At 42.1% G+C, this 60,948-nt stretch overlaps 3 protein-coding genes across 3 annotated transcripts in view; all 3 read left to right on the top strand.

Moving 5' to 3' along the window:
- Window positions 1–5,490: 5,490 nt before the first annotated feature.
- On the top strand, window positions 5,491–24,403 carry LOC112253708 (zinc finger protein 271). Its single transcript, XM_024425664.2, has 2 exons — window positions 5,491–5,916; window positions 21,584–24,403. The coding sequence occupies exons 1-2, from the start codon at window positions 5,839–5,841 to the stop codon at window positions 23,606–23,608; spliced, it is 2,103 nt and encodes a 700-aa protein (XP_024281432.2). The 5' UTR covers window positions 5,491–5,838; the 3' UTR covers window positions 23,609–24,403.
- A 4,407-nt stretch (window positions 24,404–28,810) lies between these two features.
- LOC112253707 (oocyte zinc finger protein XlCOF6-like) lies at window positions 28,811–41,758 on the top strand. The gene is made up of 3 exons (XM_024425663.2): window positions 28,811–29,015; window positions 29,393–29,532; window positions 38,841–41,758. Exons 2-3 carry the CDS (start codon window positions 29,449–29,451, stop codon window positions 40,611–40,613), a joined length of 1,857 nt encoding a protein of 618 aa, XP_024281431.2. The 5' UTR covers window positions 28,811–29,015; window positions 29,393–29,448; the 3' UTR covers window positions 40,614–41,758.
- A 14,469-nt stretch (window positions 41,759–56,227) lies between these two features.
- Window positions 56,228–60,948, top strand: part of LOC112253706 (zinc finger protein 791) — a 5,429-nt gene continuing 708 nt past the window's right edge. Inside the window, exons 1-2 of the mRNA XM_024425661.2 lie at window positions 56,228–58,595; window positions 58,897–60,948. The exon at window positions 58,897–60,948 is cut by the window's right edge and continues 708 nt beyond it. Coding sequence (XP_024281429.1) covers window positions 58,188–58,595; window positions 58,897–60,441 — 1,953 coding nt within the window. The 5' untranslated portion in view covers window positions 56,228–58,187 and the 3' untranslated portion in view covers window positions 60,442–60,948. The remainder of the gene's footprint in view (window positions 58,596–58,896) is intronic.

The following is a 60,948-nucleotide window of genomic DNA, read 5'->3' as shown; positions in this document are numbered from 1 at the left end:
AACAGTGTGGCTGGTTCCACTTTACATCTGACACAGGTAGGATCAAAATCAGAGAATATGGATCAGAGAGTTTGGCCCCCGACCAGTGGATACGGTGAACCACCTTGAATTGAATGAGGCTGTGTCTAGTGCTAAAAGAGGACGAGTGCACCCTGTGCAGCACAGATTCCCAGGCGTCTTCCCCAAGTTCCTCCCCCAAATCCTTTTCCCATCGAGTCTTTAAAGGCACCAAAGAAGGGTTCTGTAAGTCATGAATGATTGCATATACATCTGAAATTGCGCCCCTAGGAAGCTTGTTCAGCTCCAAGATGCTCTCTATAGATGTATTCGCAGGCCTATTGCGAAATCCAGGTGTGTTAGCTCTGACAAAGTTTCTAGTCTGGAGATAGCGGAAAAAGTGGGATTGGGGGAGATTGAACTTTTCCTGCAGCTGAGAAAAAGAGGCAAATGTATCATCAAAGAATAATTGGGCTAGCGAGGAGAGGCCTAGTGAGTGCCAAATGCCAAAAGCCCCATCATTCAAAGATGGAGGAAATAAATTACTCTTGAACTTTTTTAGGTTTGCCATAACACAGGTTTAATAATTATTGACTCAAGACATTTCAGCTTTTCATTTTTAATTAAATTGTAAACATTTCGAAATGTATAATTCCACTTTGACATTATGGGGTATTATGTGTAGACCAGTGACAACAAAATCTCAATGTAATCCATTTTAAATTAATTCTGTAACACAACAAAATGTGGACAAAGTCAAGGGGAGTGAATACTTTCTGAAGGCTCCCAGTAGTTTATTGGGTAAACCACCAACGTCTCCGCATCACTGTGCCTTCTTCAGGGTGATGTCATGAATGCATGAACCAGGTTATGTAGACAAACTGTGTAATTAGTGCAACCAATGACAATAGTGAGGGGCGTGTCATAGTAATTACAGTGATGAGGATGAAAAAGTGAAACTGTTAAAGCAAAAAGTTTACAGCATGTTGAATATATTACGGTGTTGTTTTCATTATGTTGCAACATGATTAGATATTTTACATAGTATTAACATCAACATTCATTATTTCATTTCATATACTTATTTAATTGTTTCCATTTGATCTTTGTTACATGTAATTCTTTGGTTCAAACGTAACATCTTGGGTGCACGCTGATAATCTCTGGAAAGAATATGTTCATTTGACAGACTTGTTCATAAAAAAGGACTTGTTCATAAGAAGGGCCTGAGAACAAAGTCAATATTCAAACCACTAGGGGTCAGTGTTTCTTTCCAATTCGGAAACTGGAGCTCATCTTTCTATGAGTTTCCATGTCGAAAATGTCTGTGTTTCCGAGTTGTCTTGAACACGACACAACTTCCAAGTTGTCTTGAACACATTATATAAACTCAGCAAAAAAAGAAACGTCCCTTTTTCAGGACCCTGTCTTTCAAAGAGAATTCGTAAAAAGGTTAATCTCTAGAAGACAGAACGCGTCTCCTTCCTGAGCGGTGTGACGGCTGCGGGGTCCCAAGGTGTTTATACTTGCGTAGTATTGTTTGTTGTTTGGAAATTGCTCCCAAGGATGAACCAGACTTGTGGAGGTCTACAATTTTTTTTCTGAAGTCTTAGCTGATTTCTTGTGATTTTCCAATGATGTCAAGCAAAGAGGCATTGGGTTTAAAGGTAGGCCTTGAAATACATCCACAGGTACACCTCCAATTGACTCAAAGGATGTCAATTAGCCTATCAGAAGCTTCTAAAGCCATGACATCATTTTCTGGAATTTTCCTAGCTGTTTAAAGGCACAGTCAACATAGTGTATGTAAACTTCTGATGTACTGGAATTGTGATACAGTAAATTATAAGTGAAATAATCTGTCTGAAACATTTGTTGGAAAAATTACTTGTGTCATGCACAAAGTAGATGTCCTAACCGACTTGCCAAAACTATAGTTTGTTAACAAGAAATTTGTGGAGTGGTTGAAAAAGAAGTTTTAATGACTCCAACCTAAGTGCATGTAAACTTCCGACTTCAACTGTACATTATTGAGGCGTTTGGGTATCAAGGCAATCCATAACAAAGATGATCTATTATATTGACAAGGAAATTGAGTTGACTGTTCTAACAATGATTGGCCAGGTGGCCTGGAGGCTATTCCACGAGCTGTGGGCATAAAACCTAAAAGTATTTTTCCCCAGCTCAGTGGAGACCTGCAGGACCCCCAGAACCAGCCAGTCCAGAGAACAGGTCTGAACATTTCTGGACCTACAATTAATATGTGAGCTGAGGTGGTGGGGGAGTCTCTGAAGAACAGCTTTATGTACAAAAATGTAACCAATGCTGGGCCCTTCTGGTAGTCAGAGACTTCCAGCCAACAGGACTATACAAAATGCAGTGATGTGTATGAAAATTGTCCCCAGTGATAAAGCACAGTACTGAGTCAAAAGAGTTTAAAACAGAGGCTGCCGCATGTCACCATAATCAAGTACTGGGAGAAGCGTTGCTTAAACAATCTTCTTTCTAAAGTGAGGCAGTATTTATTTCTATAAAATAAACCAATCTTAATTTTCAGCTTTAAGTCAGTTTTTCAATGTGTGTTTTAAAAAAGAGCTTATTGTCAATCAAAATACCCAAGTACTTTTATAATGGGGAACTTAATCAATTTGGACTCCCTTTAAAATAAATCAGATTTGACAGTTTAGACACAAGTTGCATAGACAGCAATTGGATTTGTATCTGATTTCAAACGAAATCCAATTTTATTTGTCACATGCGCCAAATACAACAGACCTTACTGTGAAATGCTTACTTACAAGCCCTTAACCAACAATGCAGTTCTAAGAAAATAAGAGTTGTGAAAATATTTCCTAAATTAACTGAAGTTAAAAACATGTACCCAAAATAACAAATAACGAGGCTATATACAGGGGGTACCAGTACCGAGTCAATGTGCGGGGGTACAGGTTAGTTGAGGAAATATGGGGTAAAGTGACTATGCATAGATAATAAACAGCAATTTAACAGCAGCGTAAAGAAAGGGGGGTTCATTGCAAATAGAATAGTCTGGGTAGACATTAATTGTTCAGCAGTCTTATGGCTGGGGGGTAGAAGCTGTCAAGGAGCCTTTTGGGTGGCTGGAGTCTGACAATTCTTCGGGCCTTCCTCTGACACCGCCTAGTATAGAGGTCCTGGATGGCATGAAACATGGCCCCAGTGATGTACTGGTCAGATGCCGAGCAGTTGCCATACCAGGAGGTGATGCAACCAGCAACCAGGATCCTCTCCATGGTGCAGCTGTAAAACTTTTGGAGGATCTGGGGACCAATGCCAAATCTTTTCAGTCTCCTGAGGTGGAATAGGCGTTGTTGCTCCCTCTTCACGACTGTCTTGGTGTGTTTGGACCATGATAATTTGTTGGTGATGTGGACACCAAGGAACATGAAGCTCTTGACCCGCTCCACTACAGCCCTGTCGATGTGAATGGGGGTGTGTTCGGCCCTTCTGTAGTACACGATCAGCTTCTTTGTCTTGCTCACTTTGAGGCAGAGGTTGTTGCCTGGCACCACACTGCCAGGTCTCTGGCCTCCTCCCTATAGGCTGTCTCATCATTGTTGGTGATCAGACCTACCACCATTGTCATCAGCAAACTTAATGATGGTATTGGAGTCGTGCTTAGCCACGCAGTCGTGGGTGAACAAGGGAGTACAGGAGGAGACTAAGCATGTACCATTGAGGAGCCCCCGTGTTGAGGATCAGCGTGCCAGATGTGTCGTTGCCTACCCTTACCCCCTGGGGGTGGCCTGTCAGATGTCCAGGATCCAGTTGCAGAGGGAGGTGTTTAGTTCCAGGGTCCTTAGCTTAGTGATGAGCTTTGAGGGCACTATGGTGTTGACTACAGCTCAGCGTTCAATGAACAGCATTCTTACATAGATGTTCCCAGTGGCGACCCATCATTCAGAGCAGGTCCTGTTTAAAAAAAAATATATATATAAAAATGTGGGGGGGGTTTGTCAGTTTTGCATGTTGTTTTGACATTAATATGTGTCACGTATCAGTTTGCAATGTAAGAAGAAATATATATCAGAGTTGGTAAAGCTGCATACAAACATGGTCTCTTTTATTTTTGTTTTCTTGAGTAAGGCAGCTCCAAAATGCAGGTGTTTCATCCGAGCTTGGTGCTTTCTGTGCTGGTGGGGCAAGCCAGCTGAAAATACGGAGCATTGCACCGTGATTGGTTCAGTGTTCTGTCACTCATGGGGGACACTATGTCACCGCCAAGTCTAAGGATAGACTTTGAAAATTCAAGCCCCTTGGGTGCTGCCATAAAGTTATATTGGAAGTGCCCATCCAAGAAGGCTTAAGGTCATTGACCTCAGATAAAATGGTGCAGCGGTCTAAAGCACTGCATCTCAGTGCTAGAGGCGTCACTACAGACCCTCGTTCGATTACAAGCTGTATCACAACCTGACGTGATTGGGAGTCCTATAGGGCGGCGGACAATTGGCCCAGCGTTGTCCGGGTTCGGCAGGTGTAGCCGTCATTGTAAATTTGTTCTTAATTGACTTGCCCAGTTAAGTAAAGGTTAAATACAAAATAAAATGATGTCAAATCACATATCTACAATAGCTTTGATTGGACTGACAACATCATCATGAACGTGCGATGGCAACATCATACTTTCAAAACCTTAGCTAGCAGTCATCATCATGAATCAAGTGGACATTCTACTGGCAAACCCTTTTTAATCCTTGTCATATGTAGAGAAATAATTAAGAGATTATAATGTATAAACAAATAAATCAAATGTATTATATATTTAACTGGGCAAATTCTTATTTACTATGACGGCATACCCGGGCCAAACCCGGAAGACGCTGGGCCAATTGTGAGCCGCCCTATGGGATTCCCAATCACGGCCAGTTGTGATACAGCCTGGAATTGAACCAAGTCAGCAATATCAGCTATGTTTTTTAAAAAGGCAGTAAATGAGGCTGAATGAACTGTTTCGCTGACAGACAAGGCTCAGCTGATAGCCAGGTGTAGCAGTGGTATAGTGTAATTAATGTATTGTTTAGTGTTGTGTAGTGGTTTAGCTGGCATGCATCTCACGTTTGAATTTGTTTTTAAGATTTACATGCTAAAATTGCCACTGCCCAAATCAATGAAGCCACACTGCGGGTTTCCTGCTGTTCAATTGTTTTTTCAACCCAAATAAATGTCTGTGCTATTCAATCATAACTCAAGGTATAGTACTGTCTGTATCAGTCCATCGTTTTAATTTTTATACTTGAGTACTTCTAGACCAACAATATAAACCCCCATAGACATCGTTGTCAAAAATATTTGCCCCACCAAGATTTACAAGCTTAAATCAACACTGTCTCTCATTTCCTTCTCTAAACAGTACAAACCCCGGCGTTGTCAGGTCAATTTGCTTCACAAGCTTTCCCGGAAGTCTCGCGATTTTTCGCCGCTGGTTTTAGAAAATGAATAGTCTGCATTCAGACGTAAAGTGAAACGTCTGCAAGCATTTTACGACACTTCGTTCTCAGTCAGGAGATTAGCTGGCTGCGTTTTTCTTGTTCATTTTAAACTGCATCACATTCTGGTGTGGAGAGAGAAATACCAGCAGTGAATAGACGTGCAGCTGCACAACAACGGTCGTGTGAGATTGTTTTATTTTTATTTTCACTTAGAATCAAATCTAACCTAAAGCTTCCATTTGCAACCTGCAAAATCAGTCAAAAATATTGTGTATAGAATAGAACAGCAGACTTGGCTGTAAGACTTGGTTGGTTTGCAGCCTCTGGTTTTACCCGCAACACTTCTGTTGGGATACAAAACACACCATTGAAAATGGCGGAACTTGAGGACGCAGGACTACCCCAAACAATGCAGGAGACCCGAGATGAAGAGGAGCCGGGCAATTCAAAGGTAACATAATGACGCTGAGACACCGATTTGTCACTTCAAAAGTATGCCAAACAAAAACCATCGATTGCAATGTTAAACAAACCATACAACTCTTTGCACAATAACTACTTTTAACAATTTCCAGTGACGATTTTACTAAAACACATGTACTCGAACAGTACAGATAAAGTTGAACAGAATGACAGTATAATCTACATCAGTTTGACTACGTTTTCCAAAAACTACTCTGAATTAAGATTCAACTATATCGGCAGAAAGAATGCGGCGTCAGCTATGATATGAAAAAATATATATTTCGCTTATTGAGCCACAGTAAATGAATTCGATTAACACCCAGTAACAGAATGATGGTAATATAATTACGGGTCCCTGATCTGTACTATACAGAAATCCATAATTATTAATGTTATTCTCTTCATGGTGATGTATTCTGAGTACACAAAGGTAGAAAAATGTAATATCCTCCTTGGCATGTTTGGGTATTCTATACACTGGCTATTATTCTGAGTTCTGTCCCCAAACAAGACCAAGTTTGGTTTGTCTGGACCAGACCAAATCTGTACCGATCATAAATATCTATGTTAAACAAGTTTGGACATTAAAGTACAGCATGGTAGAGTATAGTTCAGGAGAGTACACAGAAAATTATACTGCACTTTACTGTACTAAATTCTACTGTACAGTACTCTAACCTACTTTTATTTTACTGTACTGTCCAAACTTGTGAAACAGACATCTGATTAGTTCAGATTTGGACTGCCCAAATTTCAACTACTTTTCAACATCCAGGGTCGGTTGGCGCTCAGAGGGCGAGGTTGCTGATTACAGTAAATGGAAAGAGAGGGGGCTCATGGGTAGGTGTCAGTCGGCGCAGGGGTAGTTAACATTAACTGGAGGGAGAGGGAGGGGTTGTCCAAATTTCACAATTCTGCTTTGACCACCACCTGACAAAGAGAAAGTAGGTTCTACCTTTACTTGTTACTTCTGTGAACTAAGAAAATATATTAAAGATATGTGGGTTTTTGGTAACAGAATTACTTCCATTTACAGAAGGCAAATCATTTCTGCAAAACTACATTTAAATGTTGATATTAGTTGGCAGGTGTCTCTACACATGATTGTGTTTCTAATATAGTTTAAGACTATTTCTGCTAGATGTTTTCTAAGACCCCATTTCCATCTGTTTGACCAGTGTTAGGTTCTGTAGAAACTCAAACGGACGACTAGAAAAAGCTCAAACCAAGTTTATTCAACCCACTTGGGTGCTGTAGCTGCACACACAACATACAAGTCACACAAGCATATACTTATACCTTCTGACTAGGCAAGTCATCTCCTTGCATGTCTAAGATAAACAATCCTTCTCTGTTAGCCAGAAACACTGTAGGTTCCTCTTACTGGTATTGTCATGGCTTGCCTCAGTCTATGATCCTCATGGGCGTGACAGTGTGTGTATGTGAGATAGGACTGTAATCAAATGGTATTTGTGGTGGGCCCCTATGGCCCCCCTCCCAGCAGTGTCTTCTCTCTTCAACTGTTGACCTTATCTCAAGTTGAGTTCCACATCCCTCATGGTCCTAGTTCCAAAGCATCTGGCCTGCCTTATCAGGAAATTAAACTAGACTGTTGCTCTTTGCCTCCTTGCTCAAGAATATTAATATTCAGCAACAACATGTTTGAACAGAATATGAACTTTCTGCACTGCCCCTTGTCACCTCTTGTAACTTTCTATACACAGCGTTCCTATTCACCATTCATTGACTCCCAACATATACATTTCTAATACATGCAAAGTAATAACTTCTAGTATGGTAACATAAGTATATTTCAAGCTCGAATCCAACAGTCTCCTTTTTGAATAGTATATCCATACTGTTTAACATTTTATATAAACATTGACATTACTCATAAATTAACAGAAAATAAAACAATATTCTTATTCCCAAATGTAAAAAATAAATACAAATATTTTATTTTTACAGAGACAGTGCACATTAATCAACGTTTCAGTAAAAGTGCAGGTTTTAGCCAGCCGGCAAATTTTCAACCGCAGTCCCTGGTAGAGGTCTACCGATGAATCGGAATGGCCTATTAATTAGGGCCGATTTCAAGTTTTCATAACATTTGGAAATCGGTATTTTTGGGCCTCGATTTCCGATAAAAAAAAAATATATATATATATATATATTTTTTTATATATATATTTTTTTTATTTAACTAGGCAAGTCAGTTAAGAACACATTCTTATTTTTTTGACGGCCTAGGAACGGTGGGTTAACTGCCTTCTTCAGGGGCAGAACGACAGATTTTCACCTTGTCAGCTCAGGGGACACAATCTTGCAACCTTACAGTTAACTAAGTCCAACGCTCTACGGAAGCTATACTGTTACAATACTAAAGTGCCTATAAGAACATCCAATAGTCAGAGGTATATGAAATACAAATGGTATAGAAATAAATAGTTCTATAATTCCTATAATAACTACAACCTAAAAACTCTTACCTGGGAATATTGTAGACTCATGTTAAAAGGAACCACCAGCTTTCATATGTTCTCATGTTCTGAGCAAGGATCTTAAACGATAGCTTACTTACATGGCACATATTGCACTTTTACTTTTTTCTCCAACACTTTTTGTTTTTGCATTATTTAAACCAAATCGAACATGTTTCATTATTTATTTGAGGCTAAATTGATTTTTTTGATGTATTATATTAAGTTAAAATAATTGTTCATTCTGTATTGTTGTAATTGTCATTATTACAAATACATTTTTAAAAATCGTCCAATTAATCGGTATCGGCGTTGAAAAATCATAATCGGTCGACCTCTATGCAGTACGCTGCAACTTTTTAAAGGATGAACCACTGCACCACCATGTGAAGAGAGACAAACACAGGCACATACACACACACACACACACACAATAACATACGCGCTATACACGCACGTGCACATGGATTTTGTGTTTTAGAGTAGTGGCCTGAGGGGGCACACTTAATGTGTTGTGAAATCTGTTGTGAATGTAATGTTTTAAAAATGGTGTAGCACTTATTTTCGCTGGACCCCATAATAAATACAAATGATCCTGGAGTGCGTGACGTTCAACTTATCCTCATAGTAGTCTCAATATTGTGCTGCAGTTAGCTGTCTTTCCTCTACTGTGAGCTCTCCCCTGTACCACTACACAAAGTGGATTGGTATCGCTCCCCAGACACTTTATTACCTACTAACTTCATCTGAGTCATGCAGATCTCTGCCATTGTCACATTCAATTATTCTTTCCAAATAACATTAATGCCTTGGTTTTTGGGACTCCATAGAATGCACGGATATCGGTCCTGAGAGAATCTGCCACTAACACCCTGTAGGACTGACCCGTGACTCCGTCATCATATCCTTTACACTGATTTAATTTCTGTCTGTCACTAGTTCAGCCCCTAAACAAATGTATAAGTATGCCTTCATCTGCTCATAGACCTCTTCCCACTGACGCTTGACCGAGAGAATAGTTTGGTTCCCATATTCAGTCCTCGTGGTCTGCTGTTGTCTAAAACCTTCCCTGACCACTTCACTCCTTTAGTTGCAATACTGTAGGGGTTATACTGGTGAATATAACCTCCTCTTAGGTGATACCACTTTCCAAAATAAAATGTTATTGGTCACATGCAATAACATCTGCTAACCATGTGTGAGTCTAGCGAAATGCTTATGCTTCTAGTTCCTACAGTGGAGCAATATCAACAAGTAATCTAACAATTCCACAACAACTACCTAATACACACAAATGTAAGTGAAGGGATGGCATAAGAATATGTACATATACATTTATGGATGAGCATTGACTGAGCGGCATGGGCAAGATGCAATAGATGGTATAAAATACAGTATATACATATGAGATGAGTAATAAAGATATGTCAACGTCATTATTAAAGTGTCATTAATAAAGTGACTAGTGATCCATTTGTTAGAGTGGCCAATGATTTCAAATCTGTATGTAGGCAGCAACCTCTGTGTTAGTGATGGCTGTTTAACAGTCTGATGGCCTTGAGATAGAAGCTGTTTTTCAGTCTCTCGGTCACAGCTTTGATGCACCTGTACTGACCTCGCCTTCTGGATGGTAGCGGGGTGAAAAGCCAATAGCTTGGTTGGTTGTTGTCCGTGAATATCTTTTTGGCCTTCCTTTGACATTGGGTGCTGTAGGTGTCCTGGAGGGCAGGCAGTGTGCCCCCGGTGATGCTTTGTGCAGACCGCACCACCCACTGGAGAACCCTGTGGTTGTGGGCGGTGCAGTTGCCGTACCGGGCGGTGATACAGCCTAACTGGATGCTCTCATTTGTGCATCTGTAAATGTTTTAGGGGCCAAGTCAAATTTCATCAGCCTCCTGAGGTTGAAGAGGTGCTGCTGCGCCGCCTTCACCACACTGTCTGTGTGGGTGGACCATTTCAGTTTGTCCGTAATGTGTATACAGAGGAACTTAACTTTCCACCTTCTACCCTGCCGTCCCATCTGTGGATGGTGGGTCCCTCTGCTGTTTCCTGTAGTCCAAGGTCGCCTCCTTTGTTTTGTTGATGTTGAGTGAGAGGTTGTTTTCCTGACCCCGTATTCCCGAGTGCCCTCACCACCTCCCTATAGGCTGTCTTGTCGTTGTTGGTGATCAAGCCTACTACTGTTGTCATCTGCAGACCGTTGGAACATCTACTTTTTAAAAAGTCTAATAAACCATGTAATGTAGCCTACACCTTCACAATAAATCCAGTATTTATTGTCTAAAGAAGCATGACATAAAGAAAATGTAATGTGCTTCAGAAGAACAGAATAGCATACTCTGAGTTGTCCTTATGTTAATTCCCGATGTAGCTATGCCAAATGGCTGTGGGCTACACTAGTTCATTTAGTAGACCATATTTGCTTAGAATTCCATGGCATTATATTTTCTAGTTTGAAGAATGCTATTGAACAAAGCTGAAAACATCCTAAATATTTTCTCCAAACGATTTGAGGGAGTGCGCACATGTGGCTATTCTGTGTTGAGCAGTTAACAAAGAAATAGGTACTCCTATATGGTTAATTTAGAGTTATTAATGTACCTTTAGTTGTGATACAAATGTTGGGCTGTATGTTTTGATTTTTAATACATTATAAGGCTGCATGATGCGACTCGAATGATGATTTGAAAAAGTTGAAAGGCATGAGCTCTGCTTTGTTTTTTTTTGCGCAGGCTGTTCACACTTTATAACCTATTCTGTGCGACAAATAAATATTCCAAACATAGTCTGACACAGTTGTTGGATGCAATAGATCCCAAATTAATATAACCACTAGCATCAAACTTTTTTACGCAATGTGGCTGATGCAACAGATCAGAACGTTTATCTTAAAATGTTGCTAAACTATTAGGCTAATTCTTCACATTATAAGCGCAACAATGCGCACACGGCAGTAGGCTATAAGCACAAATGTTCCACTAGCGGGAAAACACCATTATAAAAAGTGACCGCAAATGCGATTATGCATGTAATGCTTTAATTATAAAGGTGCATTTTTATGGCGCAAATGTTCTTCCCCAAACTTAAAACTCATGTGCTGCTTATGTATACCAGTTAGGCTCTACACCCCTTGTGAAGCGGATTAATGTGCTTAATTTTAAGAAGTTATTTGGCCACTTTAGTTGTGATACAAACCATATCAAAACATATAACCCTATGTGCTACATGAGGACTGACTATGGTTTGAAAAAGTCACAAAAAAAGGCTTTGTTTCTTATGCTAGGCATCATTCACAAGTGATTATATATCATTCACAAGTAATAGGCTAATATTGTCACCCATCAGACTATACTTGATTTAATCTTGTCTTAATGTGGGTGAAATTAGTTTTGATTTATAATGGACCATTATCTTACTCCTGTCTCGAAACGGACAGTGGGAAACAATACATGTCATCTGTGCACTTGAATGGAGGAAGCTTTTCCTGTGGTTCATTTTCATGCCAGCCACAAATCAAATCAAAATGTATTTGTCACATGCGCCGAATACAACAGGTGTCGACCATAGCGTGAAACGCTTACTACAAGCCCTTAACCAACAATGCAGTTAAGAAAATACCTAAAAAATAAAAGTTTTAAAAAGTAAGAGATAAGAAAAACAAATAATTAAAGAGCAGCATTATGTACAAAACAAGTTAGGAACAACGTGAAAAAACGAACAAAATAGCATTATTGGTTGAGGGCCGGTAAGACGGCAGCCCTACCCACCGACGCCATCATCAATGCATCAAGGCTATACTCCTGTTGTAAAGATAAACAATGTGCTTAATATTAGGAAAGTTGAGAAATAGATATAGTAGGCCTAGTCTATATAAAGCTGATGGCCTCTACTAAAAAGTGGATCCCATCACTCTGTTTTCTCGAGCAATTGCATAGCTTATGAAGTGTTTGATTCGATTTCCGATTACATTTGCGTTGATATCAGAGTGAGTAGAGGGACAATAGAGTGCTGAGTACCAGGCAGTTAGCAAGTTTGGTCGACTACTAATGACCACCAGCAGCAGCATCAGAGCATGGAGAAGCCTAATAACCATGACTAAATGTTCCTGTGGAATTTGTCTGCCTTCATGACTCGTGACCACTCGTGGCTGTAATACGGTCACCTCAACAGCCCTGGGTGGCACTACTAGTCTGAAAGTTATTAACTGACCCTCAGCTGATCGAGAACCCTGGCACATTATGTCCATTTAAGGCAAGAGAGAGAATGTAGTTTAATTCCTTAGACTCAGTGCTATTACTTTCCTTCCATACTCCTTTCTGTTCCAAGATTACACCTTGTTCTGAACAGACTATGTCCAATGTACTAGTCCTGTTATCAAGTTGTTCCACCTAGATTACTGAAATGCTTCACATTTCACTACTGCTAATTTACTGGGTAATTGACATGAATAATTATTCTATTTGACCCCCCCCTCTCTTGTCACACACAGCATACCCCGTCACCCTCTTCCCTTCTGTGGTCATGTAACTAGAGCCTTCTGTGTAATTTGATCCGGGTTACATACATGCTTCTCCCTCCCCAGAAATTACATATTTAGATGATTTGTTTGATATTAATAGTTAGATATTTCTGTCCTAGTGAAGGCTGTAGGCCGATAAAGCTTATTAAAGAGCAATGATGCTATCAGAGCAGTGTGTGGGTTTCTTCTTTTTCTCATTTTATTCTACTGTTACCATGCACCTGCAAAAAGGAGAGCTCAGATGTGTGAGTGCCTTTTGAATTTAGAATATGACGGAATAAAATGTCCAACAAAATTGAAAAGGCCTAGGGTTTTCCTGAGTGTGCGATGAGTGTTTGGTCGTGCCAGAGGACTCATTGTCTCTACTGGATTGCATGTAATGTGCGTTGTGCCTTTTGAAATTGAAACCCCCAGATATGTTAACTCCTGTTTTGCCAATTGGGCTTTCTTATCAAATCAAATCAAATCAAATTTTATTTGTCACATACACATGGTTAGCAGATGTTAATGCGAGTGTAGCGAAATGCTTGTGCTTCTAGTTCCGACAATGCAGTAATAACCAACAAGTAATCTAACTAACAATTCCAAAACTACTGTCTTATACACAGTGTAAGGGGATAAAGAATATGTACATAAGGATATATGAATGAGTGATGGTACAGAGCAGCATAGGCAAGATACAGTAGCTGATATCGAGTACAGTATATACATATAAGATGAGTATGTAAACAAAGTGGCATAGTTAAAGTGGCTAGTGATACATGTATTACATAAGGATGCAGTCTGATATAGAGTACAGTATATACGTATGCATATGAGATGAATAATGTAGGGTATGTAAACATTATATAAGGTATCATTGTTTAAAGTGGCTAGTGATATATTTACATCATTTCCCATCAATTCCCATTATTAAAGTGGCTGGAGTTGAGTCAGTGTCAGTGTGTTGGCAGCAGCCACTCAATGTTAGTGGTGGCTGTTTAACAGTCTGATGGCCTTGAGATAGAAGCTGTTTTTCAGTCTCTCGGTCCTTTCTTTGATGCACCTGTACTGACCTCGCCTTCTGGATGATAGTGGGGTGAACAGGCAGTGGCTCGGGTGGTTGATGTCCTTGATGATCTTTATGGCCTTCCTGTAACATTGGGTGGTGTAGGTGTCCTGGAGGGCAGGTAGTTTGCCCCGGTGATGCGTTGTGCAGACCTCACTACCCTCTGGAGAGCCTTACGGTTGAGGGCGGAGCAGTTGCCGTACCAGGCGGTGATACAGCCCACCAGGATGCTCTCGATTGTGCATCTGTAGAAGTTTGAGTGCTTTTGGTGACAAGCCGAATTTCTTCAGCCTCCTGAGGTTGAAGAGGCGCTGCTGCGCCTTCTTCACGATGCTGTCTGTGTGAGTGGACCAATTCAGTTTGTCTGTGATGTGTATGCCGAGGAACTTAAAACTTGCTACCCTCTCCACTACTGTTCCATCGATGTGGATAGGGGGGTGTTCCCTCTGCTGTTTCCTGAAGTCCACAATCATCTCCTTAGTTTTGTTGACGTTGAGTGTGAGGTTATTTTCCTGACACCACACTCCGAGGGCCCTCACCTCCTCCCTGTAGGCCGTCTCGTCGTTGTTGGTAATCAAGCCTACCACTGTTGTGTCGTCCGCAAACTTGATGATTGAGTTGGAGGCGTGCGTGGCCACGCAGTCGTGGGTGAACAGGGAGTACAGGAGAGGGCTCAGAACGCACCCTTGTGGGGCCCCAGTGTTGAGGATCAGCGGGGAGGAGATGTTGTTGCCTACCCTCACCACCTGGGGGCGGCCCGTCAGGAAGTCCAGTACCCAGTTGCACAGGGCGGGGTCGAGACCCAGGGTCTCGAGCTTGATGACGAGCTTGGAGGGTACTATGGTGTTGAATGCCGAGCTGTAGTCAATGAACAGCATTCTCACATAGGTATTCCTCTTGTCCAGATGGGTTAGGGCAGTGTGCAGTGTGGTTGAGATTGCATCGTCTGTGGACCTATTTGGGCGGTAAGCAAATTGGAGTGGGTCTAGGGTGTCAGGTAGGGTGGAGGTGATATGGTCCTTGACTAGTCTCTCAAAGCACTTCATGATGACGGATGTGAGTGCTACGGGGCGGTAGTCGTTTAGCTCAGTTACCTTAGCTTTCTTGGGAACAGGAACAATGGTGTGATGCTTTGTGACCCTGCTCTGCCAAATAGTTTACTATTGTTGTAAGGTCTCGCATATAAGTTTCTTTGTCTTTTGACACCAACAACAAATCATCTATGTACTGTACCAGATGGAACCCTCAAATGTAATGTCCATTTTTATAGTTTACTCTGCTACTTGAGTCATCCCTCTCCGCTCTCACTCTCCACGCGACTTTCCACACAGACTTAGTCCCACCCCCTGTCACTCAAGGAGTACATTTGTCGTTGCTAGACCACGAGCCACTTTCCTTCAGTCTGCATGGCCAATGCAGCACATGCAACAATGTTGATGACGACAATGTTTCAAATCAAATTTTATTAGTCACATGCACCGAATACAACAGTGAAATGCTTACTTACGAGCCCCTAACCGACAGTGCAGTTTCAAAAAATAAGAATAAGAGAAGTAATTTAAAGAGGAGCAGTAAAAAATAACAATATATACAGGGGGGAGCCGGTACAGAGTCAATGTGCAGGGGCACCGGTTAGTTGAGGTAGTATGTACATGCAGGTAGAGTTGTTAAAGTGACTATGCATAGATTACAACAGAGAGTGGTGTGGAGGGGGGGCAATGTGAATAGTCTGGGTAGCCATTTGACTAGATGTTCAGGAGTCTTATGGCTTGGGGGTAGAAGCTGTTTAGAAGCCTCTTGGACCTAGACTTGGTGCTCCGGTACCGCTTACCGTGTGGTAGCAGAGAGAAAAGTCTATGACTAGGGTAGCTGGAGTCTTTGACAATTTTTAGGGCCTTCCTCTGACACCGCCTTGTATAGAGGTCCTGGATGGCAGGAAGCTTGGCCCCAGTGATGTACTGGGCCGTTCGCATTGCCTTCTGTAGTGCCTTGCGGTCGGAGGCTGAGCAGTTGCCATACCAGGTGGTGATGCAACCAGTCAGGATGCTCTCGATGGTGCAGCTGTAGAATCTTTTGAGGATCTGAGAACCCATGCCAAATCTTTTCAGTCTCCTGAGGGGGAATAGGTTTTGTCGAGCCCGCTTCACGACTGTCGTGTGTTTGGACCATGATAGTTTGTTGGTGATGTGGACACCAAGGAACTTAAAGCTCTCAACCTGCTCCACTGCAGCCCTGTCAATGAGAATGGGGGTGTGCTCGGTTCTCTTTTTCCTGTAGTCCACAATTATCTCCTTTTGTCTTGATCACGTTGAGCGAGAGGTTGTTGTCCTGGCACCACACGGCCAGGTCTCTGACCACCTCCCTATAGGCTGTCTCGTTGTTGTCGATGACCACTGTTGTGTCATCAGCTAATTTAATGTTGGAGTCGTGCCTGGCTGTGCAGTCATGAGTGAACAGGGACTACAGGAGGAGGCAGCGTGGCAATGTTGTTACCTAGCCTTATCACCTGGGGGTGGCCCGTCAGGAAGTCCAGGATCCAGTTGCAGAGGGAGGTGTTTAGTCCTAGGGTCCTTAGCTTATTGATGAGGTTTGAGGGCACTATGGTGTTGAACACTGAGCTGTAGTCAATGAACAGCATTTTCACATAGGTGTTCCTTTTGTCCATGTGGAAAGGGCAGTGTGGAGTGCAATAGAGACGGCATCATCTGTGGATCTGTTGGAGTGTTAGGAAAATTGGAGTGGGTCTAGGGTTTCTGGGATAATGGTGTTGATGTGAGCCATGACCAGCCTTTCAAAGCACTTCATGGCTACAGACGTGAGTGCTATGGGTCAGTTAGGCGGGGTGTTCATGGGCACAGCCATTATGGTGGTCTGCTTGAAACATGTTGGTATTACAGACTCGGACAGGGAGAGGTTGAAGACACTTGCTAGTTGGTCAGTGCGTGCTTGTGAATGTTGACCTGTCTAAAGGTCTTACTCACGCAAAGAGTGTCATCAGTCTTCAGGCACAGCCGGTGTTCTCATGCATGTTTGTGTTATTTGGTTAACTGCCTGTTCAGGGGCAGAACGACAGATTTGTACCTTGTCAGCTCGGGGGTTTGAACTTGCAACCTTCCGGTTACTAGTCCAACACTCTAACTAGTCCAACACTCTAACCACTAGGCTACCCTGCCGCCCTAGCGGGATTTCTTATAAGCTTCCGGGTTAGAGTCCCGCTAGCCTTTAGCTCAGTGCGGATGCTGCCTGTAATCCATGCTTTCTGGTTGGGGTATGTACGTACGGTCACTGTGGGGACGACATCATCGATGCACTTATTGATGAAGCCAATGACAGATGTGGTGTACTCCTCAATGCCATTAGGAATCCCGGAACTTATTCCAGTCTTGTAGCAAAACAGTCCTGTAGCTTAGCATCTGCTTTATCTGACCACTTTTTTTATTGATCGAGTCACTGGTGCTTCCTGCTTTAATTTTTGCTTGTAAGCATGAATCAGGAAGATAGAAATATTGTCAGATTTGCCAATTGGAGGGCGAGGGAGAGCTTTGTATGCAACTCTGTGTGTGGAGTATAGGTGGTCCAGAGTTATTTTTCCTCCGGTTGCATATTTCACATATTGATAGAAATTTGGTAAAACTGATTTAATTTTCCCTGCATTAAAGTCCCCGGCTACTAGGAGCGCCGCCTCTGGGTGAGCGTTTTCTTGTTTGCTTATGGCGGAATCGAGCTCATTCAATGCTATCTTGGTGCCAGCCTCTGACTGTGGTGGTATGTAAACGGCTACAAAGAATATAGACAAACTCTCTCAGTAGGTAATATGGTCTGCAGCTTATCATGAGAAACTACCTCAGGCGAGCAATGGCTCGAGATATCCTTAGATATCTTGCACCAGCTGTTGTTTACAAAAATATGTTGACCCCCGCCCCTTGTCTTTACCAGACGCCACTGTTCTATCCTGTCGGTACATCATATAACCAGCCAGCTGTATGTTGTTGTTCAGCCACGACTCCGTGAAGAACAAGATGCTTGTTTTTAATGTCCCTTGGTAGTTTAATCTTCCCAATATCTCGTCCATTTTATTGTCCAAAGATTGCATGTTTGCGAGCAGAATTGAGGGTAGTGAGGGTTTATTCGATCGCCGCCTCCTCAGAAGGCAGCCCGACTTCGGGCCTCTTTCTCCGCCTCCTCTTCACGCAGATCACTGGGGTCGTGGTCTGTTCCCAAGGGAGCCGCATATCCTCCGTCTCGGGCTCGTCCGAGTCTTGAAAGAAGAAAAAGGATTCTGCTAGTCCGTGGTGAGTAATCAGAGTTCTGATGTCTAGAAGTTTTTTTCGGTCATAAGAGACGGTAGCGGCAAAATTATGTACAAAAATAGTTAATTAAGTTACACACAACGCAGATATACAAACAAAAAAACAATAGGTTGGGGACACGTAAAACATCTGCCTTCTGTTCCAGCACCATTTGACACACTTTGATCTTAATATAAATCCACAATTGTTCTATAATTACAATATTAGTTTGTGTTTCTTACATCTGCAAACAGCTAGTTAGTATTTTCTTAGCAAGTTAAGCCAAATCGTGTTTGCCAATAATGCTAATCTCTAGTTGGCTAACTAACTGCTAGTTAGCTGGCTAACTAGCTAATAAAAGTACTGAGTCAGAGCAAACGTAGCTAGCTAATACAGCCTGATACCAGTGCTAGTGGAGGCCTAAATCAGCATGTTGTTTGTGCAACAGTATCTTCTAAATCAAAGGGGAATAGGGGAAGCATGAATATGTTGGCTATATGAATAAAGATTTAATGTAGCCAAAGATAATAGGCTCCCCTAGGAAACACGGAACATCACTTTTGTTCCTACACTGTCACAGTAACTCGTCCATGACATTTTCATTCGTTGTCATGTCAAACAACACTCAAAATATTCAAAATGCCCACATTTATATTCTAACTATTTCCATGACTCCAAAAGTTCACCCAAGTGTTTTAATCTAATCGCAATTGCAACATTTGGTTAAAAATAAGGCCTAGTATTTTTGCCCATATCGTGGCAGTGTGGAAATGATCTCAAATGAGTGCAGGAAATGTAGAAATTGATGGAAATGCAGGATATTTTAGGTTGAAGTTGAATTGAACGGTATAAGCCAATCGGAATGGAGAAAGACCCCTTGAAATAATTTAGAATATATGTGTTGCCATCCTAGGATCAGTCACTAATTATAAAGCAAATGTGGAACTTTTATTCATCAAAAACATAAAATACCATCATACCGTCCAAAATGTGAAAAATACCATGATATTTTGTCCATATCGCCTAGCACTACGCTGTACCTGTCTGAGGGAATAGATGCCAATAGGTCTGCCAAATCCGCTACTACTGGTGTGATTTTCACTGCATTTTTGTTTATGCCGTGAACATTCACTTTAAAACGCCATTTTAGTCCTTTACTGGAAATAAAGGGCTGTTGCGTCGGACTGGTCCTCGTACCGCAATTGTTTTTATCTAACTAGGCAAGTCAGTTAAGAACAAATTCTTATTTACTATGACGGCCTACCTATTTACAATGACGGCTATGCCTCCCTCTAGTAATATTGCCACTGATTTCTCAGCCTCCGGTTTAATAGGATATTGCTTTATCGTTTGCAGTGGATGTACATCCACCACAACAGGGTTGCAGCCTTCAATCAGACTGCAATCTAATGCGTCTTTTGCCTATAGGGTATGACCCTGAAACAACTATTGCTCTGCTTTCACCGTCTGTACTGCCCATGTTAATTTGTTACCTTTTGAGAATCCACTCCCCTGGCTTTTCGCAGAGATTATCCAACCCCAACGTTGGTTCCACAACCGTCGCCATGTAAAATTAGCTACTGGTTACTGGTCCTATGATATAGGACAGGGATAACGGTTGTATGGCTTTTGATTCCCGCCTGTTACTCCGCTGAATGTGTTACTTTTTTCCTGTCGCAAATGTAGCTAATTTCTCATCATAAGCCATTAGTGATATTTGAGCGCCGGGATCTACTCGGAAGCTGTGTTTGACGTAGCCTCCTACATCTCCTGCCACATGGAAACCGTTATCTTGCTGAACCACAATCGACTGCACAGAGGCTAGATATACAGTACCAGTCAAACGTTTGGACACCTACTCATCCCAGGTTTTTTCTTACATTTTTACTATTTTCTACATTCTAGAATAATAGTGGTGTGAACTTTTGACTGGTACTTTATATAACAAAATATTCCCAACTGCTGTCAAGAATCCCTCAGTTTTGTCATTCGTTTGCTGGATCACTCATTCTACCCTGTTTCCTCCAGAAACTGATAGATTTTTGTCCCTCTTTTACTGGGTCTGGTGGTGCTTTTCGCTCACACTCAGTGGCTGATGGGGATGCTGAATTTGGGGCTGTGCGTCAGCTGGGATAGGCTTATCCTCCACTGGGACTATTTGTCTGGTATAATACATAACCGGTGTCTCATGCGTTCGTACTGGACGCACATCTCTATGATAACCTGGATCATTAGCATGGTATTGTTACTGGTCCTATGATATAGGACAGGGATAATGGTTGTATGGCTTTCGATTCCGCCTGTGGAGGATAAGCCTATCCCAGCTGACGCACAGCCCCAAATTCAGCATCCGTTTCTGGAGGAAACAGTATTACTGGTATTGTCATGGCTTGCCTCAGTCTATGATCCTCATGGGCGTGACAGTGTGTGTATGTGAGATAGGACTGTAATCAAATGGTATTTGTGGTGGGCCCCTATGGCCCCCCTCCCAGCAGTGTCTTCTCTCTTCAACTGTTGACCTTATCTCAAGTTGAGTTCCACATCCCTCATGGTCCTAGTTCCAAAGCATCTGGCCTGCCTTATCAGGAAATTAAACTAGACTGTTGCTCTTTGCCTCCTTGCTCAATAATATTAATATTCAGCAACAACATGTTTGAACAGAATATGAACTTTCTGCACTGCCCCTTGTCACCTCTTGTAACTTTCTATACACAGCGTTCCTATTCACCATTCATTGACTCCCAACATATACATTTCTAATACATGCAAAGTAATAAATACATTCTAGTATGGTAATAAGGATATTTCAAGCTAGAATCCAACACCAAAAATTAAACCCTTTCCTTATTCCTATTTTTTTTTAGGATGGAAAATGGTTGAACATTTGATATGCCCTTAATTTCTCAAAAATATAGGCTCTTAACTTTCATTTGACACTTCACATGCTCGTGCTCATGGGGCTTTTTACATGGAAATGCCCACTACTAATACTGTCAATGAACCTTTTCTAGCCTAGATCACATGCCAATGCAATCTATATGCTATGTCATGGTGATCTCTAAGCCTAATGACAAACAACAAATCATCATTATCATGTTGATACTGCTAGGTATTTCAAATGATTAGACCGAGCTACTACTGTAAAGATGTATCGACCTAAGTTATTTGTTTAGCTATTTATTGTATATGCTATCTATTCTAATTTGCACTTGAACCATAATGAAAGTAGACTATATTTTATGTATTACAAAATGTTGTTTGAGAGAACAGAGACGATAGACCTACTAGTAATTATGCACTTTTAAATGTATTTCCAGGCAGAGGAGATGGACACCCCAGAAGACCTGCAAGATGACAACCTGATCAAGCGGGAACACTTCCACAGTTCTAATAATGAACAGCAAGATGGACATTTGGTAGTTAGGAGGAATGTAATATTAGAACGAACTAAATTCAACCAAAGACAACAAGAAGCAGGAGAGACAGCTGAGGATTTTATCTCTGCACTTCATTGTTTGTCAGAACATTGTGGTTATGGAGCTCTGCTCAGTGAGATGATAAGAGACAGACTAGTCATGGGCTTACGTGACAGAACACTGTCCGAGCAATTACAAATGGACCCAGAAATAACACTGGATAAAGCTGTCACACGCATTTGTCAAAATGAACTTGTGAAAAAGCCACAGGACCTGCTAGAGAATAACTTCAAAGCTGCCAGTAATGCAGCAAATGTAGAGAGTGAGCTTTCACATAGCACACCGCAATGCCCAGCCAACACCCAGTGCCAATCTGAGAAAAATAATAAAAACTCAGACAGACCACAACAACCCCAAACAACACAGGAGAATGGAGAGGAGCCCCAACATACAGGTGGCACTGATGATTGGATTGAGGGTTTCAGTCCTGGAGGAGAGAAGCCTCACTACTGCTTTGACTGCGGTAAGAGCTTTAGAAAAGTGAGGGATCTTATAAGACACCAGCGAACACATACTGGAGAGAAGCCTCACCACTGCCCTGATTGTGAACAAAGTTTTGCTCGGTTAGATCGTCTTAAATCACACCAACTAACACATACAGGAATGAAGGCTCACCAATGCCCTGATTGTGACAAAAGTTATTCTCAATCGTATCATTTGAAAAGACACCACCAGCGAAAGCATATGAAAGGGAAATACTTCCACTGCAATCATTGTGAGGAACTTTTCTCCAGACCGAAAGATCTAAAAACACACATGCATGTACATGCTAGAGAAATGGCATACCTTCAGCAAGAAACTCATACAGGTAAGAAGCCTTACCACTGCTCCGAAATGAATCAGTGCTCCGACTGTGGGAAGAGCTTTCGACAAGTGGGGGATCTTAAAAGACACCAACGAACACATACTGGAGAGAAGCCTTACCACTGCCCTGATTGCGACAGAGGTTTCGGTCGATTAGATCGCCTTAAGTCACACCAACTAACACATACAGGAGTGAAGGCTCACCAATGCCCTGATTGTGACAAAAGTTATTCTCAATCGTATCATTTGAAAAGACACCACCAGCGAAAGCATATGAAAGGGAAATACTTCCGCTGTAATCATTGTGAGGAACTTTTCTCCAAACCAGAAGATCTAAAAACACACATGCATGTACATACTGGAGAAAATGCATACCTTCCACAAGACATTCATACAGGAAAGAAACCTTACCACTGTTCAAGGTGTGATAAAAGATTTCCTGACATGGCAAAACTAAGATCACACCTTCCAGTACACACTGGAGACCTGGCACTCCACTGTTCTGACTGTGGAAAGTGTTTCTTAAACAAGTCAAAGTTTGAAAGACATCAAAGAACACACACTGAAAGTGTACTATACCTTTGCACTGACTGTGGGGAGGGTTTTTCAAATATGCAACGGTTGGAAAGGCACCAGCGAATGCACACTGGAGAGAAACCATACCACTGCACCGATTGCGGGAAGAGTTTTGCACTTGAAAAAACATTTAAGTGTCACAAGCAAGCACATAAGTTCAAACTCTCTGGAGAAAGAGCAGCCTATCCTTGCTCGGAATGTGGAAATACTTTTTCTCGTTCATGTGACGTGATGACACATGTGAGAAGGGTGCATAATAAAGAGAGACCTTTCCAGTGCTCCTGCTGTGGAAAAAGATTTTTCCAAAAGAACTCACTCACAATACACATGAGAATTCACACTGGAGAGAAACCATACCACTGCTCAGAATGTGGACAAAGCTTCTCCCAAATTAACGACAGAAAACGACACCAGAAGAGGCAACACACTGGAGAGGAGACGACCTCTATTCTGCAGTCTGAAAGGCAAAGTCACAGAGACACTTAATAAGAAAGGACTAACAACAGACAAAAAAATGCAATATAGTAACAGTATCACTGTCTTAATGCATCATTTTTTAAATTTTTACTAATAGTAAACTTTATTTTATAAACCACATTTTTTAAATATCTGATCACTCTTTTAGTTTCCACCCTGCATAAATGAATTCATCAATTCTCGCCTGCACCTAAATCATTCCGTAAGGCCAAACAACCAAATGGGTAATTATTTGCCCAGTTAAACTACCCAAAATACTATTTCAAAGATTACAGCAACTGTAGTAAACATGGGCTATTAGAACCAAGGTGTGAATATCAGTGATGTGATCATCAGAGTATAATTCATGTATGGAATCATTTGGGAAATCCAATTAAAAATAACAATTTCTCAGTATTCAAACTGGTGAACAGTTATTAGATGTCCATGTTATTTAGGTTGGCATGTACTCTCCTCACCTCTGAAAGAGCGGTCAGAAGATAACCGTAGCTACTGACAGTGTGTTTAAAAAAAAAAAGTGAAGCGTCTTGAATTCTAAAAGCCCTTTTCCACATTTCTTGCATAAGTATGGTCTGACTCCTGTGTGCACTTGCATGTTGGCTGCGACATGAATGACTTGGCTGAATCTTCTCCCGCAGACGTCACAGCTGAAAGGCTTCTCTCATGGACTTACCTTTTGCGATAACTGATTAGTAGAACGTCTCTCACAATCACTGCACTTGTGGGGTTTTCTCACCTGTATTGATCAGCACATGTATTTTAAGAGATTGTTTTGTAATAAATCTCTTTCCACAACAGCCTTAAGCTTTGGTCTTCGCTCCAGTGTGAAATTTCTGGTTATACTCCATAAAGCTACTTTTGAAAAGTTTTTACGCATGTGAAACAAATGTATACGTTTTCTCCTGTGAAGTTTTCCATCTATTTACAGAGAACTGATGGAGCTGAAGCCCTTCAAACATATCTCACTGCTGAGAGGGGTTTGGTTGGTCAGTTTTGGTTGTCTTGCTCCTTGAGTGTTTTAACCATTACCCGTGTGTGATAGCTTGTGTGTTCTCAGTTGATAATTGTAATCAATTCTTTACACATACAGTGGAGTCTAATAATAACTATATAAAATAAATAACTCAAATACTGCGCTATATTTCAGGGGCGGCAGGTAGCCTAGTGGTTAAAGCGTTCGACTAGTAACTGAAAGGTTGCAAGATCGAATCCCCGAGCTGACAAGGTTAAAATCTGTCGCTCTGCCCCTGAACAAGGCAGTTGTTTACCCACTGGTCCATCATTGAAAATAAGAATTTGTTCTTAACTGACTTGCCTAGTTAAATAAAGGTAAAATAAATAAAAATATTTAATGCAAAAAAAATGGGTGAAATTATTTTATACTAATACAATTGCTCAGAGAGATTTTGTTTAACAAGTAGTATTTTTTCTCAAAGGTAGCTGTCAACATTTTTTACATCCCTAAACATACTTCTAAATAAAGTATTGAAAAGTTGTGTATTTTGCCCCATATTCCTAGCACGCAATGACTACATCAAAGCTTGTGACTCTACAAACTTGTAGGATAGATTTGTAGTTCGTTTTATTTTTATTTAACTAGGCAAGTCAGTTAACAAATTATTATTTACAATGATGGCCTACCAAAAGGCCTCCTGCGGGGATGGGGGCTGGGAAAAAATAAATATAGGACAGAACACACATCACGACAAGAGGCAACACTACATAAAGAGACCTAAGACAACAACATAGCAAGGCAACAGCAATGTTTTAATTGTTTCAGATGATTTTGTGTCCACTAGAATTGAATTGTCATTACATTATTTACTATCATGGATGACAAAGGTAAAACTGGCCATGTTGCGGACACGATCTTGCTTCCGGACAAGCAAAACACCACCTTCGACCGCTTTGAGGATAACACAGTGCCACCGATGCAGCCCGCTACCAAGGACTATGGGCTCTCCTTCTCCATGGCCAACAAGTTTGCAGACAACACAACAATAGTAGGCCTGATTACCAACATTGATGAGACAGCCTACAGGGAGGAGGTGAGGGCCCTGGCGGAGTGGTGCCTCACTCAACGTCAACAAAACAAAGGAGCTGATCGTGGACTTCAGGAAACAACAGATGGAGCACGCCCCTATCCACATCGATGGGACCGCAGTGGAGAAGGTGGAAAGCTTCAAGTTCCTCGGTGTACACATCACTGACGATCTGAAATTATCCACACAGACAGTGTGGTGAAGAAGGCGCAGCAGCACCTCTTCAATCTCAGGAGGCTGAAGAAAGTTGGCTTGGCCCCTAAAACCCTCAAACATTTACAGATGCACAATCGAGAGCATCCTGTCGGGCTGTATCCCCACCTGGTACGGCAACTGCACCGACCTCAACCTCAGGGCTCTCCAGAGGGTGGTGTGGTCTGCCCAATGCACCACCGGGGGCAAACTACCTACCCCCCCAGGACACCTACAGCACCCGATGTCACAGGAAGGCCAAAAAGATCATCAACCACCCGAGCCATGGCCTGTTCACTATGCTATCATCCAGAAAGGGAGGTCAGTAAAGGTGCATCAAAGCTGAGACTAAAAAACACCTATCTCAAGGCCGTCAGACTGTTAAATAACCATCACTAGTTAGCTTCGACCTGGTTACGCAGCCCTGCATCTTAGAGGCTGCTGCCCCATAAACAGACTTGGAATCAATGGCCACTTTAATAATGGAACACTAGTCACTTTAATGTTTAAAATACTGCTTTACTCATATGTACACTGCCATTCAAAAGCTTGGGGTCACATAGAAATGTCCTTGTTTTTGAAAGAAAAGCACATTTTTGTCCATTAAAATAACATAAAATTGATCAGAAATACAGTGTAGACATAGTTAATGTTGTAAATGACTATTGTAGCTGGAAACGGCTGATTTTAAATACAAATTTGATGGAATATCTACATAGGCATAGAACCCCATTATCAGCAACCATCACTCCTGTGTTCCAATGGCACGTTGTGTTAGCTAATCCAAGATGATCATTTTAAAGGGCTAATTGATCATTATAAAACCCTTTTGCAATTATGTTAGCACAGCTGAAAACTGTTCTGATTAAAGAAGCAATAAAACTGTCCTTCTTTAGACTAGTTGAGTATCTGGAGCATCAGCATTTCTGGGTTCGATTACAGGCTCAAAATGGCTAGAAACAAAACTTTCGTCTGAAACTCGTCAGTCTATTCTTGTTCTGAGAAATTAAGGCTATTCCATGCGAGAAATTGAAGATCTCGTACAACGCTGTGTACTACTCCCTTCACAGAACAGCGCAAAATGTCTCTAACCAGAATAGAAAGAGGAGTGGGAGGCCCTGGTGCACAACTGAGCAAGAGGACAAGTACATTAGTGTCTAGTTTGAGAAACAGACGCCTCAAGTCCTCAACTGGCAGCTTCATTAAATAGTACACGCAAAACACCAGTCTCAACGTCAACAGTGGAGGTGACTCCGGGATGCTGGCCTTCTAGGCAGAGTTGCAAATAAAAAGCTGTATCTCAGACTGGCCAATAAAAATAAAAGATTTAAGATGGGCAAAAGAACACAGAAACTAGACAGGAATTCTTCCTAGAAGGCCAGCATCCCGGAGTCGCCACTTCACTGTCGCCACCTCATGATGGGTACAGGGAATTTTTCGAGTATCATGCAGTAGCCTAAACCTATCGACCTTACATTGAGCTGGGTGAATGGAATATGAATGACTGTCATCCAATATGCTGTAATAGAAATGAGGCCATGCTCCTCATTTTATCATCATCTTAAACGGCACTGACCGCCACTGACACATACTTCAGTTCAATGTCTAGTTTTGATTTACATTTGATTGAGTTGTCAACGAATGTGAATTCAATGTGAAATCAACAAAACATTTCACCATGTCATTGATTTAGGTTAAAAGTTGGGTGAAAAATGACAATGCCCTTACGTTGATTTCCTTTTTTCAAATGTAGTTTGACTCACTGTGGAAATCTGTCATCACATTTTTGGGGTTGAAATGATGTGGAAACAAAGTTGATTCAACCAGTTTGTGCCCGGTGGGATAGTATAGCAGGTACCTTGATAAGAAACCCTGTCCACAAGTGAGGCAGTTTCAGGGTTGATGGCTGACCCTGGTGTAGGTTCCTTGGGAAAGTCAGACCCACACAGGCGTTAAACAGGTGTCCCATGGCACTTTTCATAACAGTAGATGTGTTAACCCCGGTGTCGTGGCTAAATTCCCAATCTGGCCCTCATACCATCATGGCCATCTAATCATCCCCAGCTTCTAATTCCCCCTTTCTCTCCCCTGTAACTATTCCCTGTTTTTTTTATTTAACTTTTATTTAGACAGGTGGGTTCACCATTGAGACCAGGATCTCATTCTCAAAGGAGCCATGTGAACCTGAACACACAACTCAGTACAACATAAAGCAAAATAACAACATCAACTCAATAAGATTAATCAAAACAAACACAATGAGCACATTACGTCACTCAAAATTGATCTAAACTCTCCAATGGTGACCAGTGACTCCAGCTTCAAGGTGGCCTGGAGGCTATTCCACGAGCTGGGGGCATAAAACCTAAAAGCAATTTAACCCCCCAGCTCAGTGGAGACCTGCGGGACCTCCAGAACCAGCCAGTCCAGAGAACAGGTCTGAGCATTTCTGGAACTACAATTAATATGTGAGCTGAGGTGGTGGGGGAGTCTCTGAAGAACAGCTTCATGTACAAAAAGTAACCAATGCTGGGCCCTTCAAGCCAACAGGACTATACAAAATGCAGTGATGTGTATGAAAATCGTCCCCAGTGATAAAACCCAGTGTTGAGTCATAGACTTAAGGTTTTAAAACAGAGGCTGCCACATGCATGTAGAATATATCACCATTATAAAGCACTGGGAGAAGTGTTGCTTGAACAATCTTCCTTCTTTCCAAAGAAAGGTAGGATGTATTACTATAAAATAAACCAATAATTAATATCTGCTTTTTTTCAATGTGTGTTTTTGAAAGAGAGCTTATCATCAATCAAAATCCCATGTACTTATAATGGGGAACTTGCTCAATGTGGACTCCCTTTAAATGAACCAGATTTGACCTTTCAGACACGTCACATGATTTGTATCTGATTTCAAACCACCTACAAAGGTGGCTTGAAATAGCCGATTCGAATTGGATATGCGAACAAGGCTTGAGTGGTTTGCGGAATGCCATCTGCACCCACATTCATTAATTTGTAAAAGCCTAACGAATGATCAAATAAGCCTCACGTAATTCAACACTCTCTTAGTCCTCCATACAAAAAAAGGTTTATTTCGCGGACATATTTTGGAAGGAGTAAATCCTCTCGCTTTGCCTCTTCCTCTCTGTCCATGCTCCGCATTCAGACGTAAAGTGAAAAGTATGTATGATACTTCGATGTGCATGTGATTTGCATCCGGTCATGTAAAATTGTAATTATAGTGGCAATGACTGCAGAAAATAGTCCGCTAGATTCGTTATCGGTCAGTAGTTTAGCTAGCTAACCAGTTAAATTTGTTTTATAAATCTCAAAACACTGCGTCTGGTTTCGAATAGCGATTCATACAGTGTTATAGATGTTCAGTAGCAACAAGGGTCGTGTGAGATGAGCTTTAAAGAACATTATTTCACTTTGAATCAAATCTAAGTGAAAGACAAGCAGACAAAACGGATGTGTATACAATAGCACAGCAGACTTCGTTGGTTTTCAGTTTCTGGTTTCACCCGCACCCCTTTCGTTTGGTATACAAAACACAGGGAAAATGGCGGAATTTGAGGACTAAGCACTGCCAAAACAATGCAGGAGAATCGAGATGAAGAGGAGCCCCAAGATACTGATGACTAAGCCAATCAAGATGCAAGACAACGCAAGTTTTGAGGAAAAGCTCATTGAAGAGGTAAGATGGTACAAAAATAAGACGACTACTAGGAACGTCGAATGTTCAGGCTGCTGCACACTGGTAGAAGTGGGGAGCCGACTCAAATAATCGATTATTCGGCTCCAATGTCTGCGTGTAAAGCATCAATTCCGCTAGGTATCACTCCTAAGATTCAGTATTTTTGCAACCAGGAAACGATTTTACTTATGCTACTATGAGAACTAACTCTCGCATCTTTCACAGCCAATACATAGCGGGGCATAGGTCGGCATGTTGGCCAGTCAACTGTGTGTCAGCAATCAACAGATGTAGGCTATAGGCTATCGCAATACTGTATTTCACCATTTCTTTGCTTGCAATGTCTCGCGCAAGTTCACCAACGTAGAGGCTATTAATGAGTATGCTGAGCTATTCTACACGCTACAGACCGAAGACACAAACACACACTAGAGAGAGGATCCGGGCAGGCAGTTAGTCAGAACCGTGCATATAGGCTATATCTTGGTAATATGTATCAAGCAATGCCTCGTAAATTCACCAAAAGTATATTAAAGTATACATTAGGCTATCAATGAGTACGACTAAGCTATTCTTCATAGTGCGAGTTAATTGAAGTTGAACATTGCCAAATGCATCAGTTTAATTTGGTCTAAATCTGCAATAAAAAGTATTGTATAAAGCTTATGTAATGAAACCCTGGCTGGTGGTTGATGCCCTAGGTCAACCCTGGAGAATCTATAAGTCTTTTCTAGGTAAAGCTCCGCCTTATCTCAGCTCACTGGTCACCATAGCAACACCCACCCGTAGCACGTGTTCCGGCAGGTATTTCTCACTGTTCACCCCCAGAGCCAATTCTTCCTTTGGCAGCCTTTCCTTCCAGTTCTCTGCTGCCAATGACTGGAATGAACTGCAAAAAATGCTGAAATTAGAGACTTATATTTCCCTCACAAACTTTAAGCATCAGCTATCTGAGCAGCTTATTGATCGCTGCAGCTCTACACAGCCCATCTGTAAATAGCCCATCCAATCTACCTACCTCATCCCCATATTGTTTTTATTTACATTTTTGCTCATTTGCACACCGGTATTTCTACCCGCACATCTATCACCCCAGTGTTAATTTGCTAAATTGTAATTACTTCGCTACTATGGCCTATTTACTGCCTTACCTCCTTATGCCAAATCAAATCAAATCAAATTTTATTTGTCACATACACATGGTTAGCAGATGTTAATGCGAGTGTAGCGAAATGCTTGTGCTTCTAGTTCCGACAATGCAGTAATAACGAACAAGTAATCTAACTAACAATTCCAAAAAAACTACTGTCTTATAACACAGTGTAAGGGGATAAAGAATATGTACATAAGGATATATGAATGAGTGATGGTACAGAGCAGCATAGGCAAGATACAGTAGATGATATCGAGTACAGTATATACATATGAGATAAGTATGTAAACCAAGTGGCATAGTTAAAGTGGCTAGTGATACATGTATTACATAAGGATGCAGTCGATGATATAGAGTACAGTATCAACGTATGCATATGAGATGAATAATGTAGGGTAAGTAACATTATATAAGGTAGCATTGTTTAAAGTGGCTAGTGATATATTTACATAATTTCCCATCATTTCCCATGATTAAAGTGGCTGGAGTAGTGTCAGTGTCATTGACAGTGTGTTGGCAGTAGCCACTCAGTGTTAGTGGTGGCTGTTTAACAGTCTGATGGCCTTGAGATAGAAGCTGTTTTTCAGTCTCTCGGTCCCAGCTTTGATGCACCTGTACTGACCTCGCCTTCTGGATGACAGCGGGGTGAACAGGCAGTGGCTCGGGTGGTTGATGTCCTTGATGATCTTTATGGCCTTCCTGTAGCATCGGGTGGTGTAGGTGTCCTGGAGGGCAGGTAGTTTGCCCCCGGTGATGCGTTGTGCAGACCTCACTACCCTCTGGAGAGCCTTACGGTTGAGGGCGGTGCAGTTGCCATACCAGGCGGTGATACAGCCCGCCAGGATGCTCTCGATTGTGCATCTGTAGAAGTTTGTGAATGCTTTTGGTGACAAGCCGAATTTCTTCAGCCTCCTGAGGTTGAAGAGGCGCTGCTGCGCCTTCCTCACGATGCTGTCTGTGTGAGTGGACCAATTCAGTTTGTCTGTGATGTGTATGCCGAGGAACTTAAAACTTGCTGCCCTCTCCACTACTGTTCCATCGATGTGGATGGGGGGTGTTCCCTCTGCTGTTTCCTGAAGTCCACAATCATCTCCTTAGTTTTGTTGACGTTGAGTGTGAGGTTATTTTCCTGACACCACACTCCGAGGGCCCTCACCTCCTCCCTGTAGGCCGTCTCGTCGTTGTTGGTAATCAAGCCTACCACTGTTGTGTCGTCCGCAAACTTGATGATTGAGTTGGAGGCGTGCATGGCCACGCAGTCGTGGGTGAACAGGGAGTACAGGAGAGGGCTCAGAACGCACCCTTGTGGGGCCCCAGTGTTGAGGATCAGCGGGGAGGAGATGTTGTTGCCTACCCTCACCACCTGGGGGCGGCCCGTCAGGAAGTCCAGTACCCAGTTGCACAGGGCGGGGTCGAGACCCAGGGTCTCGAGCTTGATGACGAGTTTGGAGGGTACTATGGTGTTGAATGCCGAGCTGTAGTCGATGAACAGCATTCTCACATAGGTATTCCTCTTGTCCAGATGGGTTAGGGCAGTGTGCAGTGTGGTTGAGATTGCATCGTCTGTGGACCTATTTGGGCGGTAAGCAAATTGGAGTGGGTCAAGGGTGTCAGGTAGGGTGGAGGTGATGTGGTCCTTGACTAGTCTCTCAAAGCACTTCATGATGACGGATGTGAGTGCTACGGGCGGTAGTCGTTTAGCTCAGTTACCTTAGCTTTCTTGGGAACAGGAACAATGGTGGCCCTCTTGAAGCATGTGGGAACAGCAGACTGGTATAGGGATTGATTGAATATGTCCGTAAACACACCGGCCAGCTGGTCTGCGCATGCTCTGAGGGCGCGGCTGGGGATGCCGTCTGGGCCTGCAGCCTTGCGAGGGTTAACACGTTTAAATGTCTTACTCACTTCGGCTGCAGTGAAGGAGAGACCGCATGTTTCCGTTGCAGGCCGTGTCAGTGGCACTGTATTGTCCTCAAAGCGTGCAAAAAGTTATTTAGTCTGCCTGGGAGCAAGACATCCTGGTCCGTGACTGGGCTGGGTTTCTTCCTGTAGTCCGTGATTGACTGTAGACCCTGCCACATGCCTCTTGTGTCTGAGCCGTTGAATTGAGATTCTACTTTGTCTCTGTACTGGCGCTTAGCTTGTTTGATAGCCTTGCGGAGGGAATAGCTGCACTGTTTGTATTCAGTCATGTTACCAGACACCTTGCCCTGATTAAAAGCAGTGGTTCGTGCCTTCAGTTTCACATGAATGCTGCCATCAATCCACGGTTTCTGGTTAGGGAATGTTTTAATCTTTGCTATGGGAACGACATCTTCAACGCACGTTCTAATGAACTCGCACACCGTATCAGCGTATTCGTCAATGTTGTTGTCTGACGCAATACGAAACATCTCCCAGTCCACGTGATGGAAGCAGTCTTGGAGTGTGGAGTCAGCTTGGTCGGACCAGCGTTGGACAGACCTCAGCGTGGGAGCTTCTTGTTTTAGTTTCTGTCTGTAGGCAGGGATCAACAAAATGGAGTCGTGGTCAGCTTTTCCGAAAGGGGGGCGGGGCAGGGCCTTATATGCGTTGCGGAAGTTAGAGTAACAATGATCCAGGGTCTTTCCACCCCTGGTTGTGCAATCGATATGCTGATAAAATTTAGGGAGTCTTGTTTTCAGATTAGCCTTGTTAAAATCCCCAGCTACAATGAATGCAGCCTCCGGATAAATCGTTTCCAGTTTGCAGAGAGTTAAATAAAGTTCGTTCAGAGCCATCGATGTGTCTGCTTTGGGGGGATATATACGGCTGTGATTATAATCGAAGAGAATTCTCTTGGTAGATAATGCGGTCTACATTTGATTGTGAGGAATTCTAAATCAGGTGAACAGAAGGATTTGAGTTCCTGTATGTTTCTTTCATCACACCATGTCACGTTGGCCATAAGGCATACGCCCCCGCCCCTCTTCTTACCAGAAAGATGTTTGTTTCTGTCGGCGCGATGCGTGGAGAAACCCGCTGGCTGCACCACTTCGGATTGCGTCTCTCCAGTTAGCCATGTTTCCGTGAAGCAGAGAACGTTACAGTCTCTGATGTCCCTCTGGAATGCTACCCTTGCTTGGATTTCATCAACCTTGTTGTCAAGAGACTGGACATTGGCAAGAAGAATGCTAGGGAGTGGTGCACGATGTGCCCGTCTCCGGAGTCTGACCAGAAGACCGCTTCGTTTCCCTCTTTTTCTGAGTCGTTTTTTTTTTTGGTCGCTGCATGTGTTCCACTCGGTTACACTGGTTGTAAGGCAGAACACAGGATCCGCATCGCGAAAAACATATTCTTGGTCGTACTGATGGTGAGTTGACGCTGATCTTATATTCAGTAGTTCTTCTCGGCTGTATGTAATGAAACCTAAGATGACCTGGGGTACTAGTGTAAGAAATAACACGTAAAAAAAAAAAACTGCATAGTTTCCTAGGAACGCGAAGCGAGGCGGCCATCTCTGTCGGCGCCATTTGCACACACTGTATATTGAATTTCTATTGTGTTATTGACTGTACGTTTGTTTATTCCATGTGTAACTGTTGTTGTTTGTGTCGCACTGCTTTGCTTTATCTTCGCACGGTCACAGTTGTAAATGAGAACTTGTTCTCAACTGGCCTACCTGGTTAAATAAAATAAAAGGTGAAGAAGCCGGATGTGGATGTCCTGGGCTGGCGTGGTTCCACATGGTCTGCGGTTGTTAGATATTACTGCACTGTCGGAACTAGAAGCACAAGCATTTTGCGACACTCGCAATAACATCTGCTAACCATGTGTATGTGACCATTAACATCTGCTAACCATGTGTATGTGACCAATAACATCTGCTAACCATGTGTATGTGACCAATAACATCTGCTAAACATGTGTATGTGACCAATAACATCTGCTAAACATGTGTATGTGACCAATAACATCTGCTAAACATGTGTATGTGACCAATAACATCTGCTAACCATGTGTATGTGACCAATAACATCTGCTAACCATGTGTATGTGACCAATAAAATGTGATTTGATTTGATGCTGGTTGGACGGACTGCTACATTTTCTAAAATGACGTTGGAGGTGGCTTATGGTCGAGAAATGAACATTGAATTCTCTAAACGGCTCTGGTGGACATTCCTGCAGTCATTTTCTCTTTCTGTGGGTCTAACCTTAAGAAGTTCTGGACACTGGTTAAAGACCTGAAGAATAAACCCTCCTCCTCACACCCCATGTCCCTTAATGTTGATGATGTGGTTGTTACTGACAAGAAGCACATGGCTGAGCTCTTTAATCACCACTTCATTAAGTCAGGATTCCTGTTTGACTCAAAGTTTCTCCCTGAAGGCAGTCATTGAGTCTGAGGTTCTAAAAGAGCTCCTTAAACTTGACCACAGAAAAACATCTGGGTCAGACGCTTCTTTAAGGTTGCTGCCCCTATCATCGCCAAGCCTATCTCTGACCCATTTAGCCTGTCTCTCCTTTCTAGGGAGGTTCCCATTGCTTGGAATACAGCCACGGTTTGTCCTTTATTTAAAGGGGAGATCAAGCTGATCCTAACTGTTATAAGCCTATTTATATTTTGCCCTATTTATCAAAAGTGTTGGAAAAATTTGTCAATCAACTGACTGGTTTTCTTGATGTCTATAGTATTCTCTTTGGTATGCAATCTGGTTTCCGCTAAGGTTATGAATGTGTCACAGCAACCTTAAAGGTCCTCAATGATGTCACCATTGCCCTTGATTCTAAGCAATGTTGTGCTGCTATTTTTATTGACTTGGCCAAAGCTTTTGACACGGTAAACCATTCCATTCTTGTGGGCCGGCTAAGCAGTATTGGTGTCTCTGAGTGGTCTTTGGCCCTTTTTGTTAACTACTTATCTCAGAGTACAGTGTATAAAGTCAGAACATCTGTCTCAACCACTGCTAGTCACCAAGGGAGTACCTCAAAGCTCGATCCTAGGCCCCATGATATTCTCAATTTACATCAACAACATTGCTCAGGCAGTAGGAAGCTCTCCCATCAATGTATATGCAGATGATAGTCTTATACTCAGCTGGCCCCTCCCCAGATTTTGTGTTAAATGCTCTACAACAAAGCTTTTTGTTGTGTCCAACAAGCTTTCTCTACCCTTAACCTTGTTCTGAACACCTCCAAAACAAAGGTAATGTGGTTTGGTAAGAAGAATGCCCCTCTCCCCACAGGTGTGGTTACTACCGCTGAGGGTTTAGAGCTTGAGATTGTTGCAGCTCATTCCAGTGACTAACACTCAAACTGGACAGTTTTGTCTCTTCATTCAAAGACTCAAACATGGACACTCTTACTGACAGGTGTGGCTGCTTTGCGTGATATATTGCTCTCTCTACCTTCTTGCCCTTTGCTGTTGTCTGTGCCCAATAATGTTTATACCATGTTTTGTGCTGCTACCATGTTGTTGCTACCATGTTGTGTTGTCATGTGTAGCTGCCTTGCTATGTTTTCTTGTGTCTCTTTATGTAATGTTGTGTTGTCTTTTTCATGATGTGTGTTTTGTCCTAATATATATATTTTAAAAATATTTTTAATCCCAGCCCCTGTCCCTGCAGGAGGCCTTTTGTTAGGTCATCATTGTAAATAATAATTTGTTCTTAACTGACTTGCATAGTTAAATAAATGTAATTCATGACAATTGCACGCTCCCTCAATTTGAGACATCAGTGGAATTGTGTTGTGCTACAAAACTGCACATTTTAGTGGCCTTTTATTGTCCTCAGCACAAGGTAGACCTGTGTAATAATCATGCTGTTTAATCAGCTTCTTGATATGCCACACCTGTCAGGTGGAGAGATTATCTTGGCAAAGGATAAAATTATCACTAACAGGGATGTAAACAAATTTGATTTCAGCTCATGAAACATGGGACCAACACTACATGTTGCGTTTATATTTGTGTTCAGTGTAATTATTAAATTAATGTGCTAGATTAGGGTTGGAGTGAACCTACAGGATGGTAGCTCTCTACAAACAGGGTTGGAGAGCCCCGTCCTAGGCAACAGATCGCAAAGCAGCATCCCCACTCAACTTTCTGGAAATGGCAAGTTCACTTTCTCATCCATAAACACAATCAAGTGTGAATACGGGTCAGCAGCTCAAATCAGCAGAATGTATGGCATTGTTATTAGGAAGGACGACATCTACCATGGATGGATCACTAAAAATATATTTATGATTACACTTCATCAATAAAAATTGTATAGGGAGACCTATAGATTTGGCAGCCAAGCATGAGTTATCAGTGAGACATGACATTGAAATATTTTCACGCCTACGATGAAAACCTCCAGGCTTCTGTCATAAGTCAATTAAATTTGAAAAAAAAAGAATTAGAAGGGGCAGTTTGGGAAAAAGAATCCTTTGTGAATCATCCTCTGGAATAATACACATGCTTGGATAATAATTACAAAACCAACATCTCTAATAATAACCGTCCAAATAGGGCTGTAACACGGCGCACCGGTTTGAGTGTGTCAAGAACTGCAACATTGCTGGGTTTTTCACGCTCAACAGTTTCCTGTGTTTATCAAGAATTACTCCCCATCCAAAGGACATCCAGCCAATGACAGGCCAGTGGTCGAAAACGGGTAATTGATGAGAGGACAAAGGAGGCTGACACGGATTATGCAGAGCAACCGACAGGCTACAGTTAGTCAACTGGCAATCCAGTACAACATTGCCCAAAGACCCATAAAAGAATGCACAACTCGTTGTACGTTGACACGAATGGGGTATGGTAGCCGACAACCTTAGTTCCACTTCTTTCAGTAAAAAACATTGGGACCCTTGATAAAAAAAAAAAAAATAGGGCTATGTTTGAATGCCACAGGATATCTGAACATCATTGCCAATCAGGTTCATGGCAGCATTGTATCCATCTGCGAATAGATTTTTTTTATTGCGGAATAATGCCACAAGGCTAGGATTGTCCAGGAATGGTTCCACCAACATGAGTGAATTCAGCTTACTGCAGTGGCCTGCCCAGTCATCAGATCTCAATCCAATTGAGCATCTGTGGGATGAGATGGAACGAGCTATTCAGAGTAGAGATCCACTACCAGCCAACTTTACACAACTGTCGGGAAAGCATTGGAGTCAACACAGGCCAGCATCTCTGTAGAAAGCTTTCGACAACTTGTAGAGTCCATGCCCCAATGAATTGAGGCTGTTCTGAGGGCAAAAGGGCGTGCAACTCAATATTAGGAAGGTGTCCCTAATGTTTTGTACCCTCAGTGTGTCTGTATACGATGGTGTAAAGACATAATGGAAAGTATATGAATAGATAAGGTGTTTACAGCAGTAGTTATAGAAGATGAGCCTTGGCTAGAATATGCATGCTATTGATTACAGTAGAACAAGCTAATCAGTACCAGTTTAGAGTGGCCGTAAATGTTGTGTGCCGTTTTATAACGTATTCATTTATCAAAATATTAGCAACCAAGAGGGTGCACAATGTCAAAGCTCTTGGTTGCATCGAAGCTAGCAAAATATAAGTAATCTGAACACAAGTGTGACACGTATGTGGAGGGAGTCATTTTTATGTTTGGTCTTTCAAAATATCACAACTTATTTCTGCATGTATTGATGATTTTGGATGTTTATAACCAGTGTTTTGACACTGGGCTATAAATCTAAAGTCGATGACAACCGGAAGCGGCAACCGTATCAATTTCAATTTATGTTTTAGGAATACAAATGCTAATTTTAACATTCTTTTCAATATGATTCTACTTGATGTAGAAACTACTGAATGAGCCCTACAACTTGCTTTGATTTATAGATTTCTATGATTTTTTTGTTGTTGTGAAAATACATTTGTCAACTTATACTGTCAATGAACTTTCTCTAACCTAGATCACTAGTCTATGGTGATCTCTAGGCCTAATGACAAACACATCATCATTATCATGTTGATACTGCTAGGTATTTCAAATGATTAGACCGAGCTACTACTGTAAAATAGCATAAGTTATTTGTTTAGCTATTTATTGTATATGCTATCTATTGGACTTTAACTGTATCAAAGTAGGCTATTTTATGTATTACAAAATGAATGTTGTTTGAGAGAACAGAGACTATAGACCTACTAGTAATTATGCACTTTTAAATGTATTTCCAGGCAGAGGAGATGGACACCTCAGAAGACCTGCAAGATGACAACCTGATCGAGCGGGAACACTTCCACAGTTCTAATAATGAGCAGCAAGATGGATATTTGGCAGTTAGGAGGAATGTAATATTAGAACGAACAAAATTCAACCAAAGACAACAGGAAGCAGGAGAGACAGCTGATGATTTTATCTCTGCACTTCATTGTTTGTCAGAACATTGTGGTTATGGAGCTCTGCTCAGTGAGATGATAAGAGAGAGACTAGTCATGGGATTACTTGACAGAAGACTGTCCCAGCAATTACAAATGGACCCAGAACTAACACTTGATGAAGCTGTCACACGCATTCGTCAAAATGAACTTGTGAAAAAGCCACAGGACCTGCCAGAGTATACCTACAAAGTTGCCAGCAGTGCAGCAAATGTAGAGAGTGTGCTTTCACATAGCAAACAGCAATTCCCAGCCAATACCCAGTGCCAATCAGAGAAGAATCAAAACTCAGAAAGACCACAAGAAACCCAAACAACACAGGAGAAAGAAGAGGAGCCCGTAGATACTGATGACTCTGATGATTGGATCGAGGGTTTCAGTCCTGGAGGAGAGAAGCCACACTACTGCTTTGACTGCGGTAAGAGCTATAGAAAAGTGAGGGATCTTATAAGACACCAGAGATCACATACTGGAGAGAAGCCTCACCACTGCCCTGTTTGCGACAGAAGTTTTGCTCAATTAGATAAGCTTAAATTACACCAAAAAATGCATATGAAAGAGAAACATGTCACACAGATGGAAGAAACTAAACTGAAGGTAGACTGTGTGCACACACAGCAAAGAACTGCCAGCAGAGGCAGGCAGAAGACTAAAATGCGTGCAGAAACACCAAGAAAAATAGTCCAGTCACAGCCAGGAAAAGAATTGTCTTGCAAAAGTTCAATTAGAAAGAATCAACACTCAGAAAAACTGCGACAAACCCAAACAATGCAGGAGAATGAAGAGGATCCTGAAGATACTTCTGATGACTGGACCAAGAGTTTCAGTACTGTAGAGAAGCCATACATCTGCTCCGACTGTGGTAAGAGCTTCAAACAAGCGAATCGTCTTATAAGACATCAGCGAACACATACAGGAGAGAAGCCTTACAACTGCCCTGACTGTGACAAAAGTTTTGCTCGATTAGATAATCTTAAATTACACCAAAAAACACATATGAAGGAGGAATGTAATTTCCGCTGCTCTGACTGTGTGAAAAGCTTTGTCCGACTGAAGCAGCTTGAAAAACATCAGCTAACACACAATAAAAGTTTTGAAAGGCACAGGATACATTTAAGCAAAAGAAAACAATTTCTCTGCACAATTTGCGGGAAGGAGTGTCGCAACATGAAAATACACATGCGAATACACACTGGAGAGACACCGTATCTCTGCACTGAGTGTGGGAAGAGTTTTCCATATACAAAATCATACCAAAGACACATACTAACACACAATACCTCTGGAGAAAGAGCAACCTATCCTTGTTTGGAATGTGGAAAGTGTTTTACTCGCAGAGATGGCATGTTGAGACACGTGAGGAGGATTCATACTGGAGAGAGAAATCATCAGTGCAAAGACTGTGGAAAGCGATTCTTTCGAAAAGAGACACTGAAGAGACACATGCTAGTTCACACTGGAGAGAAACCATACCAATGCTCTGTCTGTGGGCAACGCTTCTCCCAAGATGGAGACAGAAAACGCCATGAGAAGAGGCACTACTCTGGTGTCTCAAATTTCCTCGATTTATAATGCAGAAGTGGTGGAGGCCTAGTGGTTAAGAGCATTGGGCCAGTAAACGAAAGGTTGCTGGTTCAAATCCCCAAACTTACTAGGTGAAGAATCTGTCGGGCCCTTGAGTAAGGCACTTAATCCTAATGGTTCCTGTAAGTCGCCTTGAATAAGATGTCATGTAAATTGTGTTTGGCATTGCAGGAAGTGGGAACCTACCTAATCACTGTGACTTGATAATCTAATAATCTGTTAACTACAATGTTGGTGGCCTGGAATTGGCACCACAGACTGTTGAAGACACTCACAGACGGACTGTGTATTACTGTCTTCATAGCAGTATTTATTTTTTTCAAAAGTTGTTTATTTTAAATCAAGGGTTGTAACCAGTTCAGGGAACCGGACTTAAAACATGGAAAATAACTACATTAATTGAGTAACACTAACCGAAAACGAAAGTGATCTATACTGTTCCGGAACAGAACCATTATTTTAAAAGCATGGGAACCAGTTAATAACATTATTTTAAGTTTTCCAGTCGTTTCCAAATCGTAAACAAAGCCCATATGCAAAGCCCTCTGTCACTCAAACTTATTCCAGCGTCTGCCTGCCAGTTGGAAGTCTTTGCCAGTGAGTGTGTGTGTGTGTGTTTTGGAGACCTGCCCCTCCCCTCTGAAGCATAGGTTACTGTAGACTACTGATGACGTAACAAGTGTAATTTAAAAAAAATAGGCAGAGCTGTTTAATAAAATAATGGATTGATTTATTCAATTGGTCAGAACAGTGGAGAAAAAAAAGTAATGTTCAGAACGAAATGATTGGAAAATAATTTCAGTTCCGACCCATGTTTATATATATATATATATGTATGTGTGTGTGTGTGTGTGTGTGTGTGTGTTCAAATACCAATTAAAACAACCTGTTCAAGGACATAACGTTAAGTCTGATATAATATAAGCAATTTTGGTGCCACGATTACCATTTTCCCATTTACTATAATGACGGATCCTGTTTTCTGGAAACAGCCTGCAGTAATGCCGTCGGCCTTGAACTTCGTGAGCACGGTGCAATTGCAAAAAATTATTTAGTCAGCCACCAATTGTGCAAGTTCTCCCACTTAAAAAGATGAGAGGCCTGTAATTGTCATCATAGGTACACTTCAACTATGACAGATAAATGAGAAACAAAATTCCAGAAAATCACATTGTAGGATTTTTTATGAATTTATTTGCAAATTATGGTGGAAAATAAGTATTTGGTCACCTACAAACAAGCAAGTTTTCTGGCTCTCACAGACCTGTAACTTCTTCTTTAAGAGGCTCCTCTGTCCTCCACTCGTTACCTGTATTAATGGCACCTGTTTGAACTTGTTATCAGTATAAAAGACACCTGTCCACAACAGGTGCCATTGGATATTTACCATATCGAGACAAACACACCTTTTACCTTATCATAAGTAGACATAATTGCAAATTATTAAATCCTTCCAATAGAAATAAAAACAACTATTTAGTTATGAATTTAACTTTAATTAAATTAGTTGAATCTTCACATGGGATGATTTCACTGAACAACAAAAGGGAATATTGAATTATCCCCAATGATCCATCGCATCTCCCCAAAACGTTTTTAACATAGTGCCTTGCGAAAGTATTCGGCCCCCTTGAACTTTGCGACCTTTTGCCACATTTCAGGCTTCAAACATAAAGATATAAAACTGTATTTTTTTGTGAAGAATCAACAACAAGTGGGACACAATCATGAAGTGGAATGACATTTATTGGATATTTCAAACTTTTTTAACAAATCAAAAACTGAAAAATTGGGCGTGCAAAATTATTCAGCCCCTTTACTTTCAGTGCAGCAAACTCTCTCCAGAAGTTCAGTGAGGATCTCTGAATGATCCAATGTTGACCTAAATGACTAATGATGATAAATACAATCCACCTGTGTGTAATCAAGTCTCCGTATAAATGCACCTGCACTGTGATAGCCTCAGAGGTCCGTTAAAAGCGCAGAGAGCATCATGAAGAACAAGGAACACACCAGGCAGGTCCGAGATACTGTTGTGAAGAAGTTTAAAGCCGGATTTGGATACAAAAAGATTTCCCAAGCTTTAAACATCCCAAGGAGCACTGTGCAAGCGATAATATTGAAATGGAAGGAGTATCAGACCACTGCAAATCTACCAAGACCTGGCCATCCCTCTAAACTTTCAGCTCATACAAGGAGAAGACTGATCAGAGATGCAGCCAAGAGGCCCATGATCACTCTGGATGAACTGCAGAGATCTACAGCTGAGGTGAGAGAGACTGTCCATAGGACAACAATCAGTCGTATATTGCACAAATCTGGCCTTTATGGAAGAGTGGCAAGAAGAAAGCCATTTCTTAAAGATATCCATAAAAAGTGTCGTTTAAAGTTTGCCACAAGCCACCTGGGAGACACACCAAACATGTGGAAGAAGGTGCTCTGGTCAGATGAAACCAAAATTGAACTTTTTGGCAACAATGCAAAACGTTATGTTTGGCGTAAAAGCAACACAGCCCATCACCCTGAACACACCATCGCCACTGTCAAACATGGTGGTGGCAGCATCATGGTTTGGGCCTGCTTTTCTTCAGCAGGGACAGGGAAGATGGTTAAAATTGATGGGAAGATGGATGGAGCCAAATACAGGACCATTCTGGAAGAAAACCTGATGGAGTCTGCAAAAGACCTGAGACTGGGACGGAGATTTGTCTTCCAACAAGACAATGATCCAAAACATAAAGCAAAATCTATCTTCCATGTCTTCTCCCTGGACCTCCTCAATGTCCACCTCTTGAACATCAGACTCTGAGGCCTCATCTTCACTGTCACTTTCCAACCTTTTTGAGGATGTCAGGCTCAAAAAGCTTCAAATTTGCCTGGATGGACACCAATTTTTCAACCCTTGTATTGGTCAGCCTGTTGGGTGCTTTGATGTGTGTGTTGTGTCTCATTAGTGTGCAAGATCTTGAGAATCAGCTCTACATGTGATGGAGGAATGCACTGTACCTGCAGAGGGTTGCAATTCCATTGAATTGGGGATAGTTTAACCAAAATATGCCACAAGACCTAGAATTACCTTATGTATATCCCACAAAAAAAGGTTAACTGTTGTAAGCTATTTTTTTGATGAATCTAAGCAAAATTCCCCAAATTCCCGGACTTAACTTCCCATTGGAAAATTACCGTAAAGTTTCCAACCCTTTGCGACTCTACTCTCTTCTCATGATTAACAAACTATAGTTTTGTCCTATATTTTAATTTATTTATATTTTTAATCCCAACCCCCATCCTCACAGGAGGCCTTTTGCCTTTTTGGTAAGCCGTCATTGTAAATAAGAATTTGTTCTGAACTGACTTGCCTAGTTAAATAAAATAAAAATAGCCACTCCATAGACCGATATTTCACTGGATGTATAAATGTGAAGCATCTGCTTGTTTCCACTCACTACCAAATTTGGTAGTTATTTCTATAGGAAGCCCAAGTAGCCGGCAGTGGGAGAAGATGGATTTTGGCCAACATAATGCTAATTTTCGAATCGATTAAACATTTGATCTCAATACAATTTTATGTTCCCAAAACTAAAATGTTACGTTTTGTAGACTTTACCCTTTGCCAAAGTAAAGAAAAAAAAAAAAAAAGCTTTGTTTAGGAGTGCAAAGGCAAATTGAGTTATTGCACACGCACACTTCAGAGTAGATGTTCCCTAACAGAAATATGCACATGAATGCTACAACGCGCAAATAGGATTGTGCTTGGTTTTGCCCATCTCCATGCCTGTTCTGCCCAATATGACTAATTTGTTCTGTTTGAAACGACGGACTGTCATCTATCTTGGTTTAGTTATAAACATCTTTGGCCACTCTGTCCTGGAGTGGGAGGGGTCAGAGTCCAAATGTGCATTCGGGCACTCTGATTGGTGGTAACCAGGAAGCCAAGAGAAATCACACTAACCGGACTGTGGGGAAAGTCACAGGCATGGGCTTTTTAAAAATGTTCTTTCACTTCCATCAAATCTAACAAAAAGCTTTTAATTGCTACCAGCAAAAGCTGACAAACTGTTATGTATAGAAGAGCACTGCAGACTTCTTTGGTTTGCAGCCTCTGGTTTTACCCGCACTCCTTCTGTTGGGATACAAAACACACAGAGAAAATGGCAGAATTTGAGGGGGAAGGACTGCCCCACAAAATGCAGGAGAACCAAGGTGAAGAGGAGCTCAAAGAAGATATTGAGCCAAGCAGGATGCAAGATGTTGCAAGTTTAGAAGAAAAGCTAAATGAAGGTTCACAAATGTGTACAACACCTCATTGAAAGACTACAAAGACTTCACCATGACCAACAATAGATGAAAGGAGATTCTACTCTTAGAGTTTAGGAGATTCTACTCTTAAGAGTTTGGGCTAACACATTTGCTGGATGAAATAGAAGAATTTGAGAGATACGTTAGACTGAGAAAGAAAATGAAGGGGAAGAGTGGGGAAGCATTAGGAATACAAACAAATACTCACCACACTGTCCTGGCTGTCTGGCTTCATAAAATACAAGAGTCTAACTGTCCAAAGGTAAAGACCACTTCTACTGTAAATAAACCTTCTAGCCTAGATCACTACCCAGTGGGCAAAACCCGGTTGAAAATACTTATATGACTATTTTTATGATTTTTTTTTTTTATATATACTTTTTTATTTCACCTTTATTTAACCAGGTAGGCTAGTTGAGAACAAGTTCTCATTTACAACTGCGACCTGGCCAAGATAAAGCATAGCAGTGTGAACAGACAACAACACAGAGTTACACATAGAGTAAACAATTAACAAGTCAATAACACAGTAGGAAAAAAAAGAAAAAAGAGTATATACATTGTGTGCAAAAGGCATGAGGAGGTCGGCGAATAATTACAATTTAGCAGATTAACACTGGAGTGATAAATGATCAGTAGGTCATGTGCAGGTAGAGATACTGGTGTGCAAAAGATCAGAAAAGTAAATAAATATAAACAGTATGGGGATGAGGTAGGTAAATTAGGTGGGCTATTTACCGATGGACTATGTACAGCTGCAGCGATCGGTTAGCTGCTCAGATAGCAGATGTTTAAAGTTGGTGAGGGACATAAGTCTCCAACTTCAGCGATTTTTGCAATTCGTTCCAGTCACAGGCAGCAGAGAACTGGAAGGAAAGGCAGCCAAATGAGGTGTTGGCTTTAGGGATGATCAGTGAGATACACCTGCTGGAGCGCATGCTACGGGTGGGTGTTGCCATCGTGACCAGTGAACTGAGATAAGGAGGAGCTTTACCTAGCATGGACTTGTAGATGACCTGGCGCCAGTGGGGGTGGCGACGAATATGTAGCGAGGGCCAGCCGACTAGAGCATACAGGTCGCAGTGGTGGGTAGTATATGGGGCTTTAGTAACAAAACGGATGGCACTGTGATAAACTGCATCCAGTTTGCTGAGTAGAGTATTGGAAGCTATTTTGTAGATGACATCGCCAAAGTCGAGGATCGGTAGGATAGTCAGTTTTACTAGGGTAAGTTTGGCGGCGTGAGTGAAGGAGGCTTTGTTGCAGAATAGAAAGCCGACTCTAGATTTGATTTTAGATTGGAGATGTTTGATATGAGTCTGGAAGGAGAGTTTACAGTCTAGCCAGACACCTAGGTACTTATAGATGTCCACATATTCTAGGTCGGAACCATCCAGGGTGGTGATGCTAGTCGGGCGTGCGGGTGCAGGCAGCGAACGGTTGAAAAGCATGCATTTGGTTTTACTAGCGTTTAAGAGCAGTTGGAGGCCACGGAAGGAGTGTTGTATGACATTGAAGCTCGTTTGGAGGTTAGTTAGCACAGTGTCCAAGGAAGGGCCAGAAGTATACAGAATGGTGTTGTTTGTGTCAAGGTGGATCAGGGAAACGCCCGCAGCAAGAGCAGCATCATTGATATATACAGAGAAAAGAGTCATCCCGAGAATTGAACCCTGTGGCACCCCCATAGACTGCCAGAGGACCGGACAACATGCCCTCCGATTTGACACACTGAACTCTGTCTGCAAAGTAGTTGGTGAACCAGGCGAGGCAGTCATTAGAAAAACCGAGGCTATTGAGTCTGCCGATAAGAATACGGTGATTGACAGAGTCAAGTCTTGGCCAAGTCGATGAAGACTGTTGCACAGTACTGTCTTTTATCGATGGCGGTTATGATATCGTTTAGTACCTTGAGCATGGCTGAGGTGCACCCGTGACTGGCTCGGAAACCAGATTGCACAGCGGAGAAGGTACGGTGGGATTCGAGATGGTCAGTGATCTGTTTGTTGACTTGGCTTTCGAAGACCTTAGATAGGCAGGGCAGGATGGATATAGGTCTGTAACAGTTTGGGTCCAGGGTGTCTCCCCCTTTGATTGGGGGGGGTTGACTGCGGCAGCTTTCCAATCCTTGGGGATCTCAGACGATATGAAAGAGAGGTTGAACAGGCTGGTAATAGGGGTTGCGACAATGGCGGCGGATAGTTTCAGAAATAGAGGGTCCAGATTGTCAAGCCCAGCTGATTTGTACGGGTCCAGGTTTTGCAGCTCTTTCAGAACATCTGCTATCTGGATTTGGGTAGCTGGGGAGGCTTGGGCGAGGTTGGAGTAGCCAGGAGGAAGGCATGGCCAGCCATTGAGAAATGCTTGTTGAAGTTTTTGATTATCATGGATTTATCGGTGGTGACCATGTTACCTAGCCTCAGTGCAGTGGGCAGCTGGGAGGAGGTGCTCTTGTTCTCCATGGACTTTAGTGTCCCAGAACTTTTTGGAGTTAGAGCTACAGGATGCAAATTTCTGCTTGAAAAAGCTGGCCTTTGCGTTCCTGACTGACTGCGTGTATTCGTTCCTGACTTCCCTGAACAGTTGCATATCGCGGGGACTATTCGATGCTATTGCAGTCTGCCACAGGATTATTTGTGCTGGTCGAGGGCAGTCAGATCTGGAGTGAACCAAGGGCTATATCTGTTAGTTCTGCATTTTTTGAACAGAGCATGCTTATCTAAGATGGTGAGGAAGTTACTTTTAAAGAATGACCAGGCATCCTCAACTGACGGGATGAGGTCAATATCCTTCCAGGTAACCCGGGCCAGGTCGATTAGAAAGGCCTGCTCGCAGAAGTGTTTTAGGGAGCGTTTGACAGTGATGAGGGGTGGTCGTTTGACTGCGGACCCGTAGCGGATACAGGCAGTGATCGCTGAGATCCTGATTGAAGACAGCAGAGGTGTATTTGGAGGGCCAGTTGGTCAGGATAACGTCTGAGGGTGCCCTTGTTTACAGATTTAGGGTTGTACCTGGTGGGTTCCTTGATGATTTGTGTGAGATTGAGGGCATCTAGCTTAGATTGTAGGATGGCCGGGGTGTTAAGCATGTCCCAGTAAGGGTCACCTAACAGTACAAGCTCTGAAGATTGATGGGGGGCAATCAATTCACTTATGGTGTCCAGGGCACAGCTGGGGGCAGAAGGTGGTCTATAACATGCGGCAACGGTGAGAGACTTGTTTCTGGAAAGGTGGATTTTTAGAAGTTGAAGCTCAAATTGTTTGGGCATAGACCTGGATATTAAGACAGAACTTCTAATGTTAACATGCATGAAACCAAGGCTTTTACGGTTACAGAAGTCAACAAATGAGAACGCCTGGGGAATGGGAGTGGAGCTATGTGCTGCAGGGCCTGGATTAACCTCTACATCACCAGAGGAACAGAGGAGGAGTAGGATAAGGGTACTGCTAAAGGCTATAAGAACTGGTCGCCTAGTGCGTTCGGAACAGAGTGTAAAAGGAGCAGGTTTCTGGGTGAGGAAGAATAGATTCAAGGCATAATGTACTGTACAGACAAGGGTATGGTAGGATGTGAATACAGTGGAGGTGAACCTAGGCATTGTGTGACGATGAGGCAGGTTTTTTATCACTTAGACCATGTGAGGTCACCGCATGTGTGGGAGGTGAAACAAAATGGCTAGCTGAGGCATATTGAGCAGGGCTGGAGGAGTGAAATAAGACTATCACTAACCAAAACAGCAGTGGACAAGACATATTGACTTTAGGGAGAGGCATGCGTAGCCGAGTGATCATAGGGACCCGTGGGTAGCTAGGCAAGCTGGAGACACAGCGATTCAGACGGGCCGGGGTTAGCAGGCTAGCAGAAGGGCCTTAGGGGGACGTCGCGATGGAAGAAGTCTGTTGCAGCCCCCTCGGACGGTTACGTCGGCAGACCAGTCGTGTTGGATCGGCAGGGCTCACTGTAGGCAGTAAAAGGGTCCAGGCCAATTTGCAAAATAGGTATTGTAGCCCAAGAAATTGGCTGATGGTCCTCCTCAGCTAACAGTCCGATATGCTCTAGACAGCTAGCGGGCCGCGGCTAGCAGGCTAGGTGATGGGCCTTCAGGGGAAGTCGTAACGGTGGAGCCTATTGAAACCCCTCGGGCGGATTACGTCGGTAGACCAGTAATGATGGAATCGGCGGGGCTCCGAGTCGGCAGTAAAAAGGGTCCAGGCCAATTGGCAAAATATGTATTGTAGCCCAAGGAGTGGCTGATGGACCTCTTCAGCTAGCTGGGAGATGGGCCTAGCGCAAGGCTAGTTCCAGGCTCACTGGTGCTTGCTTTGGGACAGAGACGGTTGCCACTCGGATAGCAGCTAGCTGCGATGATCCAGGTGAAAAGGTTCAGAGCTTGCGGTAGGAAACCGGAGATGTGGAGAAAAAGCAGTCCGGTATGCGCTGGGTTGAATCGTGCTGTGCAGACTGACAGGAGTTGAACGGGCTACGGTTAGCTAATGACTGCTAGCAGTGGCTAACTGACTACTAGCTAGTAGCTAGTTAGCTGGCTAGCTTCTGTTGGGGGTTCCGTTTCTAAAGTATAGAAAATAGCAGATCCATACCACATTAGGTGAGGCGGGTTGCAGGAGAGTATGTTGAAATTGAGGTTAAAAATATATACGGAATATATAAGAAGGAAAAAAATATTTATACACGGGACAAGACAAAGACATCTGAACTGCTACGCCATCTTGGATGAACTGCAGTTCAGTCACAGTGGGTACAACATCTCCAATGCACTTCTTTATAAACTCACTCACCGAGTCAGATTATAGGGCGATGTTGTTCTCTGATGCTGACTGGAACATATTCCAGGCCTTGTGATCAAAACAATCTTGAAACGTGGATTCCGATTGGTCAGAACAGCTTTGAATGGTTCTAGTCACTGGTACATCCTGTTTGAGTTTCTGCCTATTAGATGGTAGGAGCAAGATGGCATTGTGGTTGGATTTGCTGAAGAGAGGGTGGAGGAGGGCTTTGTATGCATCGTGGAAGTTAGAGTAGCAGTGCTAGAGTATATTACCCCTGCACGTAGTGCAATCAATATGCTGATATAATTTAGGTAGCCTTGTTCTCAAATTTGCTTTGTTTAAATCCCCAGCTCCAATAAATGCAGCCTCAGTTTACATAGAGTCCAGTGAAGTTCCTTGAGCGCCGTCTTGGTGTCTGCTTGAGGGGGAATGTACACAGCTGTGACTATAACTGACGAGAATTCTCTTGGGATGTAAAATGGCCAGCATTTGATTGTTGGGTGACCCGAAGGACTTGGGTCCCTGTATGTTGTTATGATTACACCACGAGTCGTTAATCATGAAGCATACACCCCCGCCCTTCCTCTTCCCAGAGGGGTGTTTATCTCTGTCGGCCCGATGCATGGAGAAGCCTGGTGGCTGAACCGATTCCGACAACATATCCCGAGAGAGACATGTTTCTGTGAAACAGAGAATGTTACAATCTCTGATGTCTCTCTGGAATGCGACCCTTGCTCAAATGTATTATACCTTGTTGTCAAGAGACTGGACATTGACGAGTAGTATACCCGGGAGCGGTGGGCGAGATGTGCATGTCTATGGAGCCTGAACAAGAGGCCGCTCCGTCTGCCTCTTTTCAGCGGCGCCATTGTTTTAGGTCGGCTTCTGGGGTTAGATCCATTGTCCTGGGTGGTGGTTCGAACAGAGGATCCGCTTCGGGAAAGTCGTATTCCTGGTCGTAATGTTGATAAGTTGACGTCGCTTTTATATCCAATAGTTCTTCCCGGCTGTATGTAATAAGACTTCCTGGGGTAACAATGTAAGAAATAATACATTAAAAAAATATATATACCACATAGTTTCCTAAGAACGCGAAGCAAGGCGACCATCTCTGTCGGCGCCATCCTACTGTGGTAATATGGTCATAATACTGTCATGGCACATTTAGACCTGTTGTGACATATATTGCGTTATTTTATGACACCTACATCAGAGTGCCAAAACCCACAAACCCTACCAACAAGGAAAAACATTCCATTACACCATAGCCTACGTGTCGACAGTAAAATAGGATGTTAAATTATCATTCTAATTGCGTACACATTGATGTCAGACATGCACCTACCCCAAATGACTGGGCTGAATGCTGGAGCAGTGTATTTTCTTAGTCCAAGTGAAGTGAGATAGGATGGTCATAATGCTTCATGACAGTGTCATAAAGTGTATTTTATACAAGTTGTTAAAAAAATTATGAAAAAACATGACTGTAAAGAATTCTTAACCACAAAAACGAAGGGTTTAAGAGACAAACTTTCAAATGAAAGGAAATGTCTTGGTAGGGAAAAAACTCATTTGAATAAATGTGGGTTTTGACACTCTTATGTAGGTGTCATAACCTGCCATAAAATAATACAATATACTGTATGTCACAACAGGTTTAAATATATGGGTCATGACAGTGTTATGACCAAATTATGATGGATAATGTTCTATACACAGATCTTTACAAGATATCCATTGTTCATAACAGTTTGTGGAGGGTTGAAAAACTGTTTGCCCCTACAGCCAATTCTGTCCAATCAAAAATCTAATTTCGTCAGAAACATGGCTGAGATGCAAAGAAATTTCAAGGAAAGGGGGTACAAAAATGGTCAAATCAATACTGCAGTTGATAAAATCCAAAACAAATCGAGACGTGCTCTTTCAAGGACAATCTCGCCTAAATAATAATTATTGTGTTCTCACTACGTGCTATTCAAAGTGCTCTGAACAATGTTGGATTCTAGTTTGAAAAATATGTATTCGGGTTACTGTGTTAGAACTTATTGATTATTGTGCTGTATTATTGTTTCATGAATGTTTATGTTGGGGTCAATGGAGGGATAACAACTAGGTGTATGGGATGTTACTGAGTGAGGAAGGGACCTTACATTCTGTTAGAACATGTTATTGTTGAATCTCATGGATCCTTGGGAGAGAGGAATGGGGTAACCGCCTGGTTTCAGTCACTGTTAAGGCAGCAGTGAATTAGGGAGGAGTGAGAAATTCAGGCCGAGGTCAGGTCAGATGAAGTGAGAAGGAACAGTCACCACTTAAGTTCCTGCCTAGCAACAGAGATGTATTGGCTGTCTAGAGGTGCAAGGAGTGGACACCTTCTAAAAGGAGGGTATAAATATATGACCTGACTTCAGTTCGGGGTTGTAATCGACTTCAGTGGGAAAATGATCACCTTCGACGACCACTGGCACGCTGGAGAAGTGTGCTCTTTACGGATAAATCTCAGTTTCAACTTTACCGGTTAGATGGCGTCATGTGGGCGGGCGATTTGCTGAGGTCAACTTTGTGAACAGAGTGCCCCATGGTGGTGGGGTTATGGTATGAGCAGGCATAAGCCTTGAACAACAAACACAATTACATTTTATCGATGGCAATTTGAATGCACAGAGATACCGTGCCAAGATCCTGAGGCCCATTGACGTGCCATTCATCCGCCACCATCACCTCATGTTTCAGCATGATAATGCACGGCCCCATGGGATGCTCTGGATCAACATGCATGACAGCATGTTCCAGTTCCCGACCACATCCAGCAACTTCGCACAGCCATTGAAGAGGAGTGGGACAACATTCCACAGGCCACAATCAACAGCCTGATCAACTTTATGCGAAGGAGATGTGTCACACCCAGTGGCGATTTTAACATGTAAATCTTGGTGGGGCAAACAAAACAAAAAATGTGGGATGCCTGCCAGCAAAGCCACTACACTACACAACACTAAACAATACATGAATTGCACTATAACGGTGACAAACTGTGCCCACAAACTGTTAGAGCCTACATAAAGCTGTCCCAACATAAAGCTGCCCAACAGCAGAGTCCCAACAGCAGTCCCAACACCTTACCACTGCTGCACCTGGCTATCAGCAAAGCCTTGTCTGGCAGCGAAACAGTTCATTCAGCCTAATTTACTGCCTTTATAAAAGCATAGGTGATATGGCTGACTTGCTTGAACAAATGTGGTTTCTACTGACAATTGAGATGTACAAACTTTGGCATAAGGGGATGACAAGCGGATAAGAGGCAATCCGTAATTTCGATTAAGACATTAATGAGCTAGCTAGGACGGACTTGGTCACTATAACTATTTGTTCAGCACTTTTGAAATGTACAGCAACAGAATTCAGAACATGGGCCATTCTTACAGTGTATACCAAGTCAGAACTGTAGGATAAATAAAGGGGCTATATAAGCAGACAATGAAAGCTCTTACAATATTCAATGATTACATTTCTCAAAAACAGGTTATAGGTTATATGTGCACCACCAAGTCAGAACAGTAGGTGAATTTAAGAGGTGAAAATATACCAAATTATTAGGGTGAGGCACATGGGACACTAACAGCTTACTACACAAAATAAACAGTATTACTTTCTAATCTACAGTACACATATCTCCCTGGCATATTACATAATTCATGCAGCAGCATACAATACATTTTTGGACTCACCTTGTTGTGCTGTGCTCACTTGAACAGGAAGGTGGTGCAGCTGTCCATTGTGGGAGAATGTTGTCATCAAACTTTGTCATCAAAGTCTGCTATTCTCTGGATTCATGGTGCTTTCAAGACAACTGTAAACTCAAAAGAAAGAAAAAAGGTTGAATCATAATGACGTCAGTGATCTTCAGGTTGTAGCTCTAGAAAGAGGTCCGATTCCAGATTTACAATTCCAAGTTGGATGAAAGTTTTTACCCAGTCGTAGCTCGTTTTCTCTGATTTCCCAGTTGTCTTCAACTCACTAAAGTCAGATTTTGCAGTTGTTTTAAGCGTGGCACAAATCCTGTTTCATTGACAGCATGGCCAATATTGAATGTTTATCATTTTAAACTAGGAAAAGAGACCCTTAATCTTGTCCAATGGCCGATGAGCCACCGATACGTTTTATCTATAATTTCTCTATATTATTTCTCTTCATATGACAAGGATTAAAAAGGATTTGCCAGTAGATTGTCAACTTGATTTATGATGATGACTGCTAGCTAAGATTTTGTCCAATCAGTCCAATCAAAGCTACTGTAGATATAACGTGACTTTACATCATTTTATCTGTGGCCAGTGACCTTGAGCCTCCTTGGATGGGCACTTCTAATGTAACTCTATGGCAGCACCCAAGGGGCTTGAATTTTTGAGCTCTACCCTTAGACTTGATGGTGACGCAGTGTACCCATGAGTGACAGAACACTAAGCCAATCACAGCGCAACGCTCCGTATTTTCTGCTAGCTTGCCCCACCACCACAGAAAGCACTGAGCTAGGCTGAAACACCTGCACTTTGGAGCTGCCTTACTCAAGAAAACAAAAAAGAGACCATGTTTGTACAAGGCTTTATTAACTCAATTATTAATTTTTTCACATTGTTTGCAAACTGATATGTGACATGTATTAATGTCAAAATAAAATGCAAAAACAGGCAACCCCCCCACCCCCCAGAAAATAATTTATTTTATTTTTTGCAAAAATGTGGGGCACAAAACAGGGTCGCCACTGGTCACACCAGATACGGACTAGTTTTCTGATCCACGTCCCTACCTTTTTTAAAAGGTACAGTGCCTTGCGAAAGTATTCGGCCCCCTTGAACTGTGCAACCTTTTGCCACATTTCAGGCTTCAAACATAAAGATATAAAACTGTATTTTTTTGTGAAGAATCAACAACAAGTGGGACACAATCATGAAGTGGAATGACATTTATTGGATATTTCAAACTTTTTTAACAAATCAAAAACTGAAAAATTGGGCGTGCAAAATTATTCAGCCCCTTTAATTTCAGTGCAGCAAACTCTCTCCAGAAGTTCAGTGAGGATCTCTGAATGATCCAATGTTGACCTAAATGACTAATGATGATAAATACAATCCACCTGTGTGTAATCAAGTCTCCGTATAAATGCACCTGCACTGTGATAGTCTCAGAGGTCCGTTAGAAGCGCAGAGAGCATCATGAAGAACAAGGAACACACCAGGCAGTTCCGAGATACTGTTGTGAAGAAGTTTAAAGCCGGATTTGGATACAAAAAGATTTCCCAAGCTTTAAACATCCCAAGGAGCACTGTGCAAGCGATAATATTGAAATGGAAGGAGTATCAGACCACTGCAAATCTACCAAGACCTGGCCGTCCCTCTAAACTTTCAGCTCATACAAGGAGAAGACTGATCAGAGATGCAGCCAAGAGGCCCATGATCACTCTGGATGAACTGCAGAGATCTACAGCTGAGGTGGGAGACTCTGTCCATAGGACAACAATCAGTCGTATATTGCACAAATCTGGCCTTTATGGAAGAGTGGCAAGAAGAAAGCCATTTCTTAAAGATATCCATAAAAAGTGTTGTTTATAGTTTGCCACAAGCCACCAGGGAGACACACCAAACATGTGGAAGAAGGTGCTCTGGTCAGATGAAACCAAAATTGAACTTTTTGGCAACAATGCAAAACGTTATGTTTGGCGTAAAAGCAACACAGCCCATCACCCTGAACACCCCATCCCCACTGTCAAACATGGTGGTGGCAGCATCATGGTTTGGGCCTGCTTTTCTTCAGCAGGGACAGGGAAGATGGTTAAAATTGATGGGAAGATGGATGGAGCCAAATACAGGACCATTCTGGAAGAAAACCTGATGGAGTCTGCAAAAGACCTGAGACTGGGACGGAGATTTGTCTTCCAACAAGACAATGATCCAAAACATAAAGCAAAATCTACAATGGAATGGTTCAAAAATAAACATATCCAGGTGTTAGAATGGCCAAGTCAAAGTCCAGACCTGAATCCAATCGAGAATCTGTGGAAAGAACTGAAAACTGCTGTTCACAAATGCTCTCCATCCAACCTCACTGAGCTCGAGCTGTTTTGCAAGGAGGAATGGGAAAAAATGTCAGTCTCTCGATGTGCAAAACTGATAGAGACATACCCCAAGCGACTTACAGCTGTAATCGCAGCAAAAGGTGGCGCTACAAAGTATTAACTTAAGGGGGCTGAATAATTTTGCACGGCCAATTTTTCAGTTTTTGATTTGTTAAAAAAGTTTGAAATATCCAATAAATGTCGTTCCACTTCATGATTGTGTCCCACTTGTTGTTGATTCTTCACAAAAAAATACAGTTGTATATCTTTGTTTGAAGCCTGAAATGTGGCAAAAGGTCGCAAAGTTCAAGGGGGCCGAATACTTTCACAAGGCACTGTATCTGTAACCAACAGTCATGTGAAATCCATAGATTAGGGCCTAATCAATTGACTGATTTCCTTATATAACTGTAACTCAGTAAAATCTTTGAAATTGTTGCATGTTGTGTTAATATTTTTGTTCAGTATACAATCAAGCCGTTAAAAACCGTATATAACCCAACTCTTGTTTTGCATTGTTAATGTTGATGATAATCTAATTTCTCTTCTCAGTGGATTAATAATCTGGAGACAGGCGGCAGTGTACGGCTCATGGTTTTACAACGTCCAGGAGCTAAATGCATTATTACCTCCAACTTCTCCCAATTCACATTTCTAATTGACCACCCTGACATATCAAGCTTGAACGGGCCCTGCGTTTCAACCGATAGCCAATGTAGGCTATAATACCCTAGCAGGGCTATCTGAACTTTTCGAGTGGGTCAAACTCCTTTTAGCCTTGCTGTGGCCACTCTGGTTTGGCTGTCCTCGGCATAACCAAGTGTTCACATATCGTTCTGGGTTCCACTGCGGAAGAGTAGAGAGTGGGTCCATGGAGTTTTATAAACATCAAGGCAGACACACGTTGAATTTTTTTTTCTTCAACATTCTGATTGGCGAAAGTGGTCAAGCCTCAGACAGGCCTCCGCCGTGCATACACGTAGCCTATAGTTCTTCATCATTTTTGCCACAGGCAGAGAGAAGACACGGAAGAAACAACCATTTTCCTTCCTCCCGGCTGCTATACATATTTATTTTGTTTGTCATTTTATAGCCCCTCTCCTCCGCGCTCAGGCACCACGACACCCCTGCACTATGTTTCCTTACCTTAAGTGTCCACAGCAGCACAGGCAATAATATAAATACATCATTTGAAGAACATACTCGGTTGGGGTAGATGTTCACATTGAAATTAGACTAACTAATTATGGTATTGGATATGCGATGAAGTTTCGAAATTTAACATACTGTAAAACTTAATATTTTCGCATACTCAAAATGCTTACTATTTAAAACGCAAGTACGGTATTCGGACGCAACCAGTATTTCAAGATGATGGCCGACGGGATACTGCAAGCTGGTGGAGCAACTAAATTATCTTTATAACTTATTCTGTGTGCGATATTAAAACAATCGGTTCAAGGACATAACGTTGCATCTTGTGTAATAGAAGCAATTGTTGGTACCATGTTAATCTTTTTTTTTTTTTTAAATGTGCACGAATATTTAACATTTCCCCATTCACTATAATGGGGATCCTGAGAGGATTCCTGTGAGTGGGCCTAATAGAGAGTGATGGAAATAATATGTGCTTCAGTAAGGTAGGTTTATTGGCATTCATACAGTAGCTATGGTTGTCAATTGTACTACACAAATGGATCTAAAGTCCCAGAAAAGAGAGGTTGTGGTGGCAGCGGCAGGTACATACTTGGGATTGCGAGGTTTTACTGCAGAACAGTTGCAGGGGGTGTTGAGTGGTAGTGTTCTGTCCCCCCAGGCCGTTGGTAGGGTAATACAACAACAACAAACATATTTTTTACTCTCCCCAAATTGTATAGGACCATATCACAAATAATTTAATGTAGGTAGGCCGTGAATGGCCTCAAACTCCAGTACAGTAGGCGGCGGTGTATGCATCTTAAATTGGATGCGATACACCAACACAATCCCGAAGAAGTGGCATTTTGACGTTTCAACATGCATGTGATTTGTATATCCGATCTAGTCGTCTAGATTCGTTTTCAATCGGTAGTTTAGCTTTCTGTGTGTGTCTTGTTCTTTCTAAACCTCATCACGCTGCGTCTGGTGTGGAGAGAGGACTACCTAACCAGCCAATGGGATAGATATGCAGTAGCAACAACAAGGATCGTGTGAAATGATGGGCTTTTTATTTTTGTTTTACTACGAATCAAATCTAACCAAAAGCTTAAATTGTTACAAGAAAAAATAGTCCGCTGTTGTGTATAGAATAGCACAGCAGACTTCGTTTGCAGCTTGTGGTTTTACCCACACCCCCTCTGATCAGATACAAAACGCACATCAGGGAAAATGGCGGACTTTGAGAAGGACGAAGGACTGCCCCAAACAATGCAGGAAAACCAAGATGACGAGGAGCCTCAATATACTGATGACGCTAAGCCAAGCAAGACGCAAGACGACGCACGTTTGGAGGAAAGGGTAATTGAAGAGGTCAGAAGGTACAACAATTTGTACAACACCTCATTGAAAGACTACAAAGACTTTACCATGACCAACAACAGCTGGAAGGAGATAGCCAAAACTCTGAGAGTAGAAGAACAGATTTGCAGGACGAAATGGAAGAACTTGAGAGACCGATATGTTCGACTGAGGAGGAAAATGAAGGGGAAGAGTGGGGATGCAGCGTCAGAAATACAACCACAAATACTCACCACGCTGTCCTGGCTGTCTGGCTTTATTAAACACAAGGAGACGAAGGTAAAGACTACTACTGTCAATGAACCTTTTCTTGCCTAGAACACTAGTCTATGGTGATCTCTAGGCCTAATGACAAACAAATCATCATTATCATGTTGACACTGTTAGGTATTTCAAACGATTAGACCTAGCTACTACTGTACACATGTACGTTATTTGTTTAGGTATTTATGGTATGCTATCTATTCTAATTTGGACTTAAATGTATCGAAAAGTAGACTATATTATTACAAAACAAATGTTTTAGAGAACAGAGACGGTAGGCCCACTAGTAATTATGCCATTTTAAATGTATTTCCAGGTAGAGGAGATGGACACCCCAGAAGACCTGCAAGATGACAACCTGATCGAGCGGGACCACTTCCACAGTTCTAATAATGAGCAGCAAGATGGACATTTTGTAGTTCGGAGTAAAATACGAGCTAGAGCTCCCGGAAAGAGAACACCATCACATAGCAAAACAATACAGGAGAAGGAAGAGGAGCCCCTAGATACTGATGACTCTGATGATTGGATCGAGGGTTTCAGTCCTGGAGGAGAGAAGCCACACTACTGCTTTGACTGCAGTAAGAGCTTTAGAAAAGTGAGGGATCTTATAAGACACCAGAGATCACATACTGGAGAGAAGCCTCACCACTGCCCTGTTTGTGACAAAAGTTTTGCTCAATTAGATAAGCTTAAATTACATGCAAAAAGACATATGAAAGAGGAACATGTCACACGGCTCGAACAGGCTGGACTGAATGTAGACCGTGTGAACACACCGCAGAGACCAGCCAGCAGAGGCAGGCAGAAGAGTCAAATTCGAGCTAGTGCACCAGGGGGGGAAATGGTCCAGTCACAGCCAGGCAAAGACTTGCCTTGCAAAAGTTCTGTTAGAAAGAATCAACACGTAGAAAAAGGACAACAACCCCAAACATCACAGGAGAATGAAGAGGATCCTGAAGATACTCCTGAAGACTGGACCGAGAGTTTCAGAACTGTAGAGAAGCCCTACGTCTGCTCCGACTGCGGTAAGAGCTTCAAACAAGAGAATCGTCTTATAAGACATCAGAGAACACATACAGGAGAGAAGCCTTACGACTGCCCTGACTGTGACAAAAGTTTTGCTCGATTAGATAATCTTAAATTACACCAAAAAACACACATGAAGGAGGAACGCAATTTCCACTGCTCTGACTGTGTGAAAAGCTTTGTCCTATTGGAACAGCTTGAAAAACATCAGCTAACACACAAGAAAAGTTACAGCTGTTCAAAGTGTGAGGAAAGGTTTTCAGACCTGGTTGACTGGAAAGCACACTTTTTAGTACACAGAGAGATTCTCCACTGTCCTGACTGTGACAAGCAGTTCTTGTACAAGGGACTTTTTGAAAGACACAGGAGAACACATTTGAGAAAAATAGAAACATTTCTCTGCACAATATGTGGGAAGGAGTATCGCAACATCAAAATACACATGCGAGTACACACTGGAGAGACACCGTATCACTGCACTGTGTGCGGGAAGAGTTTTCCATACATAAAATCGTACCAAAGGCACATACTAACACATACCTCTGGAGAAAGAGCAACCTATCCTTGTTTGGAATGCGGAAAGACATTTACTCGCAAAGATGGCATGGTGATGCATGTGAGGAGGGTTCATACTGGAGAGCGAAATCATCAGTGCAGATACTGTGGAAAAAGATTCTTTCGAAAAGAGAAACTTAAGGTACACATGCTAGTTCACACTGGAGAGAAACCATACCAATGCTCTGTCTGTGGGCAACGCTTCTCCCAAGATGGTGACAGAAAACACCACGAGAAGAGGCACTACTCTGGTGTCTCAGATTTCCTCGATCTATAATGCAGAAGTGGGGTTGCAGGAAGTGGGAACCTACCTAATCATTGACAATCTAATAATCTGTTAGCTAAAATGTTAACAGATTATTAGGATTTACAAAACCCTATTGTTTTTCCTTCTGACCTCTTCAATTACCTTTTCCTCCAAACTTGCATCATCTTGTGTAAGATTTACAAAACCCTATTGTAATGGGAATTTTAATGTTTGTGCTTTTCTTATAACTAATTTCTGTGTTCTATTCATGTGCTGTTCTATAAACCAATTTCTGTGTTCAACCAATTTCAAGTGGTTGACTCTTATCAGTAACTGCAATTTGGCAGTATACCCAGACATTGTTTTGAGAACAAACAAAATATATCTCAGTTTCAAGGTCTCAGTTTAGAGAGAAGCCTCGTGAGGTGTTAGTGTTATGAACCAGTATTGGTCGGTCACATGAATGAAACAAAACAGTAATGATGAATTAATTATGCTAAATCATGCAAATATAACTTGTCTGTGTAGAGCCATATA

Source organism: Oncorhynchus tshawytscha, linkage group LG07 (assembly GCF_018296145.1).
Source record: "Oncorhynchus tshawytscha isolate Ot180627B linkage group LG07, Otsh_v2.0, whole genome shotgun sequence".
Taxonomy (NCBI): Eukaryota; Metazoa; Chordata; class Actinopteri; order Salmoniformes; family Salmonidae; genus Oncorhynchus; species Oncorhynchus tshawytscha.
The sequence above is the reverse complement of the archived record's forward strand: the minus strand, read 5'-3'. Positions and strand labels throughout refer to the sequence as shown.

What these genes read in the sequence shown, in the direction of transcription:
- LOC112253708 (XM_024425664.2), top strand. Translation starts at nt 5,839, where the DNA reads ATGGCGGAACTTGAGGACGCAGGACTACCCCAAACAATGCAGGAGACC. An exon ending in AGGAGCCGGGCAATTCAAAG is followed by an intron (nt 5,917 to 21,583) that starts GTAACATAATGA and finishes ATGTATTTCCAG; the next exon opens with GCAGAGGAGATGGACACCCC.
- LOC112253707 (XM_024425663.2), top strand. Translation starts at nt 29,449, where the DNA reads ATGAAGAGGAGCCCCAAGATACTGATGACTAAGCCAATCAAGATGCAA. An exon ending in AGGAAAAGCTCATTGAAGAG is followed by an intron (nt 29,533 to 38,840) that starts GTAAGATGGTAC and finishes ATGTATTTCCAG; the next exon opens with GCAGAGGAGATGGACACCTC.